Source organism: Uloborus diversus, chromosome 4 (assembly GCF_026930045.1).
Source record: "Uloborus diversus isolate 005 chromosome 4, Udiv.v.3.1, whole genome shotgun sequence".
In the NCBI taxonomy this organism is placed as follows: Eukaryota; Metazoa; Arthropoda; class Arachnida; order Araneae; family Uloboridae; genus Uloborus; species Uloborus diversus.
Genome location: NC_072734.1, coordinates 69,785,082 through 69,857,170, shown reverse-complemented (window position 1 = coordinate 69,857,170; position 72,089 = coordinate 69,785,082). Strand labels below are relative to the sequence as shown.

The 72,089-nt window shown below is 32.5% G+C and overlaps 1 protein-coding gene across 1 annotated transcript; it reads left to right on the top strand.

Moving 5' to 3' along the window:
- The first annotated feature begins 34,671 nt into the window (after positions 1-34,671).
- On the top strand, positions 34,672-68,406 carry LOC129220622 (protein spaetzle 4-like). The gene is made up of 5 exons (XM_054855052.1): positions 34,672-34,686; positions 36,953-37,077; positions 57,560-58,438; positions 63,530-63,652; positions 68,202-68,406. The coding sequence occupies exons 1-5, from the start codon at positions 34,672-34,674 to the stop codon at positions 68,404-68,406; spliced, it is 1,347 nt and encodes a 448-aa protein (XP_054711027.1).
- The last annotated feature ends 3,683 nt before the right edge of the window (positions 68,407-72,089 follow it).

Sequence of the window (72,089 nt, the reverse complement as noted above, 5' to 3'; positions counted from 1 at the left end):
CTTGACATAGCTAGCTCATGTACAAAAATGGATTTTTAATTTAATTACTTCAGGAAAAATATGGAGTGAAGCAATTTCAAACATTAATTGTTCTAAGTAAAACAAAGATCTGTTTATAGCAATGCATAAAAATTGCTTTTGCTTTTCATGTTCATCCATTTATATTACTTATTAAATTGGAAGTATTGCAGAATGGGAGCGGATAGTTTGCTTAGCTTCAGTTTTCCATTTATCTCACAGAAAAATTGTTCTATTCAAAACTAGGAAATTCGACTCCGTGGATTTATTTGTTTAAGGAAGAAAACTATCGGTATTAGTGCAAATTGAACTGTATAGTGAAAAAAACCTTCGAAGATTATTTATAGATTGGAAGAAAAATTAGCCACAGGGAAAATATAATTATTCTTGACAAAATGCAATTTTTCTCCAAATGAGGCTTTGAGGAAATCAAATATAAAGTAACAAAAAAAATCAGTATTTTCTTTTGTGCCTCATAAGCATCCTCTGGTCACTATCCTTTTTATTTTAGCTATTGTTTTTTCCTCCTAAATATTTTTATGCGGTTAATGGGTATTAAACTTTTTTTTTTTTTTTTTTTGAAAATCTCATTTCATAGGAATGTGCTGTAACAACTGGAGTAAATGACGACGATGAAAAAATTTCACAACAAATTATCATTAATGTGCAATATTTTAATTCACGTTGCTTGAATTTGACTATGGCACTTGTTATTTGAATCAGGGATTAAATTGAGACAGTATATGCATGGTATTAGCATAGTATAGCGTCAATTTTCATGAAGGTACGACACGAGGAAGTAAGCTGATGGACGGATACGCGAAAGTATAGTTGCAATATAAGACGTATAGCCTGTAATTTTTACTTTTTTCTTAGCTCAGTGCAGCAATAACTAATGGGGTTTTAACATTTAAACAACTATAAATAACCACATAACAAAAATATGTAATGAGTACATTTTTTTTTTAATTCAACTGTTTCCAGAAATCAAAATAAGAACTTTGTCATTACATCTATAAACTTTGTTCAAAAAAATTAAATATTTGTATGAACGTGCAAAAATAGTTTTTTCTTCTACCATTCATTTTACAAAATGAAAGGCAATCAAAAATACAGAATTAGTGCAGTTTGATGTGGAGTATTCTGTTTTAAAATTTTTGATACAACCTTTTCCAAATCTTAAAAGTATGATCAAATTAACTCAGCTAAAAAGGTCCAAAGAAAATTTAGCCAGTATTTTAAGTTAAATTCGAGGCATTTTAATTTTTGATATTTCTTTTATTTATTTTTTTTTTTATTTATTTATACTTATCGCATAACTGAACTGAAAATTAAATGCCTATATTCTAGCTTCCTTTTATAAATTATGTTTCATTTGCCGCCCAATTTTTGTACAAAAAACAAAATTCCCCAAAAAAATGTTTTCTAATCATGAAACAAAAATTTACTTAACTATAAAAGCACAGTGTTCAATACATTCACTCCAAATGCGAAGCATTAAAAATTTCGAATATTATTGGTTTTTTTAAAGGAAACATTTTAAATGCCAGCTCTCTTTTTTGTTTGTTTATTTATTTATTCATTAAATATGTAAGCGTACAAACATAAGACATTGAAACAATAACAGTGTTTCTCTTCTACATTTTCAGTCTAAATAGTTTCTTTACAACAAGAAGTGTAAAGTACTGACTTTGGAATACATTTTTTTTTCATATAATTTCCATATTGATTGAGTTTTTGAACTTAATTTAAAATGTTTGGAATCTGGCAACAAAGTGCGACTGTGCGCACAGCAGGTTGCGCGGCCTTGAAAGGTCAACAAGAAGTGTTCAAGGTGAATACTTTTTAGTTTGATGGGGATTGAGGTGAGATGAGATCGTTTGCCTGAGCTTCAGGTTTTTGACTATGACAGCTAAAACTGCTGCGAACTCGAATGTTGCAAGGAAAAGATATGAATTAGATCAAATGGAGGCTTATGTAGAATTAATTTATTTCCCATACACGTGTTAGTTTTAGTGTGTGTTTTGCTTATTATCCTCACCTGACCCAAGTTGATGTTGCTCTGATTTTTTAGATTACCATAATGACGGTTGTTTTTAACATTTATTTAAAGGACGAAGCAAACCGTCTGAGGTTTTATTTTATTCACGTTTTTTGTCAGAGCTTAACTCCAGCAAACTGTACATTCAGAAAAGTTTTTTTTTCTTTTTTTTTTCGTATGAAACTACGCTTTTTTCAGTAAAAAACAACTATATGGATGAACTTAAACAGCAAAACTTCATCTAAACATAAAATTTCCAGATTATTTATCCCCATCATTTAGAATTTATAATGAATAAAAATACATACCGTTATACGCTGTAAATAATCCCTATGATAAGTGTTCTTGTGGATGTCGGTCATAAAATCTTTATCTTTATTACCGCATCCTAACAACACTTTACTTTTTTATGGATATGCCTTGTGTTACCTTTTCTAGAAAACCACCAGTTATAATATGAAGGGTGCAAATTTCTTGGTCATTTCCATTCCATTTGTAGAGATAATAAACCCGCAGATCGCGTATCGTAAGATCGCAATTTCTGATTGCGAAGACAATAATTTTAATTCAAGACGTCAATCTCCTATTTGTTTTCATTTTGAACCAACTCTTTTTTTTTTTTTTTTTTTTTTTTTTTTTGAGAAAATAGACATTATTTACGAAAAATATTAAAAATAACGGAAATTTTGAACTTCACATGACATGTTCGTTACGGTCCAAATAAAGGAGACTTCATCGAGTTGTTATACTCTGAGTATTTCCTCAGTTTTAATTCACTCAGAATTTCATATAACTTAAATATTTCTGCACTGTAGTATAATATTTTTTATTTCAAATCAAGTCATGGTTAACTTTCTGTTTTTTATTTTCTTTTTAAAACGAAAAGGTTCCTTTCAGATGAAAACTATTTTTGCCAATCCACAATTTTAGCCTTTTCACAGATTTCTTTTTATAATGAGAAAGAAAAAACGAGGCAATAGTAAAATTTTCCTGGAGCGCTTTGTGCAGCTTGTATTGGATATCTTCTTGAGAAAATGTTATTACCCAAATGGAAGTTTTAAGATTTGGAGTTTTCTCAAAACTGTCCATTCCAATCATAGAACTTCAACCCTTTTTTTTTCGAAAGCAATATGTCAAGTCATATAAAGCCAAATGTTTGAAACTTCTTTTTAAAAAACAATTAAAAGGGAAATGCATTCGAATTTCAAGTAAGAAATAGATTTAAAAAAGAAATTAATTCAAAGCTTCATGTTCTTTTCATTGCATTTTCTCAAATATATATATATATATATATATATATATATATATATATATATATATATATATATATATATATATATATATATATATATATATATATATATATATATATATATATATATATATATATATGTGGGTGTGTATGGAGTGATGGCCTAAAATGTGGAAACTCTTGGAATTTTTTAACTTTGTATACTTATAGAAAATGTTACGTCTTACAAAATTCAAACTCATGATATCATTTTAAACAGAATGATTTAAAATCCTTGATTGAAAAAAGATTCAAGTATTAGCTATACAAAAAAGTTTAAGTGCTCTAACTAATATCACTACGGAATGCCTAACTTTCTTTGTAATGTTTAAATTCAACGGTCAATCACTCTTTTTTTATTCTCAGAACCAATTAAAAGTTAGTTACCGACATTAAAATCTGAAATGTTTACAGTTGTAACAAGTCATTATTGTTACTTTGCTCCGCCGAAAGAAGACTTTCTAATATAATCAAATTGCAATTATTGTAACTTAACCTTTTTAGTGTTTTTCATACTTACATTTTGCTTTTTTGTATTGAATTCAGTGTTAAATTATCTTTAAAATGATATAATTCGAGTTTGCATTTCCTGAAACATAACATTTTCTGTAAGTGTACAAAATTTAGAAACTACCGAAAATCTCTAGAATTTTTTTCTCTAGTGTATAAAATAATTTGTTCCTACTGCTTGTGCTTATTATGCATGTTTTTTGCTGTTTCTAATATTTTGCAATATTAGGAAGCACTTTTAAATAAATGAAGGGATAAAATTGTACTACTTTACTAATAAATCCTTAACTCGTTTAAATATCCCACTGCTCCCTTAGCTTTTCACATGAAGGGTTCATTTCAATCCATGTCAAAAAGTTCAAGGCAAAACGAAAATTGTGTTTTTTGATACGTGTTAATTCAATTGTTCTATCATTTTAAAAGCAATCAAATTTCTTGAAAGAACAAACCGAGAAAACTGATATTAAACTATTCAATTTAATAGAAAGGTTTTTTTTTTTTTTCAATACACATTTTATTTATTGTTTTCTTCTGAAATTGAAGGTGTATTTCGGGTCTCAGTTGCGTTTTACTGGGGTCTAGGTTATACCCCCCCCCCCCCCAACGCCTAACTCCTGGAGAATTTTTGTATTTGCTACGGATTTCAGTCAAATTCAAAATAGATTCATGTTTAAATTAATTTGGACATACCAACATTAAGTGAGCTGCAATTCCATGATATCTATATTTGTAAAAGATTTTCGTAAGATGTCGTTCGCATTTATATTAAGGTAAACCGAGGGATTCCTGCCACCTGGGGAAATGCCGCCAACCCTTATATTTGAGTCAAAGAAACCGGATAGCCGGCCTGATAGCTCCTGACCTGTAGCGAACAATGCTACAACCAATGCCCCAAGTCGATAGCAACCATTGCGCGCGTTGTTTGTTTCTTATAGTGTCGGACGTTGTTTTGAAGAAGTTTGATCTTTATTTTCACTTTGAATAAGCTGAGGTATGAACCTTTAGATGCTACAGTGCCAGTATTTGCTATGAACAACCTTTAATTAGATATTTTAGCCTATATTTTAATTTACAATATTTATCACTTCCGTTTGTTTTGATGTCTTTAAATCTAGATTTCTTCAATCTTGTCCGATCGGGGCTATGATGCCACCTCTCCGGGGGTGATGCCGCCATGGTGGCGGCCTTACCCCCGGAAGCATCGTATAGGTCAAAAGCAATTTTTAAAGGAATAAAAATGCGCTTTGTAAACTGCTTAGTAAAAAGAGTTAATTAACAGAAGTTAGTCTTAACAGAAGAAACTGGTGAAGAAAATAACATTGTAAAGGCGAGCAATACGTCTAACGGTGAGTTACTGGATGTAGCAGCTTGCTCATCAAAGACCGTTCAGGAAGTGGCTCAAAAAACGTTTCTTTAATCGCAAGAAAAGTTTTCACCAATTCCAAAATTGGCAGCATAAAGGGAAGTGGAAAGTTCTAAAAGAAAAGGTCACTCGTCCAGTTTTGGAAGAAACAGTAGCTAAAAGGAAAAAAAAGACATTGAAAAAGAAACAAGCCGAAAGAAAATCTGCAGCAAAGGTTTTGGGAATGTATATCAAAACTGAATCCAAGGCAAAGAAAGAGAAAGCAGTGACGACACGGCAAAAGAAAACGATAAATCTGTTAAGAAAAGGGGCAAGAGACTTTTCAGTTTTGAAAACTCTTCAGATGAGGAGGACATCGACGTCAAAAAGTTTTGTTACGAAGATGAAAATGATGACTTTTTTGATCCAAGCGATCCAAATGTTCAACTTTGAGCTCTATGCAATAAATATGGAACGAACGTGATGCAGGTGAAGTTGCTGTGGCAAGTGGGTGCATTCAGAGTCTAACGATGCTGAAACAGCTGTAAACTACACTTGTGATTTTGGTAAATTTTAAGAAAATCAGATGATTTCAAAATACTGTTTTTTCACTCGTATAAACTAAAGATGTCATTTCTTTTGCTTTTCAATTCCCATATCGTGAAGCTAATTGCATATAGGAATTTCAATAAATTTTCCTTCTTAGTCTTTTAGTCATTTTGGCTAGAGGCGGGATTACCCCAGCTCCTTGGGTAATACCGCCACAATACAGAGGTTGACAAATTGATGTTTTATGACTATTTCTTTTATAGATTTATTAATAACAAATTTTGTAAATTCTTAAGATGGCGGGTTTTTTTTTTTTTTTTTTTTTTTTAATCTCTCTGTCTAGGTTTTGTCTTTTTAGAAACAACAGTATTTCACGCTTGGTGGATTGGAACCATGTTCAGTAACTTGTTTTTGATATATTTTCTCAACTGATAACAATTTTTTTTTTCTAATTTCAAAAAATTCACCCTTAATATTTTATAAAATTAACTTAAGATTGTTTTTGATAACAGTACGCTGTACGGTATACTACAAAAAGGAAATATTGTTCACTTGCTTTAAACAATAACACTGGCGAGTAAACCCTAACTTTCCCTTTTTAAAAAAATATTGAAATGAAATGAATGAAATTGAAATGAAGCATAATCTTCTCAAAAAATATTATTACTATTATCTATCACTTGTGTAAAACTTTTGTCCTGAAACAAAGCATTCAAAAAAAAAAAAAAAACATTTTGTATACCCAGGTTTGGGCAAAATTAAGAGCTCAATAGCTCGTACTCTTGAAGATCCATACTTTAAACCTTTAAGAACTCTCAGTATTTCAACAACCTTTCGCTTTGTTACTCGTAAGCCTGGCCAAATAAATACGACTGGAGACAATTGTTATTCTAATATTTAAGCTCCAGTAAAGCTGCGAGAACACCAAAACTGCACCATTGTCAATCGCCCGACACTGGAAACTATCGTAGCGTTATTTCTCGCTACGGTAATTCCAACCGTAGTTGGCGCTTCAATCGCTGTGACAATGCATTCTCATATGGATTTTTTTTTGTGGCATTTTTATGCACCGTAGTACTTTTTTTGTTTAAAGAATGAACTTGAACGTGCTCTGATGCAGGAAAAAGTATTGCATGCCTGGAATTGATTTCGTTCCATTCTTTTGAAAAATATGGCACATAATTGAAGTGAAGTGAATTGAAGAAGTATTCTTTTTCTTTTTAGAGAGTTTCCTTTTTGGGTGGGACCACTGTCATAAATTTTAAGGTCGAATACTGTTGTATTGTTTGTATGTTCAAAGTTATTTGCATTGTTCTTTGCGTTAAATCATTCATATCAATCGAAGGAAAATTTGAACACTTGCCATTTTTTCCTCAAATTACACAGAGAAATGTTGCATTTAGATTTGAAGAGAAAAAAAATAATGGTGTAAAATCAAATCTAAGAAGTTGATTTATAAAACTGAAATTCAGGACTCTTATTTTTCCAAGTAATTTTTTTTTTTGTTCAAATTGCGTCACAAAAAAGCCTAAGGGTTTACAGACATTTTATTTTATATGATTTTTTTTTTCTTTGTGCGTGTGTGTTTGCAATAACTAACTGTAGCAAAAACATAACGAGATTCTAAAATGATCTATTCTTCTGAATTAATTTGTTTGATAGAATAACAACCTGAACTCCCTAAAAAAAAGTTTTAATAAAATCATGACTATCAATAATCAATCTAAGAGCAACTAGTAGCAACATTCAGCAGCTAGTTTGGGACGATGGGAGCAAAATTTCAAAACTAAGTTGAAGAACATTTTTGGCATTCTAATATTTGTGTGGTAAGATGATTCCAACGCCTCCTTATTATTAAATACCTGTTGCATTTGACTCAAAAAATGAATTACCCATATATGGTAATAATACAGTAAACAGCAACACCCAACGGCCATCCAACAATGACGTTGCTATGGCGATTGATCCAAACAATTCAAAGTAATGGCTAAATGATTAATTTCTGAATTAGACACTAACCAGTTAGAAATTTTTCTGGTATTACATTCGAAGAAGTCCAATCGAGGGCAGTTTTTAACGTAAATTTTAGTTCGTTTTTCCTCTATGTTAAAAATGAGAAAACGATAGGCATTTACTATTACGCGAGAATTCACCATGATTTTAAAACATGAAACAAACCCACTAGATCTTCAATAAACTGCTCTTTTATCTATCTCTTCTACATTCTTTGGAAGAAAACTGAATTATTTTTTTAAAACTGGTACTTAAAGTTTTAAGTAAGTAATACTAGTTTTTTAAACCTGTATAATCTAGAGAAGAAAAGCAACTACAAAGCTGTAAAAGAGTCCCAACTATATTTTTTTGTTATCAAAGGTACAATATCTTAGAATTATGGTAAAGAAAAAAAGTTAATTTAGCTAACAGAACTATAAAATACCACTTTCCACTTCTTTGAAAAAGAAAATAGTTACTAGTAAAAATAATATTTTTCTCTCAAAAAAACGAAAACTTTGAAAGGGAGATTGAACATCAATAACAAGGTTAGTTTCAATAGCGTAAAAAAGTTTTGGTTAAAAAAAAAATCAAGATTTTAAGCGAAAATGGTACGTTAATATCAGCATAATAGTTATAATAACTGTGTGAAATAGTTGCAGATTTATGTATAAAAGTTATAAAAGAACTTTTTTGTTTTCTTTTTCGAGTTAGTAATGATCCGAGACTTCCGTTTAAAGTTAATTTTTTCTTCATACGGAATGGACTTCTTGAGACGTAGCAACTGAATTTCAAGTGCTTTCTATTTTTTCTTCTTCTTTTCTTCAAGTGCTTCAGAACCGATTCTTTTTCTCATGCCTGGTGACGTGGGACTATTTGTTTTCAAATAATTGCTCTATGTATACTACGCCGCTTTTTCACATTTTTAAAATTCATAGAAAAGCAACAAATTGTCTTATCAATATGCAGTTTGCACCATAATAGTTCACAGGTTTGAGAATTTTTTATGACATCGCAAAAAAAAAAAAAATGGGAAAAAAAGTGTAGTTATAAGTAGTCACTTAATCTTCACATTGAAAAAAACAAACATTATGTGAGGTGTTTTATCATTTTTTAAAATAGAAAGCAATACCTTTCAGTACTAGAGCTTGATATGTACACCGTATGTTGCTCGAACCACATCTAAATGGTACTTAATTTCATCCTATGTCCACTAACTGTGCAAACATTAAACTCTATTAAAGAAAGGTATTGCTTTATCTTTACTAATAATGAAGCTAAAAGTCTGTGTGTCTGGATCTCTGGATGTCTGTTACGCGTATTGCGCCAAGACCGTTCGGCCGATTTTCATGAAATTTCGCACAAAATTAGTTCGCAGCATAAGATTGAGCACCTCGAAGCGATTTTTCGAATTCGATTTTGTTCTTTTCTGTTCCAATTTTCAGCCCATTTTACCGAGCGATTAACAGTAATATGGACAAGTAAATTACCATACCATGGACGAGCAAATTACCCTAACAAGGATGAGCAAAAATTAACATAGCATATTGGGGTCTTTCTCCAGAAAACGTAACTTTTGAACGCAAATATTTTTCAATTTCGAAACCATTTGTTTTCTTTTTTTTTTTTTTTCGTTCTTTCGTTCTTACATGAAAGTGTTACCTACTAGAAGTAACCATAAACAATGGCCCAGCAAAGTTCCAATTATTTTACTCATAAATAAAAAAGAAATAAAAAATGCTTTGTTAAAAAAAATAAGAAAAAACTTTTAATATTTAAAAATCGAGGCCAATTAAATATCACATTAGCAATTTTGTTAATTGTGCAAACAATCAGCTATTTTAATGATTAGTGGGAATATAATATTAAGCTCTCTTTATTAAAGTACGGCTTAATTAGTAGTTTCAAATGCATGTTAAGAAATAGTATTTAGTAAATTTGAGAATATACTGGCAATTTATAATTTTTGGTAGAATGTCTATTATTGATGTATTTCTATTCCTTCATTTATTTATTTTCACCTCAGAAATAATGACGTTGATAAGGTCTGTCACGGATGTGAGGAATTTCCTGTTAATATAGGCCTAATAGATACATTTTTCAGGGATTTTTTTTCCTTCGTTACTACACTTCACTTCACTCTACGGGGACCCACTGTACCTATCACTAAGTGATTTAACCAGTTTAGGACCCCCGGAGCTTTATTTTAAGCATTCAACATATACATTTCAAAATACAACATATAACAATGCACACACATACAAAAAAAAAACAAGATCACAGACAATTACAGTACATATTGACAAACAGACATAGAAGCACAAAACAATTCGAAAAAACTTGCTATAAAACATGATGCTGAGAAGATAGTAGAGTAGTCGATGGGTACATAGCTGGCGAGTTCGCCGTTACAAAAGTACATTTGATTATTACGTCGTGAGTAGTGTTGTATAGTAATACATAATGCACTAAAACTGTGAATGCGTAAGTATATACAAGTTAGAAAGTAATACTGTATAAGACCAATAAATGCCACCGCCGTCCACCACCAAGCAGCATTCAAATGTGATAAGGAGTGATTTCGGATGTGGAATGCTGGTGAAGTTGTCATTTCAGCGCCGTGGCAATCGTGTGTAAAAAGTAAAATACCCGGAACTGGGCGATCGTGACAGATAATGATATAAATAGTTGGAATTGTACCGAGCTAGCGAAATCGCCGTTACAAGCGTACATTTGTTTATGTTGTGGTGGTTAGTGAGAAGAGAAAGGAATATGTATAAGAATTGAAAGGGATACACAGTGGATGTACGTAACACAGGTGGGTTAGCTAAGGAACCTTTCACACTGCACTGCATCTGGAACATAGTTTGGGAAATTGTTGGGTACAGAGCTGACGACGTCGTCGTTACATACATACTTCTGTTTATATTACGATGATGAATAGAGAGTGGAATTTTAAAAATGAACAGCTTACAAAGTAGTTTAGTAGTAGTAGACACAGACACTATGAATATCGAAGCATAATAAAAGTTACACTTGCTATAATGTGAAACGACTGTAAGTACGAGTATAATAAAGTTACAAGCGGTACTTAATAATGCTGCATGATGCAGAACAATAAACAATATGCAATTATACAATAATAATAATAAAGCTATAAAACGATCAGTGAGAAAAGTCCAACAATACCGAGAAAACATTAAAAAGACCGAAAGACACGGTTACTACAGGGGAAATGTGATGGTCAGTTGATGGTTGGGAAAGTACGGTAGGAGAGAGATTGACACCAGCACTATAATCAAGTGAAAAGCGAAGATTAAGATGAATCTATGAGATGAGTCTATTCTGCGCTTTGATAGAGGTAGCCCTCTGAAGAGAGGGTTTGGAATATGCTGTTAAGGAGCCCTGTAAGACGTGGGATTGATAATGCTTGTAGAAGACGTTGATTTTTAGAGATTGAGGGCGGTCTTCGTATGTGAAAACTACTTGTTAAGGGGCAGTCAAAAACATAGTGCTGAGCTGTGCCCTCCTCCCCGCATGCACAATTAGGGGAATCTATAATGTTGAACCGGTGCAAATATGATGGGAACGGGCCGTGGCCAGTCGCCAGAACGGTATGGCAGCAGTATGAGACTCGCGGAGAGGGCCGAATTGTGGGAAACAACTCGTGTACCACGCGACCCGTCTCCGCGTTGTCCCAACGGTACTACCAATCCATTCTGAGCTGGTGTCTAAACAGATTTTTGAGGTGAAACTTCGGGAAGGGAACATCCGCTCTTTCCGGGAGGGTTTGTGTGTCGGCTGCCAATTTAGCGAGTCTGTCGGCTTCGTCATTCTCATAATTTTGGGAATGACCCTTGATCCAGTAACTTTCGAAGTTCTTATGAGATGTTAGGATTTGAGATTGGATTGACTGAACCAAGGAATTTCGATGAAATATACATTTTATGGCCAAGATTGCCGACAGACTATCAGAAAAAATTTGGAAGGAGCATTGTGGTAAACCTTGTGAGTAAAGGATCGCATCCATAATTGCCAAAAGCTCCGCTTGAAAAACCGTGTTGTGTTCCCGAAGTCGTACAGACAACGTATTCTTCGTTACTACAATCTGCACATGATAAGAATATGAGAACATGTTCACTTCTTCTTTTACATTAATTTACATCCCTGAAATTCAAGTTCACGGAAGTGAGAAGTCAGAATAACCATACAAAGTTTTTTTAATAAAATCTATCTTCTTGTTTTTGGACAAAAATCTGACAACTCAACTATGGCTGAAAATAAACAAGGGGGCTCACTTGTATCATGGAAAATAAAATTTGATGTCATTACTGCCACGTGTTAATGAGAAATGGCATTTTGTGCTTAGTTAACGGAGGTGAGAGCTTTTTGTGTGACATGACTCTAAAACGACTTCTAAAACGAACTAAAACACAATATTTAAAAATTTAATATACTTAAACAATTAGTATTTGAGACACTTGTGAAAGGAATAATAAATAAATAAGTATATACTTTTAACTTAACAAGTTATTAAGCAACATAAACACTCAAACAAGGTGTGTGACATGCCACGGAGGTGAGAATTCACATGTTGTGAACCAAAAATATACTAAAATAAAAATTATTATTAAAAAATTGTTGGCAGGTTTTAATAGATACATTTTTGATAAAATTAAAAAGCATTGTTAAATGAATTGTTCCTTAAAGTTTTTACTGTAAAAGGCGTGTGACAGAAAAGTTACACTTTTTGAAGAATGACCCATTGGCGAGAAATTTATCATCCATTATTTGTAAATATACAGACGAACCAAACGACCTTCTTTCTTCTACGGGTAAAGCCGTGCGAGTATCGCTAGTTTTGAATGAAATCATTAACCACCTCACATGTGTTTGTTTTTCTTACTCTGAATGCAGCAATTATTTATAATTACACATTTTTCCCTTTTACGATGCAACGTTATATATTAAAGTCGAATAAATACTTTTGTGCTTGAAAATTAAAATAAAACATAACAACGATTTACTGCATGAAATTGCGGATCACTTCACACACTTGTTTTGGGGTTACAGGGAATCCCTTCTTCAATGCAAAATAAGTAAGCTTATGGCTGAGAAAAGATCCGACAAGAGAGACGGCATTTGTGGGATGCCTTTTCATTCATAAGCTTACTTATTTTGCATTGAAAATGGGTTTCTATCAGTGGCGCGCAGAATTTAAGTTTTTGAGAGGGTGTAAATTTGAAGATTGGAAATTTTGTGGAATGATAATAGTTTTCCCGATTTGAACTCCAATTGTCGCAAAATGATGATAATTTTGCTGAATCGTCTGACAAAAATTGTCGAATAAGAAAATTTTTGGAACATCACACTGACCTCCCGTGACTTCCCATTGGAGCATCCTTGTTCCTTATAATCCCGAAACACGTGTATGCAGTAATCTACAATTTTGTGCGATTAAGCGTTGTTACCTCTTACTTAACGTTTTATCTTCTCGGAAACAATATTCTACAACTATTCATTGCCAATCAACAACTTATTTTGAAATTCCAGTTTTTTTACAACTAAAGTGCCGGATGTGCCAACTTTTGTGCACCTTATTGTAAAATGAAATAGCTAATTTGAAGGTTGTTGAATCAGTTTTGGAAAAAAATTAAAACGTTTAAAAATGCAAATTTCAGTATGTTCTTTTATGTAAGCGTAAGCGTTTAAAACATAAATTTGTGTAAAAAATTGCGTTCTTTTCATCTTTAGAAAATACGGAAAAAAGAAAACTTGACTCGTGCAAAAAAATTTTGTATTTTTATTAATATATTTTTATTATTATTTTTTTATAATTTAAAATGTGGCTCGTTGATGTCAGAGAAAGTCATCGTTGCCTTTGTTTACACACTGAAGCAATCTTTTTAATGAGTTTTGTAAAAACTTAATTTTTTTTTTTTTTTTTGCAAAAATTGAAATATCTAAGTAATTTATATGTAAAACATAATAAACATTCATTTTTAGTAATGGGTCATTCCTTGAAAAGCATAATACTGGAAAATTTCGAAACACTTTAAGAAAAAAACAATAAACAAAAACATAACGAGAAAAAAAATCATAATTACTTAGAAATATTAAAAGATTTTGTAAAATGTTTTTTTCTTTCCCAAAATCTCACTTATTTCATGCATTAGATTTGTTCTTTTAACCATCAACTGTGTTACAGCATTTTTATTGGATATTTCCTGCTTTTAATGTTGTTTCTTGTTTGGCGTATTGTTATAAGGTAACGAGCTGATGTGTGCATCACATGACTTCCTTTTACTCCAATTTAAAGATAATAAAGCCTCGGAGTGAGCAAAAAAAAAAACTTTAAATACTTTCATTCCAAGTCTGTTGCAAATCAAAGTAAAGAAAACGTTTTATACAGATAAATTTTCCCAATATTGGCAGTTTTAATGTGGTTCAATGGTTAACTCTCTAAATATGGACAATTTGAAACCAGATTTGAAAAAAAATGCCAAATTCGTCGCCGAGTTGGCGATAAAACTTGGCGACCAAAAGCTTGGCGATATATCGCCATGTGTTTGCCAAATTATAGCACCGCTTGAGTTTACATTGAAATTAATAATGATTTTGCCCCAAAAAGGTGTAAATGACCCCCTTTGGAACATCCGAATGCAACCAAAAGAGAAGGTGCACAACTAGACCCCACTTGGAGTCTATGTGCCAAATTTCAACTTTCTAGGATGTACCGTTCTTGAGTTATGTGAGATACATACACACATACGCACATACATACATACATACATACGGACGTCACGAGAAAACTCGTTGTAATTAACTCGGGGATCGTCAAAATGTATTCTTCAGGTGTCTATACGTTCTTAGGCATGTATGCATATGTGGTCGAATTGAAAAAAAAATGAATATTCATTCGGGGGCGAGCAAAATGGAAATTAAGGCCGATTTTTCAGTGAAAATTTTTTCGCGAATACAATACTGAGCCATTCCATTTCAGATCAGGCAGGGTCTGTCACATGACCATCACCGATTGTTTTGAAAAAATTACAGTAGTTACAACTAAGGGACACATGAAATATCCCAAAAGGATTTTGCAAAAAAAAAAAAATTTTTCTTCAGTTACAGCCTATTAAAATTCTGAACATATCCGACATTTTGGAAAAACCCGGCAAAACAGTCCATTTGAAATGGACACTATTTCAAAAGTATTTAACCTATTTGAATGATTCTTTTTTATAAAAATAAATAAGGACCCATACATCCTCTAGACATCGTTTTTGAAAGTTTAGTTAGGTTTTTTGTTAAAGAAAAAAATTCATTTTTGCTGCGAAAAAACTGCATTTTTACCGAATTTATGATTTTTTTTCTCCATGAAAAAAACGTTTTTTTTACTAAACGGAGATGTCAGTCTAAAGCCCTTATACGATAGTTTCATAACATATTTTATTATAATCCTTGGAGGCATACAGCCTCGGAAGTAAAATTTGAAATTTTGAAAAATTTCAAAAATTAGCGATTTTTGAAGTGATTTTACTCAAAAACCCCATTTTTTAAAAATCTTAAAATTGGCTCATTTGAACTCTATATAATGCCTAACAAGTGGATAGACACCGCATCCCGTATTTTTTCCCATAAAATGTTTTATGATTTTTTGAAAGTGACCTTATCGCCCATGGCATGCATGTAAAATAAAAATTTCTAATAATTTCAATCACTGAAAATCTGATTATATTAATGCCTAATAGCTACAATAATGGTGCACTTTATCAGCAACAAATAAAATTTTACTGACTTTTAATAATATAGCAGTATCAAACCGCTTCTGATGACCCAGTCAATTCGTCTTTTTGTTCTTCGTTATATAAATATATTTTTCTGCTGATCAGCGCCTAATTGTTATGGGAGCTGAGCTCCCATACTTCCGTATTTGCTTCGCTCACATTTTAGTATTTTTGACCGAATTCAGGCCACTTAAGCATTAAAATAAGTTCTGAAGACTACAGGGATCCTGCACTTTTTTGTTTGAAATTGGATCCCTGGCTATAATAGCTACCTTTGGTGAGATCTGTTTGGTTACCTCAACTTACAACCATTTTCAATTGATTACTTCTCTCATAAAACAGGTGGGCTTTTTAAATTCTTAAACTACAAGTGAGTTTTGCGGTTTGAATTTAGTATAAATATTCTTACGTATAAAAGTAATCATACGAGGTAGGATCCAAAAATTATGTGACAACATTCGCCAATGACAACCAAAGCACGAAATTAAAATTAATCGTTTTTAAATGCATTGTATTGTTCTTCCCTTTGATGGTTTCCCCTGTCGCGTAATTGAGTTGAAGAGAAAGAGAATTGAAAGAGAAAAAGCATGATTTGTTGCTGCATATGAAAGTAAACGGTGAATGCATAGCTTTGGAGACAAAATATACTAATATTTATTTAAAAAAAAAAAAAAAAAAGGAAAGATTTTTAACTGTTACTGATAAAGTACATCATTATCGTAGCTATTAGTCATTAATATAATCACCAAAGGCTCTTCTATCTAAAGGATACACACAGAGTCTTACAAAAAGACGAATTGAATGGGTCATCAAAAGCGGTTTGTTACTGATATATTATTAAAAATCAGTAAGATTTTAGTTGTTCCTGATAAAGTGCACCGTTATTGTAGCTATTAGGCATTAATAAAATCAGAATTTCAGTTACTGAAATTATTAGACATTTTTATTTTGCATGCATGCAATGGGCAATAAGGTCACTTTCAAAAAATCATAAAACATTTTATGGGAAAAAATACGGGATGCGGTGAATATCCACTTGTTAAGCATTATATGGGGTTCAAATGAGCCAAATTTTAGATTTTAAAAAAATGGGTTTTTTGAGTAAAATCACTTCAAAAATCGCTAATTTTTGAAAATTTTCAAAATTTCAAATTTTATTTCCGAGGCTGTATGCAGCCAAGGATTATAATAAAATATGTTATGAAACTATCGTATAAGGGCTTTAGACTGCCACCTCCGTTTAGTAAAAAAAACTTTTTTTTCATTGAGAAAAAAAATCATAAAATCGGTAAAAATGCAGTTTTTTCGCGGCAAAAATGAATTTTTTTCTTTATCAAAAAACCTAACTAAACTTTCAAAAACGATGTCTAGAGGATATATGGGTCCTTATTTATTTTTAGAAAAAAGAATTATTCAAATAGGTTAAATACTTTTGAAATAGTGTCCATTTCAAATGGAGTGTTTTGCCGTTTTTTTCCAAAATGGCGGATTTTGTGCAGAATTTTAATAGGTTTTAACTGAAGAAAAAAAATTTTTCTTGCAAAATCCTTTTGGGATATTTCATATATCCCTTAGTTGTAACTACTGTATTTTTTTTCAAAAAAATCGGTGATGGTCATATGACACTTTTCATACCTGCCTGCCTGATTTGAAATGGAATGACTCTACTTCCTTTTTTTGTAAAAGGAAGTAAAAAGGGCGAAAAACGATGTTTTCAATTAATGTCATGCTAATTAGAGTGAAAGAAAGATACAAACTGGCAAAACATGATCCTCCAAAATTTTCAATTCTCTGGAATTCTTGAAAAGTTAGAATGTCATACGTAGATCGATAGAATCAGGACTGCCCATTTGGGGGGCAACTGGGGGCACAAGCCCCCCCCCCCCTTACTTTCCTTATAAATTAGAACTTCCTAGCTTTTAGTACTTTTTTCTTAGCAAAAATGTAAAAACATTTCTTCTTTAGCCATTAATGAATAAGTTATTAAAAATATCTAATTTTAATAACTATAATCTTAACTGAAATCGGTTTCCCTGGGGAAAATATCTGAGCCCCCTGTTTAAAATTTGGCATATGGGCGCCCATGCGATAGATAGATTCTGTCGGATTTTAAAAGAGTAGACTAGTCGCCTATGGCTGGTTGGTGTACATTTCCCTTCGACAGCATCGCCTCCTTCTTTCAGCCTCGGCCCAGCCGCCTGCAATCATTTAGTGTACAACTTCATTTCTTGGGAGTACTGACGTACACCGCCTTCGGTGGTGCACTTCAGGAGCTTCACCCCGTACTTGCCGCCTGAGTCAACTCAGTTAGCGAAAGAATTTTAATTGACGTTTTCGACACGTAAATTACATTCCTTCAAAGGAAAAAATGAAAAAAAAAAAAAAAACGCGTCTTACTAAAAGCACTTTTACTCAAATCATTCATTTTTCCCTTCGTGACTTTTCCGTCAACCGAGTTATTTCTGCTTTAGTCAGATTAGAAAGAAATTATTCGTTGTTTGATTGTAGGATAATCCAAAATTTCCCGCGAAGAGAGGGGAGAGAAAAAAGACATATTTAATTGATATTTCCCTTTAATTTAAGTCTTAAAATTGTCGGACCTAGACAAACATGATGCCTGAAAAATTAAGAATTTATCGACAACTGGTTCGAAGATCTGTTCTGTGGCGTTCTCACGGAGTTAGGATGAAATACATTCATACATACATTCAACACAAATACTATCGGATTTTAATATTGTAGATACTGCTCCAGATTTCCTTTAATACCTAAAAATTTTCACTCTAGTATGAATAGCACATGGAATTAATGCATTAACTCATATTTTCTTATGTTTTTTGTTTTGATTTTTTCCTTAATTTATGTAAGAACTGGGCACAAAAACAATTCAGTTGTTTTCTCCAAATCATGTGGAAAACATGTCTCATTGTTCGCTATAAAAAATATACATATCATAAATAAAAAAATTTATGTCACGGCAAAAACAATTCAGAAAGCACTTAATTTAATATCGGTCTTCCTTCTTGAAGTAGTATGTTGCAAAGGTTTACGATATGGTTCTCGGGAATCATATAAGTGTTTTAATTCTCGTAAACCGTATCTCAACTTCAGTCTTCGCAAAAAGCTACTTCAATACGAAAAAACATTACATAATTTCGCGTGACTATCTGACATTCAAAGATCCATTTATGTTCTGATGGCAGTACACCATCAAATACTAAATATAGAAGCTATTCAGAAAAGAAACATTATTAGGAACGTTCGAAGGGTGCATGAAAAAACGCTAAAAATAACTGCAAGACTAATTTGTCTGGGAGATCACGGAAACACGGCTTCAGTGGAGTAGCGAGGTATTTTTCATGGGGGGACGGACCGTTTACTAACATATAGGGGTAAAGGGGGCACATGTGAACACGTTTTTTCATTTCTTAATATCTCAAAAAATATTATAATATTTTCAGAGCAAAAGTGTCTCCATGATTAAATAGTATTTTCTTTGTGCCTTAGAATTTTCTCGGATTATTTTTCAATATATTTCGTTACTTTATGAAAGTAAAAAAAATGTATTCAATGGGGTCGTTTCCAAAATTTTAAAAGTATTTTTTTCTGAAAGAGCATGCTTAAAAACATAGGATCTGACCATTTTTAAGTAATTTATTTAAGTTTAATATTTTTAAAAAAATACTTAAATCGTTGCGCTTTCATTGTTTACACTTCTGTCGTGCGACATCACAAATGATGAAATGCCACTCAATGTTGCCATTCACAGAACAAAATATTTAATTCGCATCTTTACTCAAGTGTATTGGCAACGATATGGTTGATAGCAAGCGTAGAGCGCAATTTTAATTCGCTGCTTGATTATCATAACGTGGAAACGTAGTAGAAAGATGCGCCAAATTGCATCATTTGTGACGTCATAAAGACCACGCCTTGTTAGAAAAGTCGGACATTTTAAAAAATTAATTTAAAAAAAACTGTTGAGAAAATGAAAGTATTTTCTGGGTCCATGTATTTTTTTTTTTTTTTTTTTCATTCTATTCATTTCAATGACTAAAAGTAGTACTTTTGACTGAAGGAAACCCGTCCCCCCCCCCCATTGTTTACAAGTGCCCCTATACTGCCGTGGGCAGGTAAATGGCAGTATCTGCAGAAATGAGGTTTCGAGATATTTGAAGAAATGTGTGTTGGATTCGATACTAAGATATTGGAATTAGACGTTTTCATAGTTTTTTTTTTCAGCGGAAACCACATAAGCAAGCTTGTGCTATAAAGCTAGCGTGCAATAGATGACAAAAATTCAAAAACAGGAAAAAATGAAAAATTTGCAGTTACTGCCCTTAACTTGCCCTCTGCAGTATAGAGGGGCACATGTGAACGCGATTGAAAAATACAGGACAGGCATCATATTTCAACGAAAAACTCTTTAATATAAAACGTATATACTGTTTGATCGCGGATTATATGTAATTTGGCAATCTGCGAAGTAAAGACTATTCCATCTGAATGAATCTAGCTGGGGAAAAGGGAAAATTAAAATGGGAATTTGATGCACGCGTTTTATAATGTCACTAATGCCTTATTCATTTGTTGCATTTTCAAACATAAAATAAGGGAAAACAAAAATAGTTACTATGGAAACAACAAAAAGAAAATAAAATATTTTCATTTCGTTCAGGAACACAAAAGCAAAATGATAAGCTCAAAATTTTGTTGTGAATAAGTAGATCAATTATTTTTTACCGTGAGAATATAAATCGAATATACTTTAGTTTAAAAAAATGTTGCCGAGAGCAAATTTTCATTTTTACAAAACTAAGACTAAATAATAGAGAGGCGAAAGTGCACATCTGTAAAACACCAACTAACACTCCTATAAACTATTAGATACGTCCATTTCCGCCTATAAACAGAATATTAACCTTTCCATATAATCGATGGTCAGACAGTAGGGTCTGGTGGGGTAAAGTGGTCAATGGGGTAAAGTGGTCATAGGTCAAATAAATGGCTATAGCTTGGAAATAAATGTTCGAATGAATGTGAAAATTTTATTTTAGAGTAGAGCAGTAAAAAACTACATTTTGAATACAAAATTTTACAACTGGCAAAATTTTGATGTGGTAAAAAAAATATTTTGTGTGAATATGAAAAATTTTAAACTCTAAACACCTATTTTAAATTCCTTGGGAAATTTTGTTTGTTAGAATTAGGAACAAATTGACTGTACAGGAAGCTTCCTACGTGTCTCAAGAACTCTTACTCATTAGCAGTTAGCTCAATCTATTTTAGATAATTTTTTAGAACAATTTAAGTAAGATGGGGTAAAGTGGTCATAATATTAGGCTTAACGAATATTGTTCTTCTAATGTCACTTAATCTTTAAGTATAAAGCAGATACAAATTAAATATTAATTTTACTTAATATGTATTGTTTTTACAGTAAACGGGGTTAAATATACGAGTAGACGCGTATATATACGCATATACTCGTGTAGGCACGTACATAGGCGTATTCACATAAATGCGCCACTAAATACGTATATGGGTATCAGCAAGTATTTTTTATCCATACAGCTATACATTCTACTATACACGTATATGCTCGCTTATTACTTGTATGTTTTAGAACACTTATATACTCAGAAAGACACGTATATACGCGTAGGTACTCGAGTAGACACTTACATACAGGCATCAGAAATACAAGTATACAGGGTGAGTTTAAACTTGAGCAAATTATCAAAAGTTGTTAGAGAGGAGGATAGGAAACAAGAATCATAACGAACATATGGTCATAAACACAATGCTGACGCGCTACATGCACGCAACGCGAGAAACTGATGGATGATAAAAAGTCACAAATTTAATACACAAAGACAATTTTACACAACATTTTAGGACTTAAGAAAGTTTTAAAGCGATTGATGAAATTTGCGGCCTGTATCTGTAATACATGTGTCGCTTTCACAGATCACTCTCTGTTGCAATGACAAGACTTTTGAAAAACTTTCATCAGCCGCTACGCCTTTGTTGCAATGAGTGTATTAAAGCTACTACAGGCCGTAACTTTTTTTATCAACTGCTCTAAATATTTCTTAAAAACTAAAGTGTTAAGTAAAATCATCTTTGTGCAACAAATTTGTGCCCTGCTTTGCATCCATCAGTTTCTGGCTTTGTGTGCATGCAGAGCGTCAGTGATTATAACTTCCTTATAATTCTTTGCTTCTTATCCTCCCCTCTCACACCCCTTTGATTTTTGCCCTAGAGCTTAGATTCACTCTCTAGGCCGACATAAGTGTATATTCTCGTGTATACATATGTGTACTGGTGTTTACACGTAAATGTACGTATATACGTGTATACAGGTATATAATCGTGTTTACACGTATACACGCATATATATTCGTGCTTCCATATTATATATACGTGAGTAGACACGTACAAAGACGCACTGAATGTATCCACGAGTTAACTCGTGTATACTCGTATATGTATGTATGCACACTTATATATGCGTATATACGTCTACTATACACATATATACTCAAGTATGCACGTATTTTCTCGAGACACAAGTGCATATGCGCATATGATGTTCGTTTATACGCGCATATACACGTGACACGTGTTTACAATTGACACGTATGTACTCATGTAGAAACGTATACACTCCTGTAGGTAATCACTTATGCATGCTTATATACTCGTATATACACGTATATACTTGAGTAGGCACGTGAATGCATGTACCTGATGTATACATGTATACGTGTCTACATGATATACACTCATATATACTGATATATACTCATATAGGAACGTGTTTACTCGTGTATAACACGACACGTATATATTCGTGTACACACGCATGTACTCGTGAATATATTTGTAACTATAAAAACAACCGAAATATACAAGTATTAGGGTTATTTATAATGGTTTTGCATCTATTTTTAACTATGACCACTTTACCCCATGCTATGACCACTTTCCCCCACCCCATGGGGTAAAGTGGTCATAAAAACATAGGGAAAAGAAAGTGCTATAAAACTACTAAAAACAATATTTTTCTTCCTAAAATTCAATGTACCGTGTTCTTCAATAATGCAATGTAAAATAACAACAAAAAAAGTTGAAGTGTTTAAAGAATTTGTTGTATTTATTATCCACCTAAGTTGAAAACCTTCGATTTTATGACCACTTTACCCCACCAGACCCTACCAACTACATTGAAGGGTTTGTAACCAAGTATCAGATGTTTGTATCAATTTAATTATTATAGTAACTGTAAAAAAAAATTTTTTTAACTATATAACTCTGATTACTATCAAGTTTTAAAGTTATGTAGCATGTTCTAATCACAGGATAGACAGGAAAAAAACTTATAAGACTAAACAATACAAAGAATACTTTATTATGTAAAGTTCATTCTTGTTATATAGTGCGTTTAAGCTTCATACAGAATACAATGATGAGGTTTAAAATTATTTTACACTTCAGTTTTTAGTTAAAGGAAAATATTTTTTTTTCTTGTAAATATATATGACACTTAATAGTTGTCCAACTATTTAGGAACAAAGCAATTAAAAACATGAAAAAATAATAAGATTAGCTTATTAATTTGTAATCCTTATAATATAATAGCGAATGATCGAGTAACCATCCTGACGTCACTAAAAATGAAACTCGCGCCACTGCATGATAATTTGATAATATATTCGGCAATGTTTGACACGTTACGGAAATGCTTTAGTTTGACAAGGCTGAACTGGATCCGGTAACTAAATTATTTTACTGGTAAAACTGTCATTTTAGGAGAATTAAGAAACGAAAAAGTAGTCAAGAATAAATGCTATGAACGGGAGTTTAGGGTTCATCCACTAGAGTTAGGGTTAAAATTTCCACTGTCAAAATATCTTCAAACATGCAATTATTTCGTTCAAATGTAGAAGCAATTTTCACCCGTCATACCTTGACAGTTAACAGTAAATTTACAAACTGTCTGCAGCAAAATATAAATTATAAACTTCGTTGCTCTAAAAGTTTGGCCAAAAAGTTGGACTGGTACTGCCAGTACTAGAGAATTTTTCAAGATTTTTTTGCTTGACGATGTCTTAGTAAAACATACCATGTTCACGTGTGCCCCTTTTCCCCCTATGTACATATCAAGGGTGAATTCGCCGGAACTAAGATCTGACTTCTTAGTTAAAGCGTAACCTGTGGGAGTAGAAATATGAAACCAAAATAAATAAAATGCGCCAGCGCCAATAAGATTTTTTTTTTTTTTTTTTTTGTTAGTACACAACAGTACTGAAAAAAAAGGGATTTCATAGACAGATTTCACTTTAACTCTTGTTTATAGCCAAATGAAACTGACGTTTTCTACAAAAAAAAGACTAGTGGAAAAAGAAAATGATACCCATCGGCATCGGGAAGTCGGAACTACTTTGATATAACCCCCCCCCCCAAATCGGAAATTTGGCGACTTCCAAAAATTGTTGCCACAAAACTTTAAGAAAAAAACTCAAAAAATGGTACAAAATGCAAGAAAATACTAAATTTGGCACCAGCAAAAACCTAAAAGCTGAAAAAACCTAAATTGGCAACACCAAAATAAGAAACAGCAACCCTAAGAAGTCCACAGGGAGTGCCAGATTTGGCGAGTAATTTTTTTTTTTGGGGGGGGGGGTATATCAAAGTTATACTGGGAATATTTTAACTACTTTTACACTAGAAAATTATTAAACATGCTGAAGAATTCCATAAATATTGAGTGTTATGTGAGATTATCCATTTCGCACTTAATTGTTTCTTCATCTGATTTGAAATACTATTATTTTAGGGTCGCTCCTACAGGAGACACTAATTTTCTAAAAAATAGAAATTGAGGGTGTTTTTTTTTTTTTTTCTTTCTTTGAGCAATTACGAATTTCTCACTATCCTCACTTGACCAAAGTTGATGTTGCTCTGATTTTTTCAGATTACGATAATGACGGTTGTTTTTGATATTTATTCACAGAGCAAAATTTTCGTCGTCATCAAAAATCGTATTCGGTTTAATTTTATTCATATTTTTCTCAAGGCTTAACTCAAGTAGACTTTACATTAAAAATCAAATTTTTGTCTAAAATTTCGTCTTTTCAGGAAAAAACACCTATATAGATGAACTTGAGCAGAAAAACTTTAACTAAATACAAAATTTCCTGATTAGTAATTCCCATCTTGAAGGATTGATAAGAATCACAAAGACATAACGTTATACATATACACTGTAAATAATTTGTATGATATGTGTACTGGGGGATATCAGCCATAAGATCCTTATCTTTATCAGCGCATCCTGATCACTATTTTTTTTATTTGGATATGCTCGTATTACTTGTTTCAGAAAATCAGCAGTCGTAATAGGATGGTGCCAATTTCTTGACCAGTTGCACTTCCTTGCAGAAACAAGAAACCTAACAAGTAGGGTCCTATTGCCATTCGTGATTGCGAAATACATAATTTGGATTCAAGAAGTCAAAATTCAAATAAATGCTGGGTGTTTTTTTCTTTTTTTAAAATTTCTTTGCTTTTTGTGTGTTTCCAAGTGCGAACCAATTAGTATAAAATAACAATAATAATTTGTCCTTCAAAGTCGATTTTGGTTCGGAGGAGGTAAAATTTTCCAGCAACGCAACTTTGATGAGAATAAATTGAATCATGAGTCGTGAGCAATTTTATGTCAAAGGGGAATTTATTTTTTCTGGAGTCAGTACCCGAACGGCATTGCTGCACCGATTTCATCACTGGTTCATACTTACAGTCTGAGCACCGATGATATGGAATCTGGCAAGCGACCAAGTTAGGACGATTCCATTTGAATGAATCAAGCAGGGAAGAAAGGAAAATAACGATGAGACTTTCAAACCACAAAAAGAAAAGAAAATGTTCATCTGGAGATGTGAAAACAAAATGGTAAGCACAAAATTATGTTGAAAAAAAAAAATAATAATAATAATAATAAATAAATGCATTTTAATTGTTGTAATGAGAGTATAGATCGAATATAGTTTAGACTTAAGAAATTACTGTCACGAACAAAATGTGCACATCTATGACGAACAAACTAAAACCCCTGTAAACTAATAGATGCGTTCATTTGCGCCTATAGACTGGATGTTTGCTTTTCCATATCACCAGTATTCAGACTGTACGTACAAACAAGCATTCAGAAATAAATAAAAAGCCATATAATCAGTGATCAACTCACAAATGTTGAAATCTACGAGCGGGAGGGGGTCCTCCGCATTGGGATCCAAAAAACTGGAACGATTTTCGTTGTTCTGTTCATCTCTACGGGGCCCCCTAAAGTGCATGGCAACGAAGCTTAAAACCTGTAAATCCGCCATTGCGTATAATATAATCAAACGTAAAACAAGCACAGAATAGTTGAATAATAATTCGATTATTTATAAGGGGAATGAAAAAAATAAATTATTCAAAGGTAATAAAGCAAAATAAGATAACTATAAAGAAAAAAGATTTTTTTCTTTAATTAAAAAGTAAGTTTTATAGCAAAACAAGAAAATTTAGTTACAAATTTGAGTTTAAAGGGATTTTTAAATATAAAATTAATTTTTTTTTTAAATGTAAAACATACCCCCCATCGGGTTTTTTTAACTAATTAGAATCCCGTTATCTGCCAAATAAATTCTTTAGGGGTTTTTTTTTTTTTTTTTTTTTTGTATTAACATTGTACAAGCTGAACAATGGCGTTCACTCAAAGATAAATTTTTACCTCTTAACTGAAACTTCCTTTTAACAATATTTAACCATGAAATGTAAAAAGCTAATACCGATAAAACCGACCAAAGCTGAGATAATCTATCCTCTCTTTCCTCTGCAACACAAACCGACATTTCCTTAAAGAAATAACGAAGCCTTAGAAATATCTTTACGAACTTATGTTCAGTTGAACTTTTAAACGAAAAGAAAAATAAGCATGACCTTGATTTGCGCACGCCATTTTTACATACTTCACGGTGGTCAAGCATTACTTGCCCAGGAAAAGTAGGTCGAAAGTCCAAGAAGCTTCTCTGACTTGCCATTTTTTTCTTCTTTCTCTTTTCTTATCTGTTTTACATGTGCTGCATTTCAAGTTTAAGGCAAGCCCAGCAGAGCGTGTTATTGATGGAAGAACGGTATGACATATTTATGTTTGCATACGATGAAAAATATTTTAGGTTGTGTTTATTTACTTTTTTTTATCCGTTACAAAACATCTTGAAGAACGCAAAACTTCATTAACTTGTCAAACTTGCAAATTGTTTTTGGGTATAAACATGTTAAGAAAAGTTTTAGAGCGATACGCTCTTTCGCTAAAAAAGGTTTGTAAACATTTTGAAACTTTAGGAGTTGAAGTGATAGTTTGAGATTGGAAAATTTCTGTTCATAAATGAAGTCATTTCTTACAAACGTTTTGATTTTAATATCATTTTTTTCATTTAGAAGTTACTTTACTTTTATTTATTACATTTATTTGAAGTAAAATGCACATTACAGTTTTATAACAGAAATATAATTTTCCGTACATCAAGTAAAAACTCTGATACATTTAAAATGCATGCTGTATTGTGGAAGACGAATTTCGTGTCAAAAGGATTTTTGACAACATAGTATCCATTTTATTGCTTTCATTTCAACATTGTTTACATTAATGTATTTATTTCATTGTTTTCATTTCATTGCCTTCATTTCAACATTGTTTACATTAGTGTATTTGTTTCATTGTTTTCATTTTATTGGTTTCATTTCAACTTCGTTTACATGAATGTACTTGTTTCATTGTTTTCATTTTATTGGTTTCATTTCAACATTATTTACATTAATCTATTTGTTTTATTATTTTCATTTCATTTGTTTTCATTTTCATCAAAGGATTTTTGTCATTGTTTTCATTATTTATTTCAACAACATTTTTTATTGTTCTATTGTTTTCATTTTCATAATATTATTTCACTTCATTATTGTGTTTCAATTATTTTTGTTTTTCATCATCAACATTATTTTTCATTGCTTTCATTGAACATTTAATTAATTGTTTTCATTCTTCCTTGTGTTTAATGGATAAAGTTACATTTTCTATGTTCTAAAACATATTTGCCTAAATTCATTAAAACCAAAAACGAAAAATTCATACACCCAGAAAAATGATTGTGTGTCATTTATCAATAAGCACAAGCATAACAATAATGATTAGATTGTACCAGTGGTACCCAACCGACGTCCTGTAGGCCACATTCGTCCAGCGTAACTGATCCATTTAACCCGCTGTTTTGTCCAATGTTACAATCGAAAAGCACGATTAGTGACAGATACCCGTGTAATTGTAATTACTTGACTTTTGACACGTTGATTAAACTTTTTGTGGTTCGTTAGGAATTAAATACGATTACATTGTTATTTTATTTCAAACATTTAAATGTTTTCCCTTAATTCTTTAGTTTTCCTGATTTTCAATTTTTTTAGGTTCCCCCCCCCCCCCCCGCTTGAATGATGATGTACAAAATGTTTGACTGGTACAAAATGTATAATAACATTGTAATACAACTTCGTTAATCCGGATCAAAACAATCCGGATAAACGGAAATCCGGATAACCGCCGGGTAATAATCAAAAGAAAATCATAAGCAAGCAGACTTATCTTTTATTATAACAAAAAACAATACTTTGTAGCAAAACTACCTAGTACAGTAGTATGCCATATTATTTGTTAAATTAGAACTAAACTTTATTGTATGTTCTATGCAAGAATTGCACGTTTAATCAAAACAAACTAGAAATATTTGGCGCATTTATAGTTCCGTTCTTGAAATCATAAGTTAAAATTATTAAGGTGAAGAGAAGGCAAACGATTTCAGTTGGATCACGTGATGAGTTAAGGAACTCAGCCGGCAAGCTCGTGTTGTGTAGTAGGAAATAAAAGTAAGGTTTCAAAGAAATTCTGGAAGGAAGTCTGTGGCGGACCTGCGTCCAGGAGACCCCATAGCACCTACAGCCTAGAAATTTTGTACAACATTACTTCAAGCCCAGAGGGTGTGCATCTGAGGTTATTTTCTTTAAAATTCGAATTAGTTTTTTGGTAATTATTTTTTTCGCGTAAATTGCCTATTAATGCCTATTAAAGGGGTGAAAAATTACTTGCACATATTAATATTATATATCGTTGAAAAGGGTAGAATTTTCCGCGTTCTACGCAATTTGCGTCATTGTTCTAACTTAAATACGGCGGGAGTTATTTGGGTTTTAGCTCGAACTTTTTTAGGCTTAGCTAAAATTTAGGTACTACTTTCTTCATTAAATTTATCAATTAAAAGTGAAGGAATTGTCCTACAGTTTTCTCTTTGACACCATTGAAAAGAGCTACCTTTTTTACTCCAGATCTAACTCGACCCATGGTCGAAAAACTGGGCTTCTATCCCCAAAGAAAAAAGTTACAAACCGTTAAAAATCAAATTCGAATAGTCTTACATTCATTAAAATTATTGATGTTTTATTTGGCGTTCCCATAGTTACGGTTTTTCGATTCGCAATTTTTTCTTTCTTATTCACAAAATTTAAGAGTTTCGATTTTAAAGGAAAATCTTAGGCTCAACTCAATTCAAGCCCCGAGCTAAAGAGCAAAATATGTTACTAGAGACCACGAATATGAAAGCGACTTTTCAAATGTACAAAACTGCAGTTTTGCAATGCTCAGGAGCCCCTTAGCCCTTACGGCTCTGAAAGTTGGTACAAGTTATTTTGAAACCCGGGGAAGGAATGCTTTTTGTTCCAAAGTTAGCAATGCGTTTTTAATCTATTTCTTTCGAATTCACGATTTAAATTTTTGCAAATCAAATAAGATTGCGAAGCAATCTTCGGGGGTTCGTGAGCGTTAGCGATCAGGGGGCAGAGCCCCCTAGTGAACTAAAAAAATTGTCCCCATTCTTTTTAAGACACATGTTTGTACTAAAAGTTAGTGTTCAAGCAAGTTAATTTTTAATATGTTTTCAATGACGTAACTGGGACAGCATATATCCTCCCCCCCCCCCAAAAAAAAACTCGGCTGTATCTTGAAAGGAAAAACTTTCAATAAAATCAAAATATTTTCTTAGGCCATTAGTAATTTTTATAAATTGAAATCCCATCAAGGATGTTTACTTTTCAAATGCAGAAAAAAAAAGCGTTTAGAAAGACCATGAAAAACGCTTTTCATGAAATTTTTCAGACATTCCATACTATAACTTACTGCTCAAGTCCATACCATGTTTCATGAAAATCTTACTAATTAAATGACAAATTTAGCAGAAAATTTTATTAAAATCAAATACACAAGTGAATGTCAGAAAAGACTGTTAAAGCCGACGTTTCTTTGCTTTTTATTTAGACTCGGTTTACGTCAATTGTATTCATGTCAAAAGCATAAAATGATTACTATACATGCTTGACTAAGTTTCAAAATGCAAAGCCATTTAGTAAAGAATGAATTTAAATCAATAACAATAGTAATGACAAAAAGAATATTATCAAAAGATTGTCCTTTTTTTTCTTCAAGCATTGTACTTCTCTTATTTCAAGATTCAAAAACCAGGCTCGATTTTGTTTATTTTAATCTTTACTTCGAGGGAAATGTTGTTTGCTATACTGTTATCCTTTTTAGCTCTCAATGTTTTGTCTTCGAGTTTAAAGGTCCATTTTCCAAGATGGTGTATCAAGTATTATGGAATACCATGTATTTCACCATGTCCGGCGGCCATTAAATTCTAGTTGTCGGAGCCACGAGTTTTCCCTCCGACTCTGCAACCCTGGTAAAAACATAGGCATTTTGAGTTCATTTCATTCTGATTCAGTCATATTTGTCTCTGACTTGTGTCAATGTTAAATCTACGAGATATGGTATTTCGATTTTAATTCATATTTTAATTTTCCTATTTAATGAAACTGAAAATTTAGAATGAATTCAGATTGTGAAAAATGTTTTCAACTTTTAGGTGACAAAAAATATTTTTTCGTGTGGTTGTCAATGTTAAAGAAATTAGAATTCTCCAAAAAATATCCTTAAAATAGCTAAATCAAAAACAGTCATTTGTTTAAATGTTCTTCATCAAGCAATTTATTGTGAAGTTTATGAATAATAATAGGTGAGGTTTCAAAAACGATAGAAATAATTGAATAAATTTCACATTAACTAGGTTTTAACCACATAATGCTTCACATGATCCTGGAATGAATTTAAAACAAGCTCATCGGCATTGAAATCATCAAACGAATTATAACTAGGTGTTAATGATTTTACAAAACACTAATGATGGAGTCGCAGCAGCCAATAAAATCACTCAAACGTTCTGACGCTGGAAAAGAGGGCTGAATTTCATAATCGGCAGTCAAAATTTCGTGTAAATGATGCTAAAATTGATCAAATGCTATAGTTTGCAGAACGCCAAATCATACTGGAGTAGTACTGTTATGCAAATATTCAGAAAAATCATTTTAAATTAAAGTAGACGCATATTGTTAAGGAATTATTTTGATACTTGAAATTTTGACACAATCCTCAAACTTTGGGCAGTTAGCGTTTCATTCTCGCAACATCGGTCGAAAAATTTAGTGCCCAGAGTATATTATCATGAGCATACTATATTGAACCCACATCTGATACACTGTAATGATGTGATGAACCAGAAGAACGAGCTCGGAACCTGAAGCGATCCCAATGGAACTGCTTGCAGTTCCCGGGGATTTGTGAGCGATAGTGACGCGACGTAGCCTATTATTCTAATAAAGTATTTCTCAATTCCATGTTGCTAGGTAACACATCATGTTCCCTCAACCACCACATCCGGTTAAACCCTCACCAGGGTTGGTATGGTGGTGATTCGTGGGGTTTAAATAAATAAATTAATTAATAAATAAATAGATAACTCATCAAATACCTTTAAACCATGTGATCTACTAAGCCAATGACATATTTTTTTTCTTTTAGAATACAATGCATATGCCATTTTTAATAGGATTAAAAAAGGTTTTTAGACTGAAATAACTTAATGCTTGAAACATCTCGGTATATACTTCAATTATTTTTATACGAGAGTTACCCCTTGCAGCCCCAAAGGATATTTTATGTCGATAATAGGGAGTAAATAACGTTAGAATGAATCGAGCATCTAATCTGGGCAATCATGCTAAAATTACAGTTATAAGTATATTGCAGCTCGCATTCCCTTAATGAAGATAATTATGCATCGGTGTTAACGTTAACCGTACGGTAAAAGATAGAGTTAATTTCATCAGTTGTTATGGGGACAACTCGTTAATTCCTATGAGCTTTAAACAAGGGCTTTCAAATTTTGCCCTCAAACGGCTTAAGGTTTACTTATCCGAAGTGTTCCCTTTAATAGCGGATGACATTTTGGGAGGAAATTAATGGGTTTGTTTTCAGGAAACACTTTAATGGGAGAGAGGAAATTACTTGATTATCTTAATTAATTTCGCATTTACATAACTTTGTTCCAGTTTGAATGTTGTGTTATATCAGCGGTGATTTATGTTTTCTATGATGCAATGCTGAAAGAAAGCATTTTTTAAAAAGTTTCGACCATGTATGACTTTATGGAAGACTTTTCAACAGAGTTGCATAAATTCTTACTCTTAAAAAAAAGAGTAAATCTTTAATACAGATTTTTAATCGAGTTTAAGTTAATCGGGTTAGGCTTAGTTAATGGGGTTCTGCGTCCGTACAATGGCTGGAACGTGGGCACAGCAACCCGAAATAGTAAAGGGGGGAGACAATAACATTTATATACTCATCCATCGGTCTTCAATTGCCAAAACACCAAAGTAACAACTGCGAAAATTTTGGTTTTGGTTTTTTTTTTTGTACTTTCGATTTTTGGCGTCGGGTTTTAACAACTTTTCACGTTTCAATGTATATTTAACACATTTTTAGCATTTTTTGAAAATAGCTGTCAGTCTGTATGCACGCCTGTGCGTAAACAAACTTCGTTACCGCTCTCTGAAAGTAGAATCGAACGAAATTTGGTATATATATATATATATATATATATATATATATATATATATATATATATATATATATATATATATATATATATATATATATATATATATATATATATATATATATATATATATATATATATATATATATATATATATATATATATATATATATATATATATATATATATATATATATATATATATATATATATATATATATATATATATATATATATATATATATATATATATATATATATATATATATATATATATATATATATATATATATATATATATATATATATATATATATATATATATATATATATATATATATATATATATATATATATATATATATATATATATATATATATATATATATATATATATATATATATATATATATATATATATATATATATATATATATATGTTCCCCCGTGCCAATTGGCGCTGATAAGTTTTTGACGCCAACCAATCCAAGAACGTGGCATAATCGAAATTTGCTCTGGTTGAACGGCTACTATATATATAAAGGAGAAAAATTAATAAATAGGTGAACCTAAACGGTAACAGATTGCTGGTTCGACTTAGCGCCAATCGTTCCAAGATGTTGCAAAAGATAAAGTTTATCTCGTTAACCAGAACTATTCTATTTTATCACGCCAACTGACATGTAAATACATTACTTCCTCAAAGCCAGGGAGGCAATTGACCCCCTGACCACCCGCGCCTTCACTGGGCATCACATCAGCGATTAATGAATGAATCTGAATCCGCTTCGCCTATTGAGAGATGAAGATTTGACACATTCTCTCTACCAAAACTAAAACAAAACCGTAATATAATATTCCCTACCAGCGCCATCTATCGACCACACAGTTAAAGCGAAACCGGCAGTCAATTTTCAAAATCTTCCAAGTCTGATTTTTTCGAATATAATTTTTGACAGCATTTTGCTCTTTATCTTTTTACAATACGAAATTATTTTCTTAGAAGATAAACGCGCGTTCCTTTCTTTTACAAAAAAGAACAAATATTTATTTCCGAGGGTGAAAAAGATTTTTCGAGCCAAAAAGTTTAAATTACTAAAATTTCAAACAGCATCGTCAAAAGTTCTCACTCATTCTTTCTTAAAAATGAATACTCCTTAGCCAAAAAAATTACTTTTTCATAAGTTTAAAAAATTTCATTTAAATTTTTTCTGCTTGGTAGAACTTTTGCTTTCTTGGATCTTAATATTTTCCTTTTGAATTATCTCGAAACTATTTGCCACAAAAAAAAAACTTATTCCTAACTTTTTCTCCGATGTTGGCCTATTTGAAAAAATCTTATTTCAGAAAGAGAAATTTGTTTTGGTGGATGCAATACATTAAGAAATTTTCTTCAAATTCATGACAATAGTATACAAATAGAAAGTACATTAAAATTGCTCTTAATGTATACACTTAAATCGCAATTAAATTTTCATACGAAATGAAAATAAATAATTCAGGTTTGCTTAAATTCCTTTTTAATATTAACTTTAACTCACTATGGAAAGTTTTTTCCCGCAAGCGATTTTTTCTCACGTATGCAATTTACAACCTAAATGTGTACCAGTGAACTTTTAACGTTGTTGCTTAACACTCGTATTTATTATTCGGTGCTTATAAGAAAAAAATATTATATCTCAATATGATTAAGTAAAAAAATGCTTTAGTTCTCAAAATAATCAGCTTTATATTCTTTCGGTTTATTTTCAACCCACAATTTATCTATTTTTGACTCCATCATTCTTATTCGAAACTTAATATTGCATTTATTGGCATAAAACTGAAGAAAACTTATGTTAATGCAAAACTATCAATAAAGTACTATATAGTTATCCACAATTTAGAAACAGCTAAAATAAGTGCAAAAACAAAAAGCCACTCTAAGATTCATGGTCTAATATCTCGTTCATTTATTCGTCCATAAAATTTCCCCCAAACACTCACTGTCAACCTAATTTACCTAAGTCCCAAAATTGAACGTAAAAAGAACTAACTTTTTAATGTAACATATGCTTTGAAGGAGAGGGAGGGACTCGTAAAAATTGGGATATTTTGTGACGATGGGGAGGGAGCAGGTAACGATACGTGTGACGTCACACATTTTTATGACAGTATGTTTATGAAGAATACCGTGGCATATGACAAAAGGAGGGGATGGTTTAAGGCAGAGCTCTCCAACCTACGACTCGCAGGCTAAATCTGGCCCGCGAGCAGATTTTTCTGACCCGCGGAAAGCTTGCAAACTGAAAACATACTTTTTTTTAATTTGATAATATATTTATTTTTAAGCATTTTTTAAAAGAAAACTAAGTCAAGAAAATCTCAAAAAATACTATTAAGCATGATTGTAACCAGAGGGGGCAACAAGCAGCAACTGACTCTCCCTAGAGGAGAGTCTAAATTTTCACTTTCCTCCCAAAAGTCACCTAAGATGTTTAAAACTGCATTTTTGGGATTTCAGTTTCAAAAAATTTCTAGAGGATAGCCGCTTACCTGTTCTTTCCTCCTCATTTAACGAAAAATAACTGAGTTATCTAAACTCAAATAATGTTGGATTGTTGGCCCGCCTTGCCTCCAAAAATTGACAAAGTGGTCCTTAAGCAAAAAAGGTTTGAGACCCCTGGTGTAAGGTGAAGTGTGACACTTTGTGACAAAGGGGGTGGGATGTGAGAAGACAGTGTGACATCATTTAGGGGCAGCCTTTAACATTTTACTGCGAAAAACCCTTACAGCAGTCAGAAAGCTCTGCGAATGTTTGATCTTCCGGGAAAATTTTCTGTATAACTTCATCCGTACTATAAGTATTCCATATGTAATATTATTGTTTTCTTTTTTTTTTTGCAATAATATTAACTTAAAAATTTTCCTTAATTTGTAACTGTGTAATTCACTTGGGGATATACGGACATTCAAAGCAAAAACACTACGGTTCATAAAAAGTACGCATTTGACGGACTTAGTTTTTACTGCTAAAGACAGCAATTTTTTATTTTTCGGAATTTCTCACACAAATATGCATTGCAACTTATGGGAAAATTCCTGTTGAACAATCGCGAAAATTCAGAACGGCATCTATGATCTAATTAGTGGAAGCTGGCTGATTATTTAAAAAAAAAGGTAGATGGATAAAAGAATATCACTTACTATGCAATGGGGTTGTTTACTTCAGTCAAAAGTACTACTTTTACTCACTGAAATTGATAGACTAAGCAAAAAAATAGCATGGACCCAGAAAATTCCTTTATTTTCCCAACAGTTATTTTTTAATGAATTTTTTAAACTGTCCTATTTTTCAAACAAGGCGTGGTCTTTATGACGTCACAAATGATGCACTTTGGCGCATCTTTGTGCCGCGTTTCCACGTTATAGTAATCAAGAAACGAATTAAATATTGCGGTCTACGCTTGCTATCAACCATATCGTTGCCAATACACATGAGTAAGGATGCGAATTAAATATTTCGCTCTGTGAACGCAACAGTGAATGGCATTTCATCATTTGTGATGTCGTCGGCAGAAGCGTAAACAATGAAAGCGCACCGATTAAAGTAATTTTTTTTAATGATAAATTTAAAAAACAAATTATTTAAAAAATGTTCAGGTCCTATGTTTTTAAGCATGCTCCTTCAGAAAAAAATACTTTTAAAATTTTGGAAACGACCCCATTATTTATTTTAGCTATGCAGCCGTTTGTTATAAAAGTTAAATATGTTTCTGAATAATCCCTTATTATCCCATATCCATTTCTATAATCTTCGAATTGAAACTCACGTCGATGCGACTACACCATCGATATCTCTCCAGTTTTCGCGATATCCCACTCTGGATTTTTAATAAATCGACAAACACATTTAAATATGGAATTGTGATTGTTTAAAGACACTAATCTTTGTACAGACGCAGTAAAAATTAATTCGTTTAAATGCTCATGTTTTCTAAAATATGAAGTGCTTTTATATTAAAATTTATATTGAATGTTTTCATGTTCTCTGTCATGCCAAAAAAAACTGGATAAAAGCACTTCGGGACAAAAATACTTAGATCCACATGAATATAAGTGCTTATTTAAAGGTGTGTAGCATAATTACAGCGTAGAGTAATTTAGTAATCAAAACGCAGCTCAATGTTTACTCGATACAATTGCTTTCACAATCTCAGAAAATTCTTGCGTTTCCAATTCTTATAAAGAAATCTTGTCACAAATTCAGAAATACTCCTCAGTCATCAACTGAGGCCACTTTTCTTTTCAGTAAATTCAAAGCAATTTTCATTAAACTACCCATTCAATATCCTATGTTTTCCTGTAGAAATGAAAAAGGAGTAACTCTTGTTTTCTTTTTAGGTTGATTCCACTCGAGTTCTTAGCCAAAGTTGTGGTCCTAGAGTTAGCGCTCGATTACTGGCGGAGATTCCGTGTGATATGAGCAAATCAAGCTACTGCAGTGCGCCTGGAAGTGCATATCCATGGTATGGAGAAATTTCTGATACTAATAATAAAATCATAAGATTTTTTAAAATGTTCTTGAACTAGATGAAATCTTAAAAAATCAAGCAGTTTTCAAAACTTGCAACACATGTTTGTCCTCAGCAGGAAGCCATACTATACTGTCATAACTAAAAATCTAAAAAGGCAGCAATCGAAAGAGTATAGTAAAATATAGTTTTGGGAACATGAACTTTATTGGTCTCCATGGCTCCGTTATCGAAATATAAAGTCTTAGACTGCCGAAATTTTAAGAAAAATTACTAAATTTAGCGAGTTTTGGCGAAAAATGGATTATGTGTCATCCATTTTTCACATGTTTTGCGAATGGATATCAAGCCACATACAGACGGTCAAGTCCCATGTTACCTTTCACCAGTCACAAAGTCTATAAATTCTAGACTTTTCAATGAATTTCGGCAGTCTTTAAGACCCGACAGACGTCGTTCTGTTCAAACTTCGTAAATTGAAAAGTTAAAAAAATTTAATAAACTATCAAGTGTTTGAACCGTTCTGTTGAAAAAAAATAAGTAAAAAAAATGGTTTAAGCTGCTATGGTGCCAGAATGCGCATATTTATTACAACTTGATTTATCTAATGCCCACTGAGCAGTTGTTTTGTTAACTATGGTTCCTCCCGTATGAAAAAGAATAAAGCAATCGAAAGGATATCGTTTGGAAAAATGATCAAGGTAAAAACAGTTCTCTGAATAAGCGAAAATTACTCATCCCTATCTCACCCTCCCGATGTAAAATAAACACATTCTTCAAATAAAATGACTAAACACTCTTTAAAAACGAAAAACAATTCTTAGCAATTTGAAATATTTCGCCAAATAAACAAAAAATACAATAAATTACATTAACAGTAGCTTTAAAATGTAAACAAATGATCACGCAACTCTATTGTTTATCGCCATGCCACCACGTTACTGTAACCCAGCCGATCAGTGGGCGAAGTCAACTCCGACCGATTAGCGGTCCGATCTTTTGAACGAAAACTTTTTAAACTTCATACATTGCCTAATTTATTCTTTCCACCAAAGATAAGGATCTTCCACGACTGCACTGATCTTTTGTGTACAGAACTACCCTGTTGTAATTTATCTGGACAAAAATAAAATTCGTTCCGTCTTTAAATTCCGTCATCTTTTCTTTTAATAATGTACTGATTAGTTAGATAATCCTTAAAGTATTATTGAGATTGATGCCAAAACTCAGATGGATTTCAGCCGAGAAACAAATTTTGCTTGGTACGGTACTTTCTGATCATTTGGTTAGGAAAACCTAAAGGACCGATCCGGTCATATTTTTCACTTACAACGACAGAACACACGTTTTGCGTGAACCTTCCAGTACTTTACTTTAAAATATATTACGGGAACTAAAATCGTTGCTTTTAAGAAATGAAGGCTTCATTCTCTCTCTCTCTCTCTACGTTTTATCTATTCTCAAATGACATATCACAGTACTTTACTTTAGTAGGAAATTTCATTACAAAAAGCAGAGCTGCCTTTCTTATTGTCCTTTGGCAACGGGTTAAATATTTATTTCAGTTCTCTCTCAACAATAGGTTGAAATAAATATTAATCATTTGGGAGACATAACCATCCAATGTTTAAATCAATTAATCAACAAAAACAATTTCGGTTCGATCCATCGCGCTTCGAAACCATGCTTGCCACAACTTAATGACACACAAAAAATTTGATCAAAATCGGTCCAGCCGTTTAAAAGCCTTATGCTGACAAACGTCCGCACAGAAGATTTTTATATAGCATTAAGATATCCATTATTACGTTACTCGTGTGGTTCCCTACTAATCGTGGGTTCGATTTTCGATCTTACACTGGGTTTATTTTAAATGGATGTAACTTTTCCTATTGCAGATTTGCCATGAAATTCACTTACATGTGTATTAAATATAAACATATGTAAAAGAGGCAGACTTTTCAACCGCTTTTGACCCGTGGATCAGGTAAATATCTCAAAAAATATTTGAGGACGAGTGAGTTATATTTTTTAAACTGTACTTGTTATTAATGGGCTCGTTTTCGAAAGTTTAAAAGTATTTTTTTCTGAAAGAGCATGCTTAAAAACATAGGATATGACCATTTTTAAAATAATTTGTTTGTTTAATATTTTTAAAAAATTACTTAAATCGGTATGCTTTTATTGTTTATACTTCTGCCGATGACATCACAAATGATGAAAGTGCCATTCAGTGTTGTCATTCACAGAACCAAATTTTTCATTCGCATCTTTACTCACGTGTATTGGCAAAGATTTGGTTGATAGCAAGCGTAGAGCGCAATTTTAATTCGCTTCTTGATTATCATCACATGGAAACGCGATAGAAAGATGCGCCAAAGAGCATCATTTGTGACGTCATCAAGACCACGCCTTGTTTGCAAAATAGGACATTTAAAAAAAATAATTGAAAACTAACTGTTGGGAAAATGAAAGTATTTTGACTGAAGGAAACAACCCCATTGAAAGTTACATAACTTCATTATATGATTTTTCTATGATCTACTAACAAAAATGGTGAAACGTTAAAACAAATAACTGTTGCAATTATTCAACAGAAATAAATGACCCATTGAAAAGATTACCGAAATTCGTGACATGGAATCGCAAAATTAAAGTAAAAATATCGTATATAATGTTTTTAAAATTATTTTAATAATGAAATTGTTTTAAAGCGGGGACTAAATATTTCTGAGAACAGGTCAAATTTTTCCGCGGACCAGTCGCCAAGGATTAACGATTTAAAATCCCTGTAATTTTGACAAGGCGTCCACATCTGTCAGGCCAGGCCTTGACTTCTAGGGAGGAAAAGTGAAGCAGCCCTATATTTCATTCATATATAAATAGTCTGAATTCTGGAAAATAAATACGTGAAAATTAATGAATCAAATTAAAAATTGAAAAAGAAAAGAGAAGAACCGAGAACGAATGCTTCCGCAAGTTTGCACAGAAATTAATTCAATCTCACGGGGTGCACTCATAAAGTCATCATAAGTTTGATGTTCTCATACCATACTGCAACTCTGCAAGTGCGCCGCGATAAAATGAAAAATGTCATAAACTTAAAAGTATTTTTTGGCCAAGTGGTATGTAAAGAAATTTTTAACAGCAATTAATGCTTCATATTCATATGAAAAATAAGGAAAATACTAACGTAAAACATATGCGGAAGGAAAATATTTCCAAATTTCTGCTTTGCTTGAGTATTGACGGCAGTTATAATTAATTATAACATTTCTTGTCGCTGTGATCTATCTCACTGAGAGAGAAAACTATGAGGCGTATAACTTTTGGTAATAAGCTGCCAGTTGAGAGGCCAATTTACGTCACATATTTGAATATTTCTGCAAGGAACGAACGAGAAAGATTATGAGAAAGAAAATGGCCATTGCTTTCGGAATGGATGCACTTGTGGTGCTTCAAAGAGCAATTTTGATGAGCCCCGCTGATTACCGCTTAATTTGACAAACTTTACTGTAAACAAGTACAGTCAGACCCCGATATAACGAACCCCTGCTTAACGAATTTCGTGTTTTAGCGAATTTTTCTTTTTCAACGACTAAAATGAATGCAAAAATCCCTAGTTACCGAATAATAAACCCCGAACTAACGAATAATTTTTACATGTGATTTTATTTTATTTTTTGCTTATTTGTTATCTCTCTTTCTCTCTCTCTTTGCATCTCTCATGCAGCAGACTGTAATGCAAATGACGCAGTATTTTCTTCTCTCCGTAAAGTCGAAAGAGAACGATCTTAAGTCTGGTATCAAGGAAATTCTCAAACATTTATAACTCAGTACTTTAACATTTCAAATTAAATAGTGTGCAAAATAAGTCGCTGAATGCTAAATAACAAGTGTATAATTTCTAGTTATGGATATTTTTGTATAGTTGCTTATTATTGCTTTCAGATAAGGTAAGTGGGGATTTTTTAAATTTTTTTTGCACCCCGATAGTACGGATAACCCCGATTTAAGGGGCTCTGGGACACATTTTGACAAACTTTTATTAAACAGTTTAGAGTTTTGAAATTTTTGCACTGATTCAACATCTATTAAATAAGCAAAATCATAACATAAATATTTGTAAAAAAATATCATTTAAATTTTATTTGTTTTTTTTTTTTTTTTTTTTAACGGGGTTGCTTTAAATTTCTTAAACTCAAAATATTTTTAGTCAATTTTCAAAATTTTTTCAAAAAATTATGCACACATATCTAAGTTTTAATTTTTATTCGGAGATTTACTAAATATTTATTTAATAAAAAATAAAAAATATTTGAAGAAAAATTTCGAAAAATTCGAAAATTCTTTTTTTTTTTTTTTTTAATTATATTTTTTGCAAAAGACGTTTTTTTTTTTTTTTTTTTTTTCAAAATCGCCGAATAAAAACTAAAGTAAAGTGTTTGTAAACGATATGCTCCAAATTTCATTACTTTATCTTTATCAGTTCTTGACTTATAAGAGTTTGAGTGCAAAAAATAAGGAAAAATAACATCATGGAGAAAAACGCGTTTAAAATTTTAACGTTAAATATAATACTAGTTAAATGCATGCAACAAAAATAATGATATCTTTGGTTTTAATTAAAATAGAAACAAGATTCCAACGTCCTTTTAAGCAGAAAAAAAATGGAAAAAAATTTCAAATGATTAAAAAAAAGTGTAAAATTTTACAATTTTTGTGTCCCGGACCCCCCTTAACGCAATAAAGTTTTGGTCCTGATAAATTCATCAAATCGGGGTCCGACTGTAATATACAATCAACTCTTGACAACTCAAAGTCCCAAGGGACGAGCTAAAACCTTCGAGCAATCGGTAGTTCGAGTTAACGGACCTTTTTCCACCGTTCAGAAGAATAATTTTAATTTTCCTTTTCAGAAATGATGCATAATGGATCGATTGTAACACTTATAGTTTAAATAAAATTAATTATTAGTACTACGTAAAAATATATTTACAGAGAATAAATTTTACCGAGATGCTTCGAAAAGGAATTTATTTTTGACTGCTTACATTTTTATCGCATCCGAAAACGTCATTAAGTTTGCATGTGGAAGTCCCAATTTCTTTTCTTTTGTTTTCAGTTCGTATTGCTTCAAACGTCTTTTCATCCTAGAAGCAGATGATTTGAGTGATCCAGAAAATAAAGGTTACTTTTCTAAGTTTTTGCCAACATTTTAAGTTTCTCAAAGATTTGTCAGCAACAACATTTTAGTTCGCCAGCCACGGCATAAAATAGCCTTATCGACTACATCTCAAGTGCTCTTGCAACACTGTGTGTATTAAGGAAAACTATTGTCAATGAGTTATCCCCCTCACACAAGCTGATAAGCAAAACAATGTATTAAATTAGCGAAAAACACATATTTTTTTCTTATTTTGACTGCATTATTTTGCACAACATGAAAACGAAACTCTCGAAAAAACTTGACTTAAAAGTAGTACGTTCGAGATATAAAGACAACTTTTTATTAAAAACTTTGAAATAAAAGAATATTCGACTTATCAAGAGTTGACTTCATATATAAAAATGATTGTTAATTCCTACTTAGGTCAAGTTTGCCCGTGTGTAGAAACCATATTCATCTTATACATATAAAATCTGAGTATCTATCTATCTATCTATCTATCTATGTCCAAGCTTCTTCTCCCGAACGACAGTGAACTGACCATCGAACCAGGTATCGATGGATTCGTAATCCTCCCGTCTTCATGTTTGGCTATTTAACATAATCCTCCGATAATAATTAGCGGAGATATCAATTAAAAATTATTAATTATGACTCTTAGATTTCAAAATAAAATCCATATTTTTCGAAGGCTTTCCTCCATTCAAATTATTATTCAGTGCTTCAACTCAACTTTCCGGATGAACGCTTTTATTAAAATTTACAGCGTGAAGAAAATCATTGAAAAGAAACATCTGTTGCAATTTTTTTTCTCGAATATAAAGAAATAAAATTAGGCTTTTGTTTTAAGGCTTTTCCTGTAATCAGGGTGTTTAAGTTGTTTACTTTTCGATTATTTTGCCGTAATCTGCAGCAAAATTTTGCTGTTTTTTTTTTTTTTGTTCAAGCCTGATTGTTAAATACGCGTCACATGACATAACTTTCATTTTCGAGGAGGACCGTGCACGTCGTAAAGTAAATGAGTGATTTACAAGTTATTTGAGTTCTTTGAGGGTTTGTACCTGGAAAACGGATTGATGTAATTCTTGTACGACCATGTGGATAGAATCCATCCAAATATTTATCTCAGTGGTATGTTGCATTAATAAACACCCGGGCAACGCCGGGTAGTAGACTATTTTATGTAAAAAGCGGATTGTTATTGTGCATAAATATTTCCGATATAGTCTATCAGATGTAATTCAGTTTAACGTGAGTAAAGATTATAGTTGATAATGCATATATTTTCCCCTTTTGTGCTGACTGAAAATGTACTCATAACTTGTATCATTGATAACGATTATTAACGTTGATGAGGTGTTTTGGCAAAAATATGTTTTACTGGTGTTTTGCAAACCTTGCTTTACGCGCATTTATTTATTCCTTAACGCGTTAGAAACTAGTGTCAGTGTACTACAAAAGCATCAACTGGACTGCTCTTACATTTTTTAGGTAGCCCGTGCAACGCCGGGCACGCAGCTAGTCTTATACATATAAAATCTGAGTATCTATCTATCTATCTATCTATCTATGTCCAAGCTTCTTCTCCCGAACGACAGTGAACTGACCATCGAACCAGGTATCGATGGATTCGTAATCCTCCCGTCTTCATGTTTGGCTATTTAACATAATCCTCCGATAATAATTAGCGGAGATATCAATTAAAAATTATTAATTATGACTCTTAGATTTCAAAATAAAATCCATATTTTTCGAAGGCTTTCCTCCATTCAAATTATTATTCAGTGCTTCAACTCAACTTTCCGGATGAACGCTTTTATTAAAATTTACAGCGTGAAGAAAATCATTGAAAAGAAACATCTGTTGCAATTTTTTTTCTCGAATATAAAGAAATAAAATTAGGCTTTTGTTTTAAGGCTTTTCCTGTAATCAAGGTGTTTAAGTTGTTTACTTTTCGATTATTTTGCCGTAATCTGCAGCAAAATTTTGCTGTTTTTTTTTTTTTTTTTTTTTTGTTCAAGCCTGATTGTTAAATACGCGTCACATGGCATAACTTTCATTTTCGAGGAGGACCGTGCACGTCGTAAAGTAAATGAGTGATTTACAAGTTATTTGAGTTCTTTGAGGGTTTGTACCTGGAAAACGGATTGATGTAATTCTTGTACGACCATGTGGATAGAATCCATCCAAATATTTATCTGAGTGGTATGTTGCATTAATAAACACCCGGGCAACGCCGGGTAGTAGACTATTTTATGTAAAAAGCGGATTGTTATTGTGCATAAATATTTCCGATATAGTCTATCAGATGTAATTCAGTTTAACGTGAGTAAAGATTATAGTTGATAATGCATATATTTTCCCCTTTTGTGCTGACTGAAAATGTACTCATAACTTGTATCATTGATAACGATTATTAACGTTGATGAGGTGTTTTGGCAAAAATATGTTTTACTGGTGTTTTGCAAACCTTGCTTTACGCGCATTTATTTATTCCTTAACGCGTTAGAAACTAGTGTCAGTGTACTACAAAAGCATCAACTGGACTGCTCTTACATTTTTTAGGTAGCCCGTGCAACGCCGGGCACGCAGCTAGTATTTCTATAAAAATTGGGGATACATTTTAATTAAAGCATTGTTTAACAAAAACTGACCAACAATAAATTTCCAATTGAAGGCTCACCTGCATTTTACCATGAAATTAGTTTAAAACAATTCCGATTCACTCTAATTACTTTTGAACATTGAAATAAATTTTATCTGATACAGAAAACTCAAAGGTTGCTATAGATATTTTATTCTAATTTTTACGAGTATTTTTGTTCCTCATAATAGAGGATTTGTACAAAAATGTTCATTAGTATGAAAATTAACTAATTAGTAATATTCAATTAATTTGATTGTATCATATTGCATTGTCATTGGGTCTGAAGTCCCATGGGAAATTTGAAAAGAATCCGTTCACAGTGACTGGGTGAAAATTGAGTATCCAAATTCGAACAAGACATATATATATATCTAAAGAGAGAAATTGTGAACTAATAGCAGGATTTTTTTTAAAAGGTACAAGAACTGGAGCTTCCGTGAGCTCCCATGCAAGTAAGCCCTGATGCATTCTTACTCTCTCAATAAACCTTATACCTTAAAAAAAAATAATCTTCATTTGTTGAAATAAACAAACCACCTTTTTGAGATAAAGAAAATACTAGGCGATTTAAAAAAAAAAGGGGGGGGGGGGGGGGTTCATAAGGTTACCGAGCTTGGAACATTAGACCAATAGCTCTCTGGGGAAACTTTAATGAAAGAGCGATTCTAAAGTTTCAACTACCTACCAGTAGATGTCTCTGCGTGATATCGTATGTGTCCCACTTCTTATTTATTATTCAGTTCGTCAAAATGGCGATAAAGAAAGAGGCGATTTAGCATTTTATGAATGCCCCCTAGGTCACCAGACCTTACACCACGTGATTTTTTCTCGTGGGGATGTGTGAAAGATGCTGCGTTTATAACATCCCTTAGCTTCTAATCTTGACGAACTGAAAAACTGGATCATTGCAGCCGTTGTTTCTGTGACTTCATTCATGCTACCACGTGTATGGCAAGAGAGAGGGTACTGGTGTGATACCGTTCAAGTGACAGAAGGGGAGCACATAGGTACTTAAATTATTCTAAAGATGTTCTATGCAAAAAAAATCTCGACTCGTACAATTTTTACTCTTAGAAATATACACGTGTGAGAACCCACCGTTCTTTCTGCATCACCCAACTACAAGGAAAAACTATTCTAATGGAATATTTGGTGGGTACAAAAGTTTGCGTCATTCACAGAAATGATGCATGTCGTATTTGACAAAATGGTTTCGTGAGTAAAGCTTGGAGTAAACCTTTCGTTAAGTTGATGAATCTTTAGCGAGATTTGAGCATGAGTTTCTGAGCCAGCGAACAAGGGCGTTCTGATGAGAGGTCATGGGAGGTCACTGCGGCCTCCCAAAAACGTACATTATTCTTAGGACCGTCAAAACTCATAGTTAGCCGTCTATACATTCTTAGGAACATGGCCACGCATACGGGGGTGAGTAAGATGAAAATTTAGGACGATATTTGAGGGAATTTTTTTTTCGCAATTACAACTTTCTTCACTATGCAAAAAGAAATGAAAAAAGAAATTGAAATATACTAAAATTACATTTTTTTTTTCGTCTTGATAACCAGTCATTCACTTAACACGTTCTCAGTTTGGTAATCATTAAGTCAAACTGAATTTTAACACAAATTACCGAAAATAGAATTTTTCTCCTTTTATAGATTTCGACGAAGGTCGTAATGTTCCTCCGACTCTTTTAGACGCAACTTAATGCATCCATAAAAGCTGAAACGATACCACGGAAAATACAATATCAAAATTGTTTTACGAAAGTAGGTTTTTTGAAACTATCTATGAGACTCTTGGGAATTTGTTTTATGATCCAGATAACATTCCTTTCTGTTCTTTGTAGGGTACTTTTAAATTTCCAAAAATGTATATAGGAAAATCCTCATGCATATGTTGATGTGGACAACATTGTTTCCACTTCAGATGAAGCAACAATGTCCGACATTGTTCTGACAAAGTACGGAAGCGTGATAAAAATGTTATTTTGTCTTCAAAATTTGAGACTAAAAAGGAAAAGAAACTTCAGAGGCGCTACATTACCATATTCTGTTATTGATGGAGCAAAATAAAACGATTTTGAATACTTAAGTTGTGATTTCAAATGCATTTTTACTTCCTTTTACAAAAAAGGAAGTATTGTATTCGCGAAAAAAATTTCACTCAAAAATCGACCTTAATTTCCATTTTACTCACCCCGAATGAATATTGAGTTTTTTTTTTTTCTTTTTTCGACTCGACCACAGGTGGATAAGTGCCTAAGAACATATAGACACGCGAAATATCCATAATGACAATTCCCGAGTTAATTACAAAAAAATTTCTCGTGACGTCTGTGTGTACGTATATATGCATGTGCGGATGTGCGTATGTATGTCGCATAACTCGAGAACGGTAAGTTCTAGAAAATTGAAATTTGGTACGTAGACTTCTAGTGGGGTCTAGTTGTGCACCTCCCCTTTTGGTTGCATTCGGGTTTTCTAAGGGGTTCTTTTACCCCTTTTTGGGGGTAAATCATTGTTAATTTCGATGTAAACTCAAGTGGTATTATAACTTGGCGGAAACTTGGCGATATATCGTCATTCTTTTGGTCACCAACTTGGTGAGAAATTTGGCGATTTTTTTTTTTTTAAACTGTTTGAATTTGGCCACTGTTGGTGATATCTAGAAAGCAAACTATTGAATCACATTAAAATTGCCGATAGTGGGGAAATGATATTAAATTGGAGTAAACGGAATTAATGTGATGCACACATCAACTCGTTTAAATATGAATTTAAGAAGTAAATTATTACTTCCTTTTACAAAAAAGGAAGTATTGTATTCGCAAAAAAATTTTCACCCAAAAATCGACCTTAATTTCCATTTTTCTCACCCCCGAATGAATGTTGAATTCTTTTTTCGACACGACCACAAGTGGATATATGCCTAGAAACGTACTGACACCCGAAATATGCATTTTGATGACCCCCGAGTGAATTACAACGAATTTTCTCGTGACGTCCGTATGTACGTATGTATGTGCGTATGTGTGTATGTATCTCACATAACTCAAAAACGGTATGTCCTAGAAAGTTGAAATTTGGTACGTGGATTCCTAGTGTGGTCTAGTTGTGCACCTTTAGTTTTGGTTGAATTCGGATGTTCCTAAGGGGGTCTTTTGCCCCTTTTTGGGGGGAAATCATTGTTAACCCATTAAGCGTTAAGTCCATGTTGGTCCATTTTGGGAACCTTCAATTAAGATTTTTTTCTTCATCAAGTAATTAAGATATCATTTTGAAATTTTTTAAAATGAATGATAGAGAACCAAACTTTACTGGTAATTTTTTCAAAAAGGTTTGAAATGTAAATTCTTTTTTGAAAATTTTTTAAATTTTGCGAAAATTTCTTGTTTTTGCATTACACAGGGAAAAAATTCCCTAAAAATAATGAATGCAAATACAGGAAATAAGGAACATGGAATATGAAGCTCAATAGACCTTTTTTCAAATCACAACAAACAGGGGCCAAGAAAAATAATTTAAAGGAGTTTTAGAGGACTTTATTTACTGAAGTCCCAAAATGGGAGACTTGGCGTGTTCTGATTAGCAGAGCAAGTCATGCCCAGTAGAAATCGTCTTCACCCATTTTGCATGAATGAACTCTCCCCTTTTTTCCTGTTGAAGCCACAGCCCCCTTTGTAGGTTCTCATTGTAAACACTCTTTTGTTGTTCAAGGTCAAGAGCAGGTGCTTTTATCAAAACAAGTAACATTCCATTCGTTTAGAAGAAAGTTCTGAAAAAACAGGGGTGCCAATCCTCCCTAAGGAGGATGACGCATCTCTCTGAATTTCTACAGATCACGAAAGAGATTTCCGTAAAAGGAGTTCATATTCCCTTTAAAACTATTCCTCCCCATCCATAAAAATATTTTGCAGCTCAGTCAGCTCCATGCTCCCCTCCCCCTTGAGGGCGCTCCCCCTTCAATTAGGGAGGTTGAATTTCAATAGAGAAATTTCTTCACCTTTTTTTTTTTTTTTTTTTTGAAATCAAAAATGTAGTAAGAATTTTTGACTTTGCTACGAGCTTCAAACACTATTAAAGTAATATATTTTAACTTAAAACAAGAAGATGAGTGCAGTATCACTTGTTTGTGAATCGCCGAATTCTTTTCAGATAGTTGAGAAAAAAAAACTTTAATCGAAATCGTTTAGATCACAGATAATGCGATAACTGTCTCACTTTACATTTTTACCATTTATCGTAATTTGTTGGATGAAATTGGAGAAACTATGACCTTTGATAATTCCTCAATGCGAATCATGCTAGACATTTATCTCTAAAAACATTATGATGATGAATAAATCATGTCATCAAACATGTTGTGAAGCAACCGAAATGTTGACTGCAAAAAAACCCTTGCCTATAATAACACAATTACACCATCAGGGAGCCCAAAAATATCTTAGTTCCATTTTATAAGATACATTTTATATAGTGCTTCATGTGATTGTCATTTACTATTGCTCGATCCCCCTACATGGTTAATAGAAAAAAGCTACCTCTTCTCTTTTTGTGTATGAAAATCCTAAGGCTTTTTGCTAAAAGGTAGTAAAATGTGTGGGAAAAGTTCCGTTTTGTACAAAAATGTATAACTAGCATACTAATACTTATTAATGTTGCAAATATACACTGCTAGCCTCTGGGGCTGGCCTCCACAGCTTTTGTTGCAAGAGGGCCCAAAATGTATGGCTTTGGGTGTCATGAAAACTTAAAAGTTCTACATTTTGAAGCTTGAATATGTTAAATATGTACACAAAGTACCAATACCTAGCCATATTAATTATATAAAAACGATTTTAGAGCTTTCTAATTGGATTTAGCTGGAAATTATTCAAGTATCAACATAGTGGCAGGGATATGTATGTTGTCCCCATTAAACGCCAAGTCTCCCATTTCGGGACCATACCATATCTCCTAACCTAATAAATATTTTTGCAAAATTTCAGCTATATATGATTAGAGATGTGTATTGAATATCAAAACACATGAAAACTTAAGTATTTTCAATGTGGTTCATATAGCGGCGCTTAATGGGTTAATTTCGATGTAAACTCAAGTTGTGTTATGATTTGTCGGACACTTGGCGATATATAGCCAGTCATTTGGTTGCCAAGTTTTGTCGCCAACTTGGCGACAAATTTGGAGATTTTTTTTTTATTTGGTTTCAGTTAGGCCACTGTTGGTGAAATTTAGAGAGCAAACAATTGAATCACATTAAAATTGCCAACAATGTTGAAATGACATTAAATTGGAGTAGAAGGAAGTCATGTGATGCACACATCAGCTCGTTTTTTAGAATAAATTGAAATAATAATTATTTTTTTCTAAGGACTTTAACCTTACCTTAACGCAATAAAATAAAATTATGTTGATTGTGCTTGATTGAGAATATTTAAGTTGATAACGTATTTGTGAAATTGGTAATTATATTTTAAGTTAATTATGTGTTTGGAAAGAATTTCAGTAAAAACGTCGCTCGGTTTATGATGACAACTATGGAGCACCTAGAAGTTCACGTGATCACAAAGTTTGATTCGTTGTATATTCAAGGCATTCTCGCAAAAATAGTATACAGCAAACCCTTTTGAATGTTTTTTTATATCATTCATTTTAATTATCACCCACAATCAATATAGTTTTTAATATTCTTCATTCAATTGTGTACAATCAAGTATAAATAGTGTATACTAAAGTAATTCTCATAAATGTCTCAAAAATACTTTGTTTAAAAACAAGAAAGAACCGTCCTACTTTAAATTACAAGAAATGCTTTATGGACTTAAAAGGACTAAAAATGTGATTTAAAATCGTGCTGTCATGCATCTACAATGCAAAATGTTAGTTAAATTACATCTTTTACAGCGAAATACTAATAGCAATGCAACTATAACATCACTAGAATTATTTTTTATTTACGTCTATGTCCAAGCATTTTTTTTTTTTTTTTTTTTGGTTTCCATTGTTCACTCTGTTATTGTAATTTCGAAAATAAAATAAACACTTGGTTTGAATTTGGTAATATTTTTAATAAGTTTAAATAGATAAACTTCTGTGCTAAGTTAACCACTTTGAATTCTACGATCAGCTAAGAAGGCGAGACATTCTTTTGCAGTAAAATTCTTGATGCGAAGTCTTTGAAATTCTGATCCTCTACCTTTTTCCGCAACGGAAGTGACGTAGTTGCTTTTTTTGCGATGAAAAGTCACACATGTGCTCTTCTCGATTTCCTTTTTTCTCGTTGTCAGTGGTTGCGTTTACCCCGTTGAGTACAGCTGTCGGTTATCCGAGCATGCTTAAAAACATAGGATTCGACCATTTAAAAAATAATTTGACAAAATTTAATATTTTTCAACGATTTTTTTAATCAGTACACAGATTCACTTTGATTTTTTACGCTTCTGCATCACAAGAGATGAAATGCCATTTTCTGATGCCATTAGTGCAGACTGCAATATTTAGTTTGCTTCTTTACTCATATGTACTGGCAACGATATAGTTGACAGCAAGGGTAGAGGGAAATATTTAATTCGCTTCTTAATTATCATAATCTGGAAACGCGGTATACAGCAAGCGTAAGCATTCAGTGCGCCAGCAGAGTAGCGTGCCAAAGTTCATCACTTGTGACGTCACAAAGATCACGCCTTACTTGAAAATTCGAACATTTTAAAAAATCAATTAAAAATTAAACGTTTTGAAAACAAGTTTTTCCTCGATGCATGTTTTTATTTATTTATTTATTTATTTATTTATTTTTTTTTAACAATCACAATTGCTTATTTTTCTCACTTGACTGTTTTTATGTCCTATGATTTTATTTTCCCCCGCCTCCCTCTGCAACACCACCGACGGCCGGCCGCCTCACGATGCTGCTTCTCTAGCGAAAACCGTCTCCAGATTGAGTCACTTACTTGCCTACACCTACACATACGCCTACACACATACACCTAAACACACATACACCTACACACACATACACCTACACACACAAACACATACACACGCGCATACATACAGACACCTATACATACACAAACACATACACACACCTACACATACACTACCCACATACACATACCCTCCCACACAAACACACATACACACATACACAGAACTACCCACACACACATGCCTACACACATACACAAACCCCCACACACACAAACATCTCCCCCCCCCCACACACACACAAACACACATGCCTACTTACACACACACTCTCGTAATTGCGAAAAACATAACTTGAATTCAAGATATCAAAATTCAAATTATTTTTATTTGTTTTCCGCTCATTCGATCAACTTTAGAGACTAAAAGTAGTACTTTTGACTGATGGAAACAACCCCATTCAAAGTTGTGAGTTTTTGGATATAAAGACATCCGGTAAAAGCTCCAGTAATCCGGCTTGTACCGGATGTCTTTACACTCAAAAGCTCACAACTTTTACTGAAAAAAGGGTTCCTGGAAACCCCGAAACAAGTGTATTCAGTAATCTGTTTATTTGTGCTAAACAACGTTGAATATTTCCTATTATGTCTCAACACAACAAATTTAATAATTTCTTAATTTTAAACGTGTTTAGCTTTTCGAAACTCCCCAATGTCTTTCTTTGGGTACCAGATTTATATCCACATCAAAGTCGACAACAATCCGATCTAAAATCTGCCTCATTTAGATATATTGAATAAGTCAACTTTTTCTCCTATTGTTTTTTTTATCATTATTATTAATAGTAGCAGCAGTATTACATTTAATTAAATTCTAAAAAAATAATTCCTATAAGGTTTATTGAAAATATTTACAAAATGGTGCACATCATTATACATTCGTAATATAAATAAACTGCAGAAGGTGTTGCAGTCTAACTAATGGCTGCTAAGCAACTCTAACAAATTACAACCTACTTTTGAGCTTAGTGAGTAAGAGTTTTCTCCGTTTTGTTCTTGAGAAAATAATTTTAACCCCCAAACTGTCTGAAGAGCGCGTTTTAGCTGAAATGAGGAGTGAAATCTATTTCGGCTAATTTCTTGAATGCGCAAGGTGACGTATTCAAGCTCCAGAAGTACGAATTAATCGTGCCACCATCTAACGTTCTTCATTTTTTTCGATCTATAAAAAAATATTACTTTGATATTGCTTTAAAAAGGTTATCTCATAAACTGAACTTGTGTTCTTTTTTTGGGAAGAGAGGGGGAAGGGAAGCATTAAAAAGTGAAATTTGGATCAAAAACATATATGATGATGATGAGATTTATGTAAGATGAGATAATAAATTTGCATATTGAGTTTCTTTTGAAGTTAAAAGAAGTGCACTCTTCAGATTTCTGTTTTCAGTTCATTTCGTTGCATGTTGATAGCCTAAAGGCGTCATACATTTTTAAACGCTTAAAAGACGATTTCCCTCTTTTAAAAGTTTCCTTTGATCCTATAAGTCCCAAAAAAAACTCTATTTTCAATTTCGTTGATCCGTATTGAAAAGGAAAAAAGATCACAGAAAAAATCTCAGAAAATATCGACTTTTTTGTATTTACTTTTCCTTCCTGAAGGATTAAGAAATTTCCGCTGCTCTTGTGTTTAAAGATTTCGATTTTAGCGAAATTTTAATGTAAAATGTTCTGCATATGGAAACATATTATCAAAATATATAGGGTCAGTTGGATAAAAAAAAAACATGTCATCAAAATATATAGGATCGGTTAAGGCAAAAGCAAATATGTTATCAAAATATATGGGTACAGTTGGGTTAAAAGGAAAAGCTTATTAGATAGAAATAAATTTGGAACAGGGATGATGTCAATACGTCTTGGCAATGATGCCAAAGACTAAGAGAAAATGTATTTCGATTATACTGATGATGTCAGACATAATAATCAATCGAAGCGATGATGAGATCAGCTATAAGTGTTAAATTCCAAATTTTTGACAGACTGCTAAAAAGCCGAAAATAATTATTGAAATAAAAATGCTTTCAACTATAATTTTTAAACCAAACTAAAATAATTTCTCAAAGCCTCTAAGAGGATCAACATGGACAGGAAGAGAAACAACTATAAGAAGTGTAAAGTGTAGCCATCAATAAGAAAACTTACACAGTAATTTATGTAATTCGCAGAGCAGTAAACTTGTTAGTTGAATTATAAATGAATCAAGTTTCTGTGGCGTGAGCCCCAAGTTTTTCCTTTTAAATTTCATATGCATTTTGGTAGCTGTTAAGAAATCACAATCACGAATTTTCCAGAGAATCTGTAAGAAACTTTTAATACGTATGAGCCTTTGAGAAACTATTTTCTACTAGTAGGAGAGCTAGTGAACCCTCCGAGAAACGGTCTTCCTGTAAGGCTAGAAATTAGTAGAATGATGAGTCATAGCACGCCAAGGCCAGAAACCATGGCCCGGCAGGCCTCTGCTATGCACGTCCTCAGCCCTTTTATTATTTAAAATGCTAAATATATAAGATTAAAAAAAACTTACTTCTGTAAGCTTCAAAATTTAATATCATTCAGTTTATTAATTGATAATTATGGAAAAAAATTGACAAGCGATTATAGTTAGCAAAAGTACTTACCTACCAAGTGAATCGAGATGTGCACAGTTTGGGAGGTAAAATAAACTTTCTTCTGTAAAGTTCAAATTTAAGCATGTGTTTGAGTAAGCCATTTAGAAGAAATGTGTACAATGACAGGCCGTTCTGAACAGTATAAGACCTTGACAGGCAAGGGGGAAGATGCTAAGAGCGAGCGAGTAAGAGGCGTAACTTGAATGCATGTAGTGTGAGTGAGGCCGTTTATCTCCTAGGAAGGGTCGTATACCTGCTTTCGTTCAAGAATTTGAAAAGCAGGGTTGCCAACTTAGGGGTTTTCCCCCTAAATTTAGGGGAAAATTTTTTAGAATGGGATTTTTTGGGTGGATAAAATTTTTAGGGATAAATTTAGGGGCTTAAATTTTAGGATTTTATCGGGAAAAAATGTTTTTCTTTTACCTTTGAAAATGCTATTGTTTGATTGTTTTATTTATTTTTTTACTTACATTCATTTTTTGAGCCTTTTTAACCATTGTTTTTGATTAGAAATGACAAAAAAAACGCCTATACTAACCCAGTAGCGAAAAAAAGCAATGGTCACTTGACCTTTTAATCCCGTTTGTGACGTCACAGTTAAGGAATCACGTGACATTGCGCTAACATTTGCGTTACTGGAACTGCATGATGAAGTGTCGGGGCGATTTTATCGAGGTTGTTGCTTGCTGACTTGAAGAAATTCACAATATTTTGGGACCCATCGTTCGAAGGGCGAAATTTTTTGACATGATACGCAGAATTTCGAGAGGTACTTCCTGTTGCAGGACGTCCACGCTTCATATTTTAATTTGTTGAAGAGTAATTTTCAATGAACAAGCGATCTTTCCCATTGCGATTATTGTGGGCTCATTCTCCAGCGTTCCATTATCTGTAAAAAACGTAACTAAATATTTTTTTTAACACAAGTTATAATCGAAAAGAATAACAATTTCTTCTTTGCTGTGTCTAATTTTAGCTTAAACATGCGAACAAGCTAACTACGGAGAATATCGTCTGAGCTCCTGGATCGCAAACGATCTGTTAAAATAGAAATATTAAAACCGAGTAAGAAAACGAACTGGAATATTACAATTACCACATTTTTTAAATTTATCGTCTACAGATTTTTTCAAAAATTTATCGTCTGCAGATTGCGCGATTCCTGTAAATTTTAATAAAAAATTTTAATAAAAAAATTTTAAAAATCTAAAAAATTTTCCTCTAAATTTAGGGGAAAAACCCCTAAGTTGGCAACCCTGCTCTTCAAATTCGTGAACGAAAGCAGGTATATGACCCTTCCTAGGAGATAAACGGCCTCACTCACAATACATGCGTTCACGTTACGCCTCTTACTTGCATGCTCTTAGCATCTCCTCCCTCGCCTGTCAAGGTCTTATACTGTTCAGAACCGCCTGTCATTGTACACATTTCTTCTAAATAGCTTACTCAAACACATACTTAAATTTGAACTTTACAGAAGAAAGTTTATTTTACCTCCCAAACTGTGCACATCTCGATTCACCTGGTAGGTACTTTTGCTAACTATAATCGCCTGTCAATTGTTTTCCATAATTATCAATAAATAAACCGTATGATATTAAATTTTGAAGCTTACAGAAGTAAGTTTTTTTATCTTATATGTTTAGCATTTCAAATAATAAAAGGGCTGATGACGTGCAGGGCAGAGGCCTGCCAGGCCATGGTTTTTGGCCTTGGCGTGCTATGACTCATTACCCTACTAATTACTAGCTTTACAGGAAGACCGTTACTCGGAGGGTTCAATAGCTCTTGGACTATACCTTATAATCAACCTAGCCTAGATTTAAAAACATATGGTTAAATGAAAACATTTTTATTTCAATAATTGTTTTTATCTTAAAGATGTTCAAATAATACTTCAATGATTTTTAAAAGGTTTCCTGGCGCAAAGAATCTACAATCCCAAGATGATTTTCTTTCTAACTATAATCAATGATACGCATACGGATAGTGGGCAGATAAGTGTATTGAATTACCTCTGTTAGTCGAATCAACGCCCTTGTAATATTAGATGTTTATCGCATTTACCTCAAAAAGTGAACTTCTGTTCGGATTACAGCGCTACCTAGCGGCAATCCAACGATGAGGATGCTACACAACTCCCCCTTAATATTAAATGCTTACTGCATTTACCTCAAAAAGTGAAATATCCATACTTGGTAATAATTAGAAGAACAGCGCTGCCCAGCTGTCATCAACGAAGGAGTTGAATCCAATTAATTCAAATTAAATTGTTAGTTTTTATAGTTCTAATTTTCAATTTAGATATCAACCAATTGTAAATTTTGTTAATTTCTAATATCTTCGGGAGATGGCAGGTATCTCCGAACAGTTTGAGTTCGTTTTTGCTCTGTGTTAAAAGCAAGAAAGAGATAGGCATTAAGTATTACTGGGGTGCTGGTCGAATTGAGTTAATTCAGTGCTCTATTATAGGTGGGGCAAACCTAACCTGGCAGCGTCACAATGCTTTGATTAGGATCAGCATAGCCTGCACAATGCTGCCAGGTTAGGTTTACTTTAACTATAGATTGCAACATATATGATTGACAATAGAGAAATAAGCTCAGAGCTAGTGAAGAAAATACTTCCCAGGGCGATGTCAGAATTCTGAATGATATCCTGCACTTCTCTTTAGAAATATCACTAATTTGTCTTTGTAAAAAAAAGCAAGCTATATATGTGCGGATTCAACTTTATTTTCGTAAATTGTGAAACATTTTCAATTTTAAGTGCGACTCATCGCAGAGTAGTACATTCATTAGGACTTGAATGCATCAGACTAAAAGCGATCTCAAACGGTTGGTGGTCTCTCGTAGTTCGCCAGGTAGGTAGCTAGTAAATGTGACTCTAATATGAGGAAACTCCTCCCTGTAACCAGATAGACTGTCTCTTAATTTACCTTTTCTTTCGCATGCCGTGGCACCATTGTCAATAAACATTGCAAGCAAGTATAGACAGTGTATTACCGAGCGCTTGGTGCATACTCAGCAGGGATATCTTATAATTATTCTTTCTTTCCGCAGGAGTTCAGTGAAGAGATACATCAACGACAACCAAGGACTCGTGCGAAGAATGTACGGAGACGAAAAGCATAGCTCAGTTCTCCTGAACGAGATCGACAGCTTCAAGGCCAAATTCGACATGTTACAAGCTACCATCGACAGTACACGCAGCCGGACTGTTTATGGACGATCTGCAAGAGCTGGAAATTACAGGCGAAGTCATCGCCAACCTCGGCCACAAATCTTCAAAGATGATACGGATGAGTTGCAAGTTGACCAATCAACAGCAGACACACCTGCAACCATTTTTCGCGTTGTAACTGAAACTTCCATCAAGGTTGGTGATGTCGTAACTCCATCCATGATGTCTGGAGAAACGAAAATTTACGACCCAATCACTGAGCGTGATGACAGCACGGGGTCTATATTTTTTACTTCGAGGAACATTCCTACAACGGCCACTGAGACTGTCGCTACGACGACAGAACCAGTTGAAGATTTGACGATAAATTCAACTGAAACTCAATTTCCTACAGAATCCTCAACGGTGAGTGATAGTACGACTGCGTCCCCTGATCACTGGACGACCCATTCCATAAACCGGGACAGTCCTGTTGCCATGGAAAGGGTGAGTTACGACGACGATTACGACTACGAGCCTAGGAGGAAAATGGAGCCTTCTGTGCTTCAGAATAGCGTCGAAGAAAAAATTTCACCGAAGCCCGAAGAAATGAAAAGGACAAGCATCGACAAATTGAAAGAAACGATTGTTATAACTGATGATGACCTTGATATTGATGCATCTATCGAAGAAGGAGTACGAGAAGATAACGAAACAATAGACAAAACTCAAGAAAAAGATGAGGAAGAAAAGGATGAAGAAGTGCCTAGGAGAGGAATGTGAGTTTTTAGACATTTTTCTTAAAAGATTTCCTCCTAAATATGTTTGTGTGTTCCTAGTTAAGTTTTCCACAATTCCATTCATATTTATTGTCATAAGTTACAAGTATTATAATTTTTTTCAGTATTCTAATATATTTTCATGTAAATGTTTCAAAAAGTGTTTTGTGACTACTTGATTGGGTTTTTAAGAATAGTATAATTTGGTAAAAAAATAGCATTTGATCCAATGCAGTAAATGCAATAGGCGTAAAAATGGCAGAAACTTAGTTTGAAAGTCTTTTGAGTCTTTTCTTTGAACTGTGAAAGAAACAATAGCAGATTCTCTTGGCAAAAATAGCAGATTTTACCAAAGGCGGATTAACAGGTTTAGGGGACCTGTCGCAACGTACTTTAGAAGTCCTTATGTTATCACAGAACTATGTAAATCATTTATCATGTGCGGTTCTGTATTTCCTTAAGGTCCCTACGGTTGTGAGAACCCCTCGCAATTGCAACATGCAAAATCTTACAACATGCAAAATCATGCAGATTTTATTTCTCAGAATATGGCCCAAAACTATTTTCAGCATGTATCAGTAATTTTGGTTATAAAACAAAATCTGTAATGAATAAAAGCAATGCAATGGTGATAAGTAGTTATTTTCCATTAACTCTTAACCGAGGGGACATACTCGTATATGTCCTCTAAGTTGCAATTCTACTTTATAAATTATAAAATACAAAAAAAGAAATATTGTTTTCCATGTTATTTGAGCTATCATGATCTTAATTCAGTAGAACCTAGTTTATCCGGTTCTCGTTTATCCGGCTCTTCTGGTTATCTGGATCAAAATTTGGATTAAAAAAATACATATATGTACACATAGATAATTTTAAATTATGAGAGAACGCAACTATAAGTACGCCGAACATTTGTTTTCTATTTTCTGTTAATGTACAGCTCCTACATAGTTTCTAAAATAAATTATAATATAATACAAGCACTACTGCAGCTGAACTAAATGATAAAGCGTTAGATTGACCGTCCGTGCTTTTTCCAAACAACACACGTGTTTGAACCAGAAGACAGTAGGCCAATTCTTTGTTTTAAAATTGTGTGAAAAATTATTTGATAATTTTGAATGTCTTTTAAACAATTCTTTGTTAAAGTTGTGTGAAAAGATATTTGATAGTTTTGAATGTCTTTTAAACAAACTATGTGATTTTGCTAAAAAGTATATAAAGGGTGTCCCAAAATTAACGCAAGATTTGATTTTGTTGCTATTTGTGCAAAATAGTGCTGGCATCTCTGTAAAAAAAAATTGATAGCTAAGAGGTTAGGGTTTAAAAAAATGGAGCGTTATACGATAGAACAACGTGTCTTTGTTATTGAACAGTATTACAAAAATAATGAAAGTTTAGCAGCCGAAGTTCGAAAGTTTAATTCAAAATATGGTCGGAATAGTGTTTTAACTTCGTCTACGGTGAAAAAATTAATTGGAAAATTCAAGGAGACTGGATTAGTTGGAGATGTCAAACGCACTGGTCGTCCAAAAACAAGCCGTTCAAATGTAAATATCGATGCAGTGCGTGAAAGTGTTGGTGACAATCCAGGAAAATCAATTCGGCGTCGTGGACAAGAACTGCAAATTTCAAAAAGCTCTATTCAGCGTATACTCACTAAAGATCTGTGTCTCCATGCTTACAAAATTCAACTAACCCAACAACTGAAACCTAATGACCATGCACACCGAAGAGAGTTTGTTGAATGGGTTATTGGACATCATTAAATGGATGCTGATTTTTCGAGAAAAATTATCTTAAGCGATGAAGCGCATTTTCATCTTGATGGTTTTGTTAATCGCCAAAATTGCCGATTTTGGGCTTTGGAGAACTCACATGTGATTATTGAAAAACAAATGCATCCACAACGTGTCACAGTTTGGTGTGAATTTTGGGCTGGATGCATCATTGGGCCATACTTTTTTGAAAATAGGGCTGGTCAAGCAGTGACTGTTACTGGTGCTCGATACCGCGGCATAACACAGTTCTTTCTGCCGGCATTGGATAATATTGATGTGGCCAATATGTGGTTTCAACAAGACGGCGCCACATGCCATACAGCCCGAGAAAAAATTCAATTACTTTATAAGACATTTCCAGGTCGTGTACTCTCTCGTTTTGGTGATCAAAATTGGCCCCCTAGATCATGCGATTTAACACCATTAGATTTTTTTATGGGGTTATTTAAAATCACGGGTCTATGTCAACAAGCCTGAAACCACCCGTGCATTAAAGGAAGAGATTCAACGCTGCATCAACGAAATTCAGCCAGATTTATGCAAAATGGTAATGGAAAATTTTTATAAAAGAGTGTGTATGTGTATGCAAAGCCGTGGAGGCCATTTGCCCGATGTTTTATTTCATAAATAACCCTATCCTATGTACTTCACGATTCAATAAAAAAATCACAATTAAAGTACTAAAAACTGTGTTTTCTATTTAATTCAAATCTTGCGTTAATTTTGGAACACCCTTTATATATATATATATATATATATATATATATATATATATATATATATATATATATATATTTTTTTTTTTTTTTGTCGAAGTCTGCTAATTTAAGAAATTGCTTTGCTTATTATTCATACTACCCGGATTATCCGGATTTTTGACCATCTGGATTGCTTTTAGTCCGGATAAACGAGGTCGTAATGTATTACCAAAAAAATTAATTACGTCTTTTAAAAAAAGCATTTTTTAAAACATCGCAAATTTCCGCTTGGGTCATTCCATAGTGACTAACGTAACATTCGCAGCAGATTTTCAAACTCTTTTTACTTACTCCGGGAGTAAAAATAAATGTGTTTTGATTAAAATGTACAAGGTGACTATTTTACATTTCTACCAAGAATTTGAAGCAAAATAAGCGCTGGCAGGTGTTTTTTCACCAAAAAAGGCATCGTGACTAACGTAACATTTTTGCAACCCTGAGAAACAATGCTTATGTTACGAGGCAAATTTTTCAGAAACTTACGCAGGCATTTAAAATTGGCCGATATATTTGTAAGAGGTAAACAATCTATTTTTTAAAATGTACTACAGATTTATTACAGATGAAGCTTTTTTGGCCCTTAATGGTACTTTTACGAAAAACTGTGTGTGATTAACGTAACGTGACTAACGTAACCATCGAATAACAAGCAATGAATGCATATAAAAAACCTTTTGTAATTAATCTCTTGCTCTTATATTACTTTTACACTTTTTAGGAAACTTCTTTGGGTTGCATTATGGTTCTTTTTTTTTTTTTTTTTTTACTTTTTTTCTATATTAGTGTAAGAAATTGAATGGAAGGATTCAGTTCAATTAACTCAATTTGAATGTGCAAAAAAAAAATAAACAAATAAAAAAACTGCTTTTACAAACTGAATAATATCATTTTGGGCAAATTAAATCTTAAATATCTCTTTTAAAAAATTAACCTTATGCAAGTTGATAGTTTCATCGAATTCTTGTATTCTGCAGATATACTAGTTATCGGCATAAGAAACTCCTAGTACTTTTCAATGGCATATTAATTTTAAGAGTTTACTGAATCATCGAACGAATAGTGCTGTGCATCCTTTTGAATTAAAATGTAATATTGAAAAAAAAATATTCAAACGTTTTTGCAGAATGCATTTTAATTCCAGATATCACTGCAAATGCTTGAATTTCTAAATGATCATTCTTGCATTTTCTGAAATATATGGCAGCAGCGCTTATTGTCACTGTATTACGTAACATCTTCAAATGTTTTCCAACGAGCAGCTATTACTTCATTTTAATAGGTGGAGATGTATTTTCTAAAAAATAGAGACGTTCTCCTTTGTTAAGACTGTATTTCTATTATCTTAATTTTTAAGCTTGGATTCTTGTGTTGAATGCACATTCAGCAAAGTACTCATTTTGCTTCACTCAGATTTTTTTTAAGTAATTCTTTAAATTGGAAGTATTTTTTTAAAAACTTTTAAAAAGTACTTTTTTAAGTAAACAGAAGATCTACAATGTAATATTACTGATATTTTTCACCCATTAAATTTTTAATCAATATAGAATGCCTACATATTCAAAACTGTTCATGAAAATGTACATTAAATTAAATAAGATTTAAATACTAGCAGTCATTTTTAAAATGTTACGTTAGTCACATGCAAACTGTTACGTTAGTCACAGCTTAAATGTTACGTTAGTCACACTAATTATTTTATATCTACTAATACTAAAATAAATATTTTGCACTTTTTAAGTAGATATGACACTGATGTAAGAAAATAAAAAGTGCTGTTTGGTTCAATCATCTGGTTTCGTTTTTAAGCAGAAAATAGTAAATTTTCGTGACTAACGTAACGTAAATATTTTCAGCGAAATAACCAAACTAATTAAAATACTTATCTTATAATGTATGCAAAAAGAACAGTCAATTTTATTGGGTCAACATCTAATAATTTAGAATAAACATAGTTCTTTTAAAAATTTGCAAAAATTTTTACATTACACAAGAAAACGTAGACGCATGTTTTTTGCACATGCTAAGATTTTTCTACAACCTCGCACGTTTAGAGCCAGAAGAAAAACACCGAAGGAAATTTTTGCAAACTGTACCCTGGATTTATATACTAGAAAGTATGTTGAATGAAATGATAGGTCACAATCAAGGCTTTGTGGAAAAAAAATTTCTGAGGTTAAGGTTGACATTTCTATGGAATGACCCGCTTCTCTATTGCACAGATTATGATCATCAAAGTCTCAAAAGTAGTCTCTTTTGTCAAAAGTTTCTGACAATCAATAAACTACGTAAAATGCTGGTGTACCCCCAATTTCGCCTACACGAAATTACCCATCCCCCTGTTTTTCAGTTGCAATCATATCTTTTGATCTATTAAAGAGGGGAGGAAATTTTAAATGTCGGCGAAACAGGAAATAAACCAAAATGCTCAACAACATAAAGCCATTCTTACCTTGTAATGCGAAAAATAAATTCTAAAACTCTACTGATTACTTTTATTAAACCTCTTTATGAGCTGTATATTTTTCTCTAACATTTTTATTATCTTCCAGAAATGCCTGCCCAGTGAAAAACGAAGTCATTGCTCCTTATTGGGCTAATAACACTAGAGGAGAAACCCTGGCGTTATTAAATGTTCATCCCTTTGAGCAATATGTCCATTTTGAGAAATGCGCGTGAGTATGGCTTCTTTTATGTCCCTTTACTAGAACCATTCATGATTTTTGTTGAGGTAGTTAATATGAGCTTTTGTTGTTTGTGTTTCTCCGAACGAATCAATAAGATAATAACTTTATTGGAAGTGCTCCACTGAAGCTGTTTTGAGATAGAATAAGTTGGAAATGATTGATAAAAATACCCTTTGTAGAAAACAAATATTTCATGTATTTCATTTTTCACGATTGATTATCTATAAGCTTAATAGTAAAGTCCGTGAATAAAGGAATGGTAAGGAAGAGTCTGGGGGAATAAGACCGGGCTGCTTTCAAACCGAAATAAAAGATTAAAATACTTTTTAGTTTGTCCTATCTTGTAGATGTAGCAAATTTTACTCTTGAGAAATAAATAAATACCTTTGTGCAGAGAATTAAAAGGAAATCAACATCGTTTTAACGCATAAATTTTCAGATTACTGCACTCGCGCGTTTCGGGACTTCAGGGAGCGCCTTTTTCAATGCAAAGAAGTGAACTTTTGGATATAAAGACATCCGGTAAAAGCCTAAACTTTTTCCGGATAAAAACATAGTGTACTTCATAGTGATACTTCATCCGGTAGCTCATTATTTTGCATAAAAAAAGGGGTTCCCTGAAACCCCGAAACACGTGTATGCAGTAACTTGCTAATTTGTGCGTTAAAACGCTTGCTAAACTTTGCTTTTACACTTTTACTTTTGTTTTACTCTAATCTGCTACATCTACTGAAAAAGCTTCAATGCAGCTGTCCCATTGCTTCCGCCGTCCTATTCCTCCTAACTCTCCAATACACTCAGCTATAATAACGAAATTTAAAATACAGTTTTTCAAAACTTAGAAATATGATGATTTCATTTTGTTTAATAAAGGAAGAAATATTTTTATAAAGCGTTAAACACATCTTATATGGCTAATTATAGTTTAAAATAATACACGATAGGAAAGGCAGAGTACAGCTTATACAAGTTTTACATTTTGCTCTCACTTATTTCTACTTCCTTTTACAAAAAAGGAAGTATTGCATTCGCGAAACAATTTTCACTCAAAAATCGACCTTAATTTCCATTTTACTCACCCCCGAATAAATATTGAGTTTTTTTTTTCGACTCCACCACACGTGGATAAGTGCCTAAGAACGTATAAACACGCGAAATATCCATTTTGACGATTCCCGAGTTAATTACAACGAATTTTCTCGTGACGTCTGTATGTACGCATGTATGTGCGTATGCGCGTATGTATGTCGCATAACTTAAGAACAGTAAGTCCTAGAAAGTTGAAATTTGGTACGTAGACTCCTAGTGGGATCTAGTTGTGCACCTCCCCCTTTTGGTTGCATTCGATTGTTTCTAAAGGGGTCTTTTGCCCCTTTTTGGGGAGAAATCATTGTTAATTTCGATGTAAACTCGAGTGGTGTTATAATTTGGCGGACATTTGGCGATATATCGCCAATCTTTTGGTCGCCAAGTTTTGTCGCCAACTTGGCGACAAATTTGGCGATTTCTTTTTTTTTTCTTTTTTCTTTTTTTTTTTTTTTTTTTTTTAAATCTGTTTCAATTTGGCCAGTGTTGATGATATTTAGAGAGTAAACTATTGAATCACATTAAAATTGCCAGTAATGGGGAAATGACATTAAATTGGAGTAAAAGGAAGTCATTTGATGCACACATCAGCTCGTTTTACCAGTGGTATGCACCTAAATAACAGTTTGTGTAATACTGTTACTATTTTCCTCTTACTTCTTTTTTAATCTCTTAAAACGCTCGTGTCTGAATACTGCATCAGAAACAATATTCTTAACACATGCCGCAATGAGAACCAAAACATGTTATCTGCGTAAATTTTCTTAACAATGGATTGATAAGTAGCATATTCCCTCAGTTTTATAGTTGACAAGTTTATGAAGTTTCAAAAAGAGTTGATGTATTTTGATCACAGTATCAAGATGAATGCTTTTCTCGGAAAAATTTCTTTGCTTTGCTCTTTGAAAGTGGGGTAGCACTTACTTTAAGTTTTAAGAATCATTTTTTTCACTATATGAAATAGTAGAGCTAAAAGCTTTTTCGTGTTATGGAAGACTTCAATTAATAAAAGTTTTCTTATATTTAAAACTTTCATTTCTCTCTCGTTTTAGTAATTAGCAGTTTATTCACCATTCTGGACTACTTTCACCCTTGAATATTTTTTCTTCATATTTTCTGGCGAAACTCTTTCATTCTTTCTTATATAATAAATTTATCAAAAAAAATTTTTTTTTCTTATGCGTTTTTCTTGAAAAACGTTGTTGAATGCTATTTATTTCCCCGTACAAATGTATTTATTCATAATATTTTATTGTTTTTTGTTTATTTTTTCTCTTTGGAGATTTTTTCCTAAGTATTCAATCTCTAAAACAATCATGGTAGCTTTAGTAATAAACCATGTAATATTAAGTGTGATCGATAAACTACGTTACCAACGAAAAAGTTGAGATATTCATTGTATTTCCCATTTCTATCTGGTTTTCCTGTCACAAAAGTATATTCATGCATAATACAAACTATGCGGTTGAAAACCTTCTATAAGAGCTTTTTTTATTTATTCAAAACTCTAACCCTTCAAAAGCATCCTTTTTCCACTCTTGTGCTATATTCAGACGACTTTTTGCGTTCAGTTTATTTTATGAAAAGTAAAAATATTTTAAGTCTTTAAATAAAATCAGTTTCATTTCAAATTTCTCTTTTGGACAAGCTGTAAAGCTTTCTCTCATTAAAAATGATGCATTTGGTGGAAAGTACATTTATTATTGCCTCAAAATGGTTTTGTCTCACCAGAAGGGAGGGAGGATTCTGAGGATGAAAGCTAAACTTGATAGGAAGTATATTTATACACCTTTTGATACGAATAATTTAATGCTCATATCATAGGCAAAACGTTTTTTTTTTTTTTTTGAGAAATCACATTGCTTATTGTTCTCATTTGACTGTTTTGATTTCCTATGATTTTATTTTCAACCCGCCTCCCTCTGCAGCACCACCGTCGGCCGGCCGCCTCACGATGCTGCTCCTCTACCGAAAACCGTCTCCAGGTTGCGTCCATATCCTACACACACACACGTATACACACACACGCATACATACATTCATACACACATGCATACATACATTCATACACACACGCATACATACATTCATACACACACGCATACATACATTCATACACACACGCATACATACACACACGCACACGTATACATACACACACACACGCATACATACACATACACACGCATACATACATACCCACAGACCTACACACACATACCCACACACTCATGCCTGCACACAGACACCTACACACACACACATATACATGCACACACGCATACATACACACCTATACACATACACACACACCTACACACATATACTCCTGCACACACACACACACACACACACACACACATACACATACACACGCATACATACATACACACAGACCTACACACATACCCACACGCTCATGCCTGCACACAGACACCTACACACACGTATACATACACACACGCATACATACACACCTATACACATACACATACACCTACACAAATATACTCCTACACGCACACATACACACACATACCCACACAATCATGCCTGCACACATACCCAAACACACACGCCTATACACACACACTCGTGATTGCGAAAAACATCATTTGAATTCCAAATGTGAAAATTCAAATTAATTTTTTTTTTCATGAATTATTTACTTCTAAAATTAAAAATTACATTTTAAATTCTATTCATTTGTTCATTTATTTAATTATTATTTTGATTCACAATTTTTTTTTCTTTCAGTTTGAAATTACAAGGTGCTCTTGGTCATAATATATTTCGTTTACAAGAAACGAATTTTAATGCAAACTTTTTTTCATAATGATAATTTTCCTTTCATTTCTCATATTCGTATGGAAACTGATGAGAATTATCTCACTAATATTAGTTAATTATTGTTAACTATATATTTATTAACTGTAGCTTTTTTTTCTTTAATTTATTTGATGTTTTTTTATTTTTAAACTTCATTTAATTTTTAGTATATTTACTTATTTTATTCATTTACTTCATTTTTTTTCACTATTTATTTATTACGGTTTGAAATGATAAAAGTGCTTTTGTTTATAACATTTTGTACACAAGAAACAAATTTGCAACATTTTTTAATAATTTTTATTTTATTTTTCATATGATTTATATAAAAACTGAAGAAAATTATTGCACTAATTTCAGTTAATTATTGTTAATTAAATATTTACTAATTATAAATATTTTTTCTTTTAATTTTTTTAATTTATTAATATATATATTTTTTAATTTATTCATTTATTTCATGATTTTTTTTTTTTCATTATTTGTTATAGTTTGAAATTACAAAAGTACTCTTGAAAATAACATTTTATGCGTGAGAGACAAATTTTATAAGTTTTTAAATCGTTTCAATTTTATTTGTCGTATTCACATAAAACTGATGAAAAAATAACTTATTTTGTAGGTTCGAAAACCACCAAATGCTCTGTAGAGAAGGTTGCCGGTGCGAGCAGCAGTATCGTCTGCACAGATTGTTGGCATTCGATCCTAAAAACGAATGCCGTGGAATATTTTCAGACTGGTTTCGATTTCCATCTTGCTGCGTCTGTATCTGTTACGATCTTACGCCTGACATTCCAAGAACAAGAAGTAGAAAAGGAAGAATGTGAATGTAGAAGACGTAATGGTTGTGGACAGAATATGAATTCCTACTTTATTATGTAATATATTCTGTATGAAACAGAAAGCTAAAATGTCTGTGGTATAAGAATTGGTACACTCCTATTGATGAATATTAGCATCTGGAAGAGATGTCATATTGAGTTGTTTAAATGAATCATATTAAAGATGTGACATTAAGTTATTTAATTGAGTCATATTAAGACGAGACATTAGATTATTTAATAGAGTCATATTAAAGATGTGACATTAGGTTATTTACTTGAGTCATACTAAATACCTGACATTAAATTTTATTTAGCTGAGTCATATTAAGGAAGTGACATTATATTATTTAATTGAGTCATATTAAAGATGTGACATTTAATTTCTTTTAATTGAGTTTCATTAAAGATGTGAAAATAAGTTATTAATTTGAGTCATATTACAAATGTGACATTACGTTGTTTAATTGAGCCAAATTAAAGATGTGACATTAAATTTTATTTGAGTTGCAATAAAGAAGTGACATTAAATTGTTTAATTCAGTCATATTAAAAATGTGACATTAAGTCATTTAATTGAGTCTCATTAAAGATGTAACTTTAAGTTATTTAATTCAGTCATATTAAAGATGCAACACTAGGTTATTTAATTGAATCATGTTAAAGATGTGACGTTAATTTTATTGAATTGAGTCTCATTAAAGATGTGACATTAAGTTATTGAATTGAGTCTTTTCAAAGATGTGACATTAAGTTAGTTAATTGAGTCATATTATAGATATATCTTTAAGTTATTTAATTGAGTCATATGAAGGAAGTGACATTATGTTATTTAAGTCATATTAAAGATGTGACATTAAATTTTATTTTATTCAGTCGAAATGAAGATGTGACATTAAGTCATTCATTTGAGTCATATTAAATTTGTGACCTTAAATTATTTGTTGTAGGATATCTTGAACGAACATCATCTCACTGGCATTTATATACGAGTGGTTAAAGGTTATATTCTGTTCTAATATTTAAATCCTATACTTAACTTCATTTAAATGCTAAATTCGTCGTCAAATTTTTGATTCTAAATTTAAATCATTTTAACCCTTTAAAGACTGACGTTGTTATTTCTTACTTTATTTTTAAGCACAAATTTATCTTACAATATTGCAATTTCAGCTTTTATCACACAGGCATATCATATAAATGTGTATTAATAATCATATGCTACTGAAATTCAAATGGACTTACGAATCCTTCCACAAGTTATTATCATGTCTAATGGATCATGAAAACCCATATGTCCCAAACATTTACGCAAAATCTACTGGACCAATTTTCACAAAATGACATAATAGTTATTTACATCGCTGTTTAAGGATTTCATGTTTAAAAAAAAACTCCCATACACAACCTCGAAACTTATGATTTAAGGGTTAAATTTGGTTTATTTTTCTTTTTGAAAACTAATTTATAAAGCTGTTTCCTTTTGAGTTGCTGTTTATAGTGCTGAAAGAGAGGGCAATAATAACGCAAAACGTAACTACCTATACAATTTAATGAATGCAGTACGGTAAAGTGAGAATTTCGTACTTTACCTCATTTCTCACAAGTTAAGAGTTAGAACAAAGATAACAATTAACAGTAGAACTGTTTATAATCTTCCTATCTTTCATTTACTGTGTTTCAAAAAAGTATATAGAGCTCTATTTTAACGAACTGCCTTCAGGAACTTTTGTTTAAGTTTATGAAAACGTATTCTATAAACTTCTTCAATATATTACTTCCTCATTTCAACTCACAGCAAAGATTACCATTAAAACGACCATTTTTATTTATTACACATTTCGTTGCCCATCATTTAATTACTTTCGGTTTTTAAAAAAATCGCATTTTATGAATTCTACAATGGGGTCGTTTCCAAAATTTCAAAAGTGACTTTTTCTGAAAGAGCTTGCGTAAAAACATAGGATCAGACCATTTTTTAAATAATTTGTTTAAGTTTAATATTTTTTAAAAATACTTAAATCGGTGAGCTTTCATTGTTTACATTTCTTGGCGATGACATCAAATGATGAAATGCCATTCTGTGTTGCCACTCACATAGCTAAATATTTAATTTGCATCTACTCACGTGTATTGGCAACGATATGGTTGATAGCAAGCGTAGAGTGCAATTTTAATTCGCTGCTTGGTTATCATAACGTGTAAATGTAGTAGAAAGATGCGCCAAAAAGCATCATTTGTGACGTCATAAAAACCACGCCTTGTTTGAAAAATCGGACATTTTGTAAAATTGATTTTGAAAAAAATGCTGGGAAAATAAAAGTATTTTCTGGGCCCATGTTATTTTATTTTATTTATTTATTTATTTATTTATTTTTTTTTTGCTCATTCTATCTATTTCAATGACTAAAAGAAGTACTTTTGACTGAAGGAAACCACCCCATTACTATTTCTTTCCTCTTAAGATCGTCAAAATATTGCTATTTAAATGTTAGTCACTTTCAGTGTTCTTGTCTTTAAATTATCAAAATGTTTTCTGTATTATTTGTAATATTAACTTATGAAAATATATATTGAAAATAAATGTTTTAACTGAATCAGTATCAGAATTATTTATTTGGACGTTTCAGATTGAAAATATTTTTTCAATCACTGGGTAATACAAAAGCGAAATTATTCTTGTTAGGATTTGTGCAAATTGTTGTCCAAAATTGTTATTCATTCTCACTAAATGTTACACATTTTGGATTAATTAGAGCCCTGTTTAGTTCTGTTTTAATTTTTTCAAATTAGAATGCTGGATTCGGAACTATAGATGTGCTCTATATTTTTACTTAAACCAGTGTTAATTGGCAAAAATATGGCTATAGTTTTTGTATTGAGTAAGAATTCAAATTTGATTGAAATCCAACCAGATGAATTCCGAAAATGATAGTCGACTCCCGCTACAACGCGATTCGATTTACGCAAAATGGCTATAACGCGAGTTTTTCAGGAGCAATGAACTTTAGAGCTAAAGCTAATTTCTCGCTCTCAACACTCGAAAGTATATGGAAAGAAATCGTGATGCTAAGTTTCGGTTTTGTTATTGACTACTAAGCATTGACTTCATGAATGTACTTTTATCCTTTTAGCATCACTGACTGTGCAAGTTACCACACACCGCACTATAAACATAGCTTTGTTAGCATTTGTTTTCATCTAAAGTTTGAAGATGGAAGCAAAAAGCAGAAGTTTGCGACAATTTTAGAAAAGGTAAAGATTCTTGATATGCTTGAACAGTTAGAAAGTGGTTCGAAGATAGCATGACAATTAGGTAAGAGGGAATTTTCCATACGTATAATTAAAAGTCAAGAGAAAGGCAATCCGTATTAGTTCAGACCTTAGTTTTAATGTGAAGCTCGCAGAGTAGTGTTTTAGCAAAATGCAAGCAGTATGAAACTGGAATCTGCTCGTGTATTGTAGATTATAGAGAACTTGAAAGAGGGGTTTTACCATAGATGTAAATGTTATAAAAGTAAATGCGAAGCTACTGAATATATATTAGAATGGCGAGCAGATTGGCGCATCATAAATCATCTTCCTTTTTTAAGTTATAAATGAAATTTATTTTACCTACTGTATAGTATTCTTACAATGCTATGCTTCATTGTTACTAAATAGTGTAGGTACCGCACTGTTTTATTTTT

Coding starts and splice junctions, on each gene's coding strand:
- LOC129220622 (XM_054855052.1), top strand. Junction 37,078..57,559: donor CCTGGAAGTGCATATCCATG/GTATGGAGAAAT, acceptor TTCTTTCCGCAG/GAGTTCAGTGAAGAGATACA. Junction 63,653..68,201: donor GTCCATTTTGAGAAATGCGC/GTGAGTATGGCT, acceptor CTTATTTTGTAG/GTTCGAAAACCACCAAATGC.